The 72,089-nt window shown below is 37.1% G+C and overlaps 6 protein-coding genes across 9 annotated transcripts in view; 3 read left to right on the forward strand and 3 right to left on the reverse strand.

Annotated features, from left to right (window-relative positions):
- Positions 1 to 13,713: 13,713 nt before the first annotated feature.
- Positions 13,714 to 14,148, reverse strand: LOC140838952 (uncharacterized mitochondrial protein AtMg00240-like). The gene is made up of 2 exons (XM_073205581.1): positions 13,998 to 14,148; positions 13,714 to 13,952 (listed from the first exon to the last, which is right to left on the reverse strand). The coding sequence occupies exons 1-2, from the start codon at positions 14,146 to 14,148 to the stop codon at positions 13,714 to 13,716; spliced, it is 390 nt and encodes a 129-aa protein (XP_073061682.1).
- A 6,929-nt stretch (positions 14,149 to 21,077) lies between these two features.
- On the forward strand, positions 21,078 to 21,950 carry LOC140837760 (uncharacterized). The gene has a single exon (XM_073203870.1). It carries the CDS (start codon positions 21,101 to 21,103, stop codon positions 21,839 to 21,841), a length of 741 nt encoding a protein of 246 aa, XP_073059971.1. The 5' UTR covers positions 21,078 to 21,100; the 3' UTR covers positions 21,842 to 21,950.
- Positions 21,951 to 26,192: 4,242 nt separating this feature from the next.
- LOC140838953 (glutathione S-transferase T3-like) lies at positions 26,193 to 27,165 on the reverse strand. The gene is made up of 2 exons (XM_073205582.1): positions 26,489 to 27,165; positions 26,193 to 26,445 (listed from the first exon to the last, which is right to left on the reverse strand). The coding sequence occupies exons 1-2, from the start codon at positions 27,163 to 27,165 to the stop codon at positions 26,193 to 26,195; spliced, it is 930 nt and encodes a 309-aa protein (XP_073061683.1).
- Positions 27,166 to 35,471: 8,306 nt separating this feature from the next.
- Positions 35,472 to 36,428, forward strand: LOC140838954 (uncharacterized). Its single transcript, XM_073205585.1, has 2 exons — positions 35,472 to 36,267; positions 36,403 to 36,428. Exons 1-2 carry the CDS (start codon positions 35,472 to 35,474, stop codon positions 36,426 to 36,428), a joined length of 822 nt encoding a protein of 273 aa, XP_073061686.1.
- Positions 36,429 to 47,708: 11,280 nt separating this feature from the next.
- On the reverse strand, positions 47,709 to 48,167 carry LOC140838955 (uncharacterized). The gene has a single exon (XM_073205586.1). The coding sequence runs from the start codon at positions 48,165 to 48,167 to the stop codon at positions 47,709 to 47,711; it is 459 nt and encodes a 152-aa protein (XP_073061687.1).
- A 22,233-nt stretch (positions 48,168 to 70,400) lies between these two features.
- LOC140838795 (protein TRANSPORT INHIBITOR RESPONSE 1-like) overlaps positions 70,401 to 72,089 on the forward strand; it is a 5,311-nt gene continuing 3,622 nt past the window's right edge. Inside the window, exons 1-4 of one of the 4 annotated variants that reach the window (XM_073205350.1) lie at positions 70,401 to 70,651; positions 70,726 to 70,796; positions 70,979 to 71,059; positions 71,282 to 71,852. In XM_073205350.1, coding sequence (XP_073061451.1) covers positions 71,329 to 71,852 — 524 coding nt within the window. In that variant the 5' untranslated portion in view covers positions 70,401 to 70,651; positions 70,726 to 70,796; positions 70,979 to 71,059; positions 71,282 to 71,328. The other 3 variants (XM_073205349.1, XM_073205352.1, XM_073205351.1) reach the window with 3 other exon arrangements.

The raw sequence follows: 72,089 nt of genomic DNA on the forward strand, positions 1-72,089 counted from the left end.
AAAGTGTGCATTCTTTCAGAGATTTCCAAAAAGTATTCCTACACCACTTCAGTAGCAGCAAGAAATACAAAAAGACTGTTTTTAGTCTTTTTGAGGTGAAGCAGAGCCCGGAAGAGAGTTTGAGGGCTTATATCAAAAGGTTCAACAGGGTAGCCCTAGACGTCCCATCTTGTGCCGGCGAGACTAAGACTACAGCCTTCACTCAGGGTTTGAAGGAGGGAGAATTTTTCAAGTCACTAACGAAAAAGGTACCCGGGGATTTTGAGGACCTGTTATCCCGGGCAGAAAAGTACATAAATATGGAGGAAACTCAGAAGCAGAAGAGGGAGGCCGTGAGGAAAGAAAGAGGAGACCGGACATCCAAGCCCGAGGAGAGGGGGCAAAAGAGGGGCAATCCAGGGCATTTCTCCCATCACGTGCCTCTGAAGATTGCCCGAGAGAGGGAGGTACAGGAGTGTAGTAGAGATTTGGCCCCAGACCATCAACTGTCCCGGCCAGAGAAAAATGGATTTTGTGCTCTTCACAAGTTGGGCTACCATAACACTGAGGAGTGCAAAGTTCTGAAGGGAAATTATGTTGCGCCTTCCCTCCCAAAGCCCATTATCAAAGCCCAGGTGTCTAGGCTACCGCCATGGACATCCCGGCAGCCCGGATCTAGTTCTCGGGGAGGAGGTGTCAGAAACAATCCTAGGATCGAGCCCGGAAGGAGAAGGGGGTTTGAGCTTGAGCAAAGAAAAAAGTTGCCCCCGGTTGTAGGGACGATTAAAATGATATCCGGAGGCTCTACTGATGGAGACTTTAATCGGGCAAGGAAGTCAAGGAGTAGGAGAGAATGTTTGGAGGTGTAAGGATCGAGGAAGAGTGAGGCAGTCATCAGTTTCGGCCCGGAGGACCTAACAGGGGTGAATCTACCCCATAACGATGCCTTGGTGATCCAAGCCCGAGTGGCGAATTATGATATTCTGCGGGTCTTCGTGGACTCAGGCAGTTCTGTGAATGTAATTTTCAAAGATGATTTTGAGCAGATGGATTTGCAGGGCTATCACCTGGAAACCGTGGAAACTGCTCTTTTTGGTTTCGCCGGGCACGTGGTTTATCCGGAGGGGGAAATTATTTTACCTCTGACTTTGGGTTCTCACGATCTCAAGAGAACAGTGATGACTTCTTTCACTATGGTGGACTCCCCGTCATCATATAACATCATCCTTGTGAGGCCAGCCATGAATGAGTTGAGGGCTGTAGCGTCTACCTACCACCAGAAAATAAAATTTCCTGTGGGAGCCAGGGTAGGAGAAGTCCGGGGAGATCAACCCTCTTCTCGGAAGTGTTATGTAGAGGCAGTCCGGGCGGATCAGAGCAGATCTAAGAGGGAGGGGAAGAGGGCTAAGATAGGTGAGACGGGAGGAAGGAGAGTGGAGAAAGGGGAGATACACTTTGTGGCAGAGGAAGAGAAGGAGGCGGTGGAAATTGGGCCAGGCCAGCAAATCCGGGTGGCTCGGGATCTCAGCATGACCACTCGGGTGAGTTTAATTAAATGTTTAAAAACTAATATCCATGTGTTTGCCTGGTCCCAGCAGGAGCTTACGGGGATTTCTCCCCTTATATCGGAGCATCATTTAAACATCCTCCCGGGGTCTCACCCCATAAAGCAGAAAAAGAGGCACTTTGGTCCTGAGAAGGACAAAGTCATATCAGAACAAGTAAAGGAGCTCCTAAAGGCGGGGCATATTCGGGAAATTCAATTTCCTACGTGGCTTTCCAATGTGGTTTTAGTACTTAAATCCACTGGCAAATGGCGTATGTGCGTAGACTTCCGCAATCTGAACAAGGCATGCCCCAAAGATCATTATCCGCTGCCCCGGATTGACCAGCTGGTAGATTTCACTTCAGGCTATGAGATGCTGAGTTTTATGGATGCGTACCAGAGGTATCATCAGATTCCCCTGGCCAAAAATGATCAAGACAAATCCAGCTTCGTCACCTCGAGAGGTACATTTTGTTATATTGTAATGCCTTTCGGGTTGAAGAATGCAGGTGCTACTTACCAGCGTCTTATGGACAAAGTATTCGAGAAGCAGCTGGGGCGGAATGTGGAGGTCTATGTGGACGATATCCTGGGCAAGACCCGGGAGGTCACCACTTTTATTAATGATCTGGAGGAAACTTTTGCCACCCTCATACAATATGGGATCAAGCTTAACCCGGCCAAATGTATTTTTGGCGTCAAAAGTGGAAAATTCTTGGGATTCATGGTTACAGATCGGGGGATTGAGGTAAATCCGGAGAAAGTCAAGTCTGTCTTATGTATGCCTTCTCCCCAATCTGTAAAAGAGGTGCAAAAGTTGACAGGAAGGATTGCTTCCCTTTCTCGATTTATATCCCGATCAGCACACAGAAGTTATCCTTTCTTTCAAATCTTGAGGAAGGCCCATCAATTCGGGTGGAATGATAAATGTGAGCAATCTTTCCAGGACTTGAAAGCCCATCTTGCAGAGCTCCCTATATTAGTAAAGCCCGAGCCCGGAGAGAAATTATTCCTATATTTGTCTTCTACAGAGCACGCTGTCAGCTCAGTTTTGATCAAAGAAGAAGGCTCTAACCAGAAGCCTGTCTATTATGTCAGTCACGCTCTAAGAGGGCCTGAACTCCGGTATACATAAGTAGAAAAGATTGCATTGGCTTTAATCGTGACCGCCCGGAAGCTGAGACCTTACTTTTTATCGCATCAAATAGTGGTTCTTACCAACAGCCCTCTTGGTAGAATCATGACTCATTCTGAGGTATCCGGGCGAATGATTAAATGGACGGTGGAATTAGGGGAGTATGATATTGAATACAAGCCACGGGTGGCTACCAAGGCACAAGCTTTATCAGATTTCTTATCTGAGATGATCCAGCCCAATGAAGAGGAAGTGTGGAGAGTATTTGTAGATGAGGCATCTAGCCTTGCGGGGTGTGGAGTAGGAGTCGTGATAATATCTCCCCCGGGAGAAAAAATCAAATTGGCAATCAGGATTGATTCCCGAGTAACCAACAACGAGGCCGAGTACGAGGCTGTGCTAGCTGGAATTCGAGCTGCTCGGGAAGTCGGGGCTCCCCGGATAATTATAAATTCTGATTCACAACTTGTCACTCAGCAGATAAATGGTGTATATGAAGCTAAAGATGATAGGATGCTGAAATATCTACAGTTTATCAAAACTCGAGCAGAAGGCTTTGCGGATTGGAGTATCGAGCAAATACCCCGAGAAGAAAACGACGAGGCAGATATCCTGGCAAAAATGGCAGCATCCCTAAGTGAAGGAAGCACCCGGGAAGTATTGCACGTCTCCCGCTTGATCCTCTCAACGGACGAATCAGGAACACCCGATCCAGAAAACTCCTGGATGACGCCCTTAATCAGATTTATTGAAAAGGGTGCATTACCCGAGGACAAAAGTCAAGCTCAGAAGATTAAGAGACAAGCTCCCAGGTTTGTTCTCTTAAACACAATCTTATATAAGAGATCATTCCAGGGACCCCTTTTAAAATGCTTACCTGACAAAGAGGTAGATTATGTACTCCGGGAAATTCATGAAGGATGTTGTGCGGAGCACCTAGGTGGAATGTCTCTGGCTCGAAAAACCATGCTTGCAGGATTTTGGTGGCCAACTCTTAACCGAGATGCCACCCGGGTGGTTCAAGCCTGCAAAGGATGTCAACATCATGCAAACTTCCAGCATAGCCCAGCTACTTTTATGAAGCCTATTTGGGCGTCTTGTCCTTTTGATCAATGGGGCATTGACATTGTGGGTCCTTTCCCGATTGCCCGAGCTCAAAAGAAATTCTTATTAGTAGCTGTCGATTACTTTTCCAAGTGGGTAGAGGCCGAGCCCTTGGCAAGAATTACCGAGACAGAAGTATTGAAATTCCTGTGGAAAAATATTGTCTGCCGATTTGGAGTGCCCCGAAGACTAATCTCAGATAATGGCAGACAATTTCAAGGCAGAGGAATCGTTTCGTGGTGCCAAGAAATGAAAATCACTCAATCTTTCACCTCTGTGGCTTATCCTCAAGCAAATGGCCAAACAGAAGTTGTTAATAGGATTATTGTACAGGCATTAAAGACAAGACTTCAAGGCAAAGGGAAGGATTGGGTTGAAGAATTACCTAGTGTTCTTTGGGCCTACAAAACTACTCCTCATTTGCCTACTCAAGAAACCCCTTTCAGCCTTGTATATGGTTCTGAAGCAGTTCTCCCAGTTGAAATTGGAGAGACTTCTCCTCGGGTAGAATCTTACCCACACGATAATGATGAAAGTCGGGCCAGGGAATTGGATTTAGTCGAAGAAAAGAGAGACCGAGCATTTATCCGCATGGAGGCATACAGAAGTCGGGTTATGAAATCTTACAATAAGAAGGTCCGAGTCCGCGATTTTCAAATCGGAGACTTAGTCATGAAAAAGGTCAACCCAGCTGGAGAGGTGGGAAAATTAGAAGCAAAATGGGAACGGCCCTACAAAATTATTCGGAGGGTCAGCTCAGGGTCTTTTTATCTAGAGGATGCGCAAGGACGCTCTCTCAAGAGACCTTGGAATGTATTTAATTTAAAGCAATATTATACATGACAGATGTAATCGATTCGCTAAGGGTATAAATGAAAGATTTGCTTTTTCCCGAGGTGTTGTATTATTATCTCCCACATTCCGGAAGAAAACAATTAAAAGCCCAGGGCACTACACCCTGGCTCGGGGCAACACACCTCGACCATTCCCAAGTCCCGGGACGTGCTCCCCGGCCCAAGGCTCCGTACCTTGGTTATCTATTCCCAAGTCCCGGGACATGCTCCCCGGCCTAAGGCTCCGTACCTTGGTTATCTAAAAGCCCAGGGCACTACACCCTGGCTCGGGGCAACACACCTCGACCATTCCCAAGTCCCGGGACATGCTCCCCGGCCCAAGGCTCCGTACCTTGGTTATCTAAAAGCCCAGGGCACTACACCCTGGCTCGGGGCAACACACCCCGACCATTCCCAAGTCCCGGGACATGCTCCCCGGCCCAAGGCTCCGTACCTTGGTTATCTAAAAGCCCAGGGCACTACACCCTGGCTCGGGGCAACACACCCCGACCATTCCCAAGTCCCGGGACATGCTCCCCGGCCCAAGGCTCCGTACCTTGGTTATCTAAAAGCCCAGGGCACTACACCCTGGCTCGGGGCAACACACCTCGACCATTCCCAAGTCCCGGGACATGCTCCCCGGCCCAAGGCTCCGTACCTTGGTTATCTAAAAGCCCAGGGCACTACACCCTGGCTCGGGGCAACACACCTCGACCATTCCCAAGTCCCGGGACATGCTCCCCGGCCCAAGGCTCCGTACCTTGGTTATCTAAAAGCCCAGGGCACTACACCCTGGCTCGGGGCAACACACCTCGACCATTCCCAAGTCCCGGGACATGCTCCCCGGCCCAAGTATCCGTACCTTGGTTATCTAAAAGCCCAGGGCACTACACCCTGGCTCGGGGCGACACACCTCGACCATTCCCAAGTCCCGGGACATGCTTCCCGGCCCAAGACTCCGTACCTTGGTTATTTAGAAAGCCCAAGGAGTTACACCCGAGCTCGGGGTTCTGTATTTAGCAAGGTTCGCATTCTTTAACTTCCTATCGAATATAAAATATTTGGTTCGCCAGAGATTAAGATATTGTGAAAAGGAGAATAATTTTCATAACCAAAGCCCGGGGGCGAGAATTACACAAGAAAGCATGGAAATATAAAGAAACAATCCTAGACTAAAAATATTGCAGCAGGTTCCTCCTCGGCCTCTTCGGGAGCCTTCTCGGTCTCCTTGTTAGCAGCATCATCCTTAGGAAGGGAGTCGATGGCTCGGTCTATGTCCGGAAAGCCCTCCTTGTCTGCTGGAATTAAGCCCTCCTCCTCAAATTGTTCCCGGCATTTCGCAAAGCCAACTTTGAAGTAGTTGTACGATCTATCTTCAACAGCCGCTTGGAAATCCGAAGATTGAAGGAAGACAGTCTTCCATTCCTCGTGAGTAAGTTGGAAAAGCTTGAGCTTATCTTCAGCAGCCACAACCCGATGTTGTTGAAGAGTGGCTTCTTCTTCGAGAAATCGAGCCCGGGATTCCAGGAAAGCAATTTGCCGTTGAGAGGCCTCTTCCCGAGCCAAACTTTCGTCCCGGGCCCGTTGAGTTGAGGCCAATTGTTGATTGGCTCTTTCCAAGGAAGCAAGTAGACCGGCGACCTTCTCCTCATGCGCCTTTTCAGCCCGAGCGATCTCTTCTCGAAGTTGGTCGTGGACTTCTTGAGTCGCTCGAGCTTGCCTGTTCGTCTTAGTAGCCACGGAGGCCACCTCTTCGAAGGCCGAGACTATCATTTGAGCAGCCTGAACGAAAACAAAGTTCAAAAATAATAGACCGGTGAATATGTTAGACGAAAGGAAGAGAACTTACAGAGAAAAGCCGGTTTGATCCTTCAAGAAACCTGCTGCTAGCAGGGAGACTCTTCAGAAAAATTGCTTCGGCAGGACGAAGCATCTGCCTAAAGCGCTTGGCACCACTGGAAGTAGCTCCTTCGGAAAAAATATTATTCAAAGGAAGCTCAGGAGTTGGAACCTCAGCAGGCTGTTGGGAAGGTCGGGATTGGGTAGACTGGGAAGCACTTGGATCCCCATCAGGCGGGTTTTCAAGAATGACCAGCTCGGGCTCTGCCACCGCTCTTCTTTTCCTCTGACTTAGAGGAATAAGATCCTCAGTTTCCTCTGAAGTCTCAGCCATCCCCCGGATGGTGTTGTCCAAATGAGGATCTTCCCGGGCAACCTCGACTCTCTGAGACGCATTCTCAGCAGCTCGTTTCTTTTCTGCTTCAGCGGCTGCGCGGCGAGCCGCCAGATCCTTCTCCTGGGCAGCTTTCTCAGCTGCCCGTATTTTGCGCCCCTCCACCAAATCCTGGCTTACAATGAAGGGTTCTTCGAATTTATAAGTGCCAGGAAGGGAAGGTTGTGTAGGGAGAGAGGAGAGAAAACCGGTCAAGTAGGGAAGATTTCCCGGAAGTCGAATAAAAAAGTATCTTCCTTTCCACCCTTTCTGCGAAGAGGGTATGTCATCAAGGAAGCGGGTGTTTTGCCGGGAGGTCAAGGAAAAGGCATTATCCCCGAATCGGCAAGAAAAATAATAATGAAGGATGAGAGGGTTGATGAGGAAATCGTTCATACGGAAGAGGACATAAGTAGCAGCCATTATTCTAAAGGAATTGGGGTGAAATTGGTTAACTGGTATGCCAAAAAATTTGGCGACTGCAATGAAAAAGGGGTGAACCGGAAACCTAAGACCATTCTTAATTTGATCTCGGAAGAAAGTAGTGTACCCGGGAGGGGGGTTTTTTGCCCTATCCGAGGACCCAGGTATTAGGTTAGAAAGAGTGGAAGAAATATTACCCAAGGTCCTAAGTTCCCCATCCGCCCCCGAGCGCAGGGTGCTGCTCAAAGAGGAGAACCAGGGAACTCCCGGGGCCTCAGCAAAAGGGGGGCCCGCGGCCCGAGCTTTACCCTTACCTTTCTTTGGGGCAAGAGCTCGGGAGTGACTAGGAATGGAGAGTTTAGAAGAAGAAGAAGAAGGTCTGATGGGAGGGATTACTGGTTTCTTAGCAGGTTGGGTAATAGAGCGACGGGGTGGGGGAGATTGAGAGGCATCGGAACATAGCGCAGCGGATTCGTCGCTAGGCGAGCCTCGCGCATTGGCCCCAGAAGTGGAAGAAGTAGAGTTAGACATTTTATAAAGAAAGACTTACAAACTTTGAAGACAGGCGGTTGGGGAAAATGGCAATATCAGAGGTGCACCGGAGACGGGAGAAACTTCGTAAAAAAGCTTTGAGAGGATTTTTCGCAAGGGCTTCGCCGGAGTTTCGAATTTGAAAATGATTCTCCAGAAAGAGGCGGTTAGAATTTATAAAAGAGAGAGTGGATCTGCATCGTTGATTGAAAGCAGATCGGACGGATGAAATGAACCTAGGAATCCGTGAGGATAGGCGAAAGGACACACGCCATGATTAGTGTCAGGCCTACTGCTCCTCGGAATACGAAACATTACTGACCGTTGGAATAGAGGAACACGTGTCATTACGATGCTGTGTGGGTAAGCCGGGAGGTTTTGGAGACCCCGGCGGGTTTGTCTCGTAGCTCGGAAAACCTAGAGACCCGGGATGGTGATTTCTAAGTCCGGGTAGTCCGAGACCCTGGTATTTTGTTACAAATCCAAAGATTTGACCAGCCCGGGAGTATGTTCTGAATGCAGGAGACACTAGATCCTGGAACCATATTTTCATCAGGTATGTCACAAGGGTAGTTTCAGTTTTAAAGATTGGGTTATTACAATTTATGGTACGTCTGTTGTTTCAGTCCGCATAAATTTGTACAAGATTTGTTTGCAGAGGAGTAATGAAGCAATAAAAATCGATAAAACTTCCATTACATAAAATAGCGGCGAAAAGTTATGGGATCCATTATATAAGATACAGAATCCTGCCACTCCGTTATCCAATTAGTTAACTCGTGAATGCAGAGGTTGACGAAGGATTCCTCCTTCATTATCTTGTTCAAAGCATGCCACTATTTCCACAGCATCATGTGCAGCAGAACTTCGTCATCAACCAGATCTGTCACCCGATTTACTACAAACTCTCGGGTATACTTCCTCGCTCTTGCTCTTTGTGCTCGAGTAGTGGCGAGACGATTGCGGTAGGTATAATCCAGGTCGTAAACCTTGTCCCGCACGGCCATGACCTTCGCCCATATGCGCTGTTCAATTCTCTTCTTTAGCTCTTCCACATGAGGACGCATTTCCGGAGTCACCAGAACATGTGTACTGCTGCAGGCACTGGAGCCACTTGAACTCGACATTTTGGATTGAGGGTCACTTTGCATCTGTACCCTCTTATTTATAGGCAAATGTCCTTAAATGTGGAGAAAGTCCAAGGGTCTCAGCCAGTCGAATCGTCTCCTTTATTATTCAAAGGCAAGAGTTGATCGAAACCGTCGAATCTAGACATATGGACGATCAGGATGTCCCTAGTAAATTGTGCGGGGCAGGCGAAAGGGTCTGAACAGTTATCAAAGCGTCAAATCTGATGTATCTCGGAATACGGAACGTTTTCGTTCGGCAGGAGTTTAATAAATCGCATATCATTATGACACCACGTCAGCAGACCGGAAGATTCTTTGTCCCGGCTTATTCCTTTTCTAGGACTACAAATTCGGGACTCGGGCATATTGGTTGGCAGGCCGGGATTTCAGAAGCCCAAGCATTTGGTTTAAAGTCTGAGAAGTATTAGTCGTGTTAATCTTCATTATTTACTTACTATTAATTTGGTTTTGTCATTTACCAGATATATGCCAGAACAAAACAAAAAGGATATTTCATTACTTAAAAAAAATGAGCAGAGAGTACACGAAGATGTTCCTTTTCAACAAAAACCCTCCATTTATGCAACCAACCACTGAGATTTCCGGTATCGGTCTTGCCAAAGCTATCTGACCCGGCTATATCTTCCAGGATCTTCAGCTCCCTTTGTAGCATTAATGCGTAGACACCATGGTGAGTAAAGATGTCCACGTAATCCGCAACACTGAGGCGTCGACGATATTTCCGCATAAGAGCCACATTCTCAGGAGTAGGAACCCCCTCTACATACTGAGAGGATTCCAGCTCGTACAATTTTTTCCCAGAAATGAAGTATTTTGTGGAAGACTTCGTCCTCCATAGCCGTTTTCCTTTTCTCTATTTCAGATGTCATAAGCTCCTCCGCCATATCCAGGACTTTCGAACTACTCGAGCCTGCCATTTCGCTTATTCGATGAAAATCTTTGAGATATGGCGAAAGAATAAGTAAGGTTACTACTTATAGAGGAAAGCGCTAATCTCCACCCTCGATCTGAATTCGATCGGACGGTCGCAAAAAGCCTATGAAATCGTGCGTACAGGTGAAAAGACGTGTACGTACATCGAGGGGACATGCTCATTATTACCTTGAAAATGAGCGATCTTCGGCGAATTCAATGCTCCGGTGCATGCCTCGTAATAATATCTTTTGAAATTCCCCAGAGTACTCAGAACGGAGGCTTAAGGCAGGAGAGGAATTGAATCTCGGCGTGTACAGTTCACTTTACGGGCTTTGGGACTATGATATGGGACTGGATCGGAATAGCGAGTCAAGCTCTAGCTCGACTATTTTAGGGATGGGTGGTGATACCCCTATAAGGATTTGGGTCGGCGTTCACCTGATACCCATATCTACAAACCGGGGTACCGGGTCGTTTTGTGAGCGCCCGGGTAAATCTTTCCTTCCCTGGCGTTGGGGCTTTCATTCATAGCTCTCACCTGTCCGAGTTGAGTTCCCGGTTACTTTACCACTTGGGCAACCTCGAGAATAGCGCTACCTCGATAAGTGAACCACACTCGAGTGTGATCATTACAGGCAATCCAATCTGTCAGAACAACTTGAGTTTGGAGTGTCCGAGAAGTCATCAGTTTGGAGTGTCCGAGAAGTCATCAGAAGCTAGTATGGTAAACCGACTTAGTAGATGACACGGAATCCGAGGTAACTACCCATTCCTCTCCTATAAATAGCAGGTATTAATGTCATTTAATGGTCCGAAAAAAAAACCTTTGAACTTTAAGCACTCTACGTATTTTTCCTCAAATATTGCTCGAGTTCATCATCTTATAACCTGCTGACTTAAGCATCGGAATGGCCACGCCGGACACTCCTCCGGCGCCCATTCACGAGTTTCTTGCATTGTTTGCAGGTCACGATCGAAGCCATCTACCTTGTTCATTTTCCTAAACAACACTATAAATTCTTGATTTGATCCGGTGGAGCACCCGACCCTGTTCATCCATTTCACCCGGATCTTATCGGGCAGGTCACGATCGAAGCCATCTACCTTGTTCATTTTCCTAAACAACACTATAAATTCTTGATTTGATCCGGTGGAGCACCCGACCCTGCTCATCCATTTCACCCGGATCTTATCAATTAATTTATCAGATATATTTGTATATTATGCTCTTTTTTTTTAGAAAAAAGGTCTCATTCAATTTTTCAACATTTACAATGGTTATTTAAATAAGTAGATAAAAATGATGATTTCAATCCATTCGATTACTCCAATTTGCAAGAATAGATAGATCAATTCAAATTGATCAAAAAACTAATTAATTTCATCATTTAATATGAACAAAAACTACAAGGACCAATGGAACCAAAGAAGAATGATCATGAGTATCCATCTATTACAGGCTCAAAAACAAAACTGAAAATCAAAATTTAAGGGAAATATAATAAACTAGTGTACAAACTCGGACTATCCCCGAAGGAGGTCGGTCGGAATGATATGAATGTTGTGAAAATGATAAATGCTGCTGAAAGCCTTTTTGCTCACATAAAGTCACAGCCATCATAATCGTCATAAGCATCAGCGACAACATCATCGTCTGGTTTGCACACATGCTGCAGTTGTTTCTTCTTTCCAACGTCTTCTTTTCGCCTCCAGTGGATTCTTTTGTTGTTTCTATTTTCTCATTTGCAACCGCAGTCACGGATGAGGCGACTTCTTTGGCACCTGCTCCTCGCAAAGAAGCCAAGGATAGTCTCATTACAGCTTTGAGCAACCAATATAATGATAGATTTTCTCATAGGACGAAGCTTATAGGATGTTGGTTCTGTATATTCTGCGAAGTCACTTTCAGTTTTGGGTATAAAATTATCGAACGTCTTTTCATTGCCCTTCTTGGCAACAATTCTTCAGTGGACTTGTAGTCAGCTTCTTCAACAAGCCTGCAGAAAAACAGTACAACATATTTGTCAAGAACTGAAATAGAAGAGGATTTAGCTCACTGAGCTAACTGAAATCTTATTCTTCATTAATGAATCCAACCGCTTGTACATTGCATTTATATAGTATATGGAAGAAACTAATAAACGTGCTTTGGAATAGTATATAGAAAAAAACGTATTTGAGTACAATTAACACTCCCTTTTCAAACTTGGTGTGGTTGTGAACAAGCTTGAACCAGAAAAATATTTACATGCAACAAGCTTGAATCGGTATGCCCTTCAAGGTTGATCAGGGTTGATGCAGGTCATGAACACCTAGAAGCCCAAGCAGGTGGGCATGTTGAGTCTTCCCCAAACTTTTTGTGAAAATGTCATCAAGTTGTTGATGTGTAGGAACGTATTTAGTGCAGATAAGGCCTTCTTTGATCTTCTCACGAACTAAATAGCAATCAATCTCTATATGTTTTGTTTGCTCATGGTACACTAGATTAGCACCAATGTGAATGGCCACTACAAGAAAAAAGGCCTACTACAATGTGAATTTTGTTTTAAAACTGTTGTTAAAGCCCCTGTTGTGAAAGGGTGTGCTCAAAGACAACGGTTTTTTTGCGTTGTTGGAGCTATAATTTGCGACGGTTTATGAGAATCCGTCGGCTACAAACTTAGCGACGCTTTAGGTTTAACGTCGCTATTTAGTGACGGATTAAAAAACCGTCGACTACAAATATGGCGACGGACTTAAGAAACTGTCGCTAAAATTAGCGACAACTTTTTCTGCATTCCATCGCTACTTTAGCGATGGTAGCGATGGTAGTATAATGATTTCCGTCGCTAATATTTTCGGTAAAATAAAAAAAAAATTACTTTTAATAATTTAATAAATCTAAAAAAAACTTACAATATCATTATAATAACATAATTCCTGATTTTAACTAACACTTAAAAATTTACAAAAAATTAAAGGGAAAAAATTTACATTAAATCGAAAATAAAATCGTATATAAGAGAGATAAATTTTAAGTGTTATGAGGTAGGTGTAAGAAAATGGATCGAAAGTGGCGGTATTTATAGAAAATTTGCGACAGTTATCACTCGCGACGGTTCTTTGTAATCCCGTCGCTAATTAGGCCGGTTTTTTCAAAATTTAAATTTTGCGATGGTTTATTTCATGATTGTCGTTATATTTAGCAACGATTTTAACAAAATTGTCGCTAAGTGAAAACATGCGACAGTTAAATTTTAGCCGTCGCTAAATTTAGGATCGGTTTATTAAAACTGTCGCTAACTTTAGCGATGGTTTAAGTACATCCGTCGCAATTGTTAAATAGCGACGGTTTTATGAAAATCGACTCTAAAATTAGCAACGATTTTTGCGAAACCGTTGCTAAATATGACAACAGCCCACACAAACCGTTGTCGATTGTCCAAAAAACACGCTAATAGACAACAGTTCATAGAACCGTTGTCATAAATGCTCAAAGACAACGGTTTTATAGAACCGTTGTCATTGATCCTAAAAACCGTTGTCTTTGACCCCCCAAAAGACAACAGTTTTATAAAACCGTTGTATTTTGCTTAAAAAAACGCTCTACGACCACGGTTTTAACTAAAATCGTTGTTAAAAAACCATTGTTAAAAACTTTTTAACAACGGTTTTAGTTAAAACCGTTGTCGTACAGGTGTTGTTGATTTAAAAATTTCTTGTAGTGGACGGGCATATTGTCACAGAAACCGTTGTCTTTTGCTTAAAAATAACAGCGTAGCTGGGCCATGAACCTGAACTCCCATGTCATGCAAAAGACCAACAATCCAAATTACTTCACAGTTGGTGGTTGCCATTGCATGGTATTCTGCCTCCGCAGATGATCGTGAAACAATGTTTTGTTTCTAGGACTTCCAAGATAAGAGTGATGCCCCTAGTTTAATACAATAACCATTAATTGAACGACGAGTCATGGGGCAAGCAGCCCAATCTGAATCACAGTATGCTGTAATGGAAAAAGAATCAGTAGGTTTCAACAGAATTCCCTGGTCGGGGCTTCTTTTAATGTACTTAACAACTCGAATGGCAGCATCCATGTGAGATGCCTTCGGATCATGCATGAACTGGCTGAGAGATTGAACCGCTTAACAAATTTCAGGTCGAGTTATAGTTAGGTATATCAACCGACCAACGAGGCGCTGATATTCATTCGGGTCAATCAACAAAGTATTTGCAGGAACATTTCTTTGAGCTTGCTGCATACTTGAATCGAGTTCATGGCTAGTGAAGTACTTTCTGTTCTGCTCCATAGGAGTATCAAATGTTCTGGCCCCTGCCATACCTGTGTCAGCTGTGGGGACCCGGAAGCTAATTCATTTCTTAATCGTTCTTGGGAATAATTGGATCAATTAAATAAACTGGGTCTAATTTTTTTTTAAATACATAAGTGCGGAACATAAGATAATAAATCTAATATACATGTCAAAAGTAAAAGTACAAGTCTTGTACAAATACATTAAAGTCAAACTAGGATTCAATAACTATACATCAAGTGCTGAAATATATTCTACTTATGGGTCCGATTCTCCACGCTAATATTGATCTCTCATCCTCTTCTTGACCCTGATCCTGTCCCACCTGTTGTTATGCACACATACAAACACAACAACAGCCGGATAACTCCGGTGAGAATAACATTCTCAGTATAAACAACGTATACATGCAATAATATAAAAGCATATAAGAAAGCATAACAATCATCAATAACATGTAGCAATCTGAAACATGAAATGATAAAAAACTATAACTCAAACTCATATCTCTGACTCGACTCTGATCTGGTCTAGTCTAGGGATCCCGGTTCCCGGACGTTGGTATAACATATCGAATATCTGCAATAGAAGTTGATCTACTCCTAAGCAACATCGATATAACCAAACATCCAATGCCTAGGCACCTCTGCCAATGACTCGTTCTCGTAATCTATCCTCGATTCTCTGATATTCTATAAGTCAATAGAATAAGCATATACATTCAAGTAATACAAGGTAGTAAAACAATAACAAACAAGTATGTGATTTAGGGAAACTCAAGTTAATTCTAACTCAAGTCGTATCTCCCGGTTAACATTGATTTATACCTTTCTTTCGTCGAGGTTTCGGCTCTGTTATGTCTTTGAAATATTCGATATAGATCCGGCATAACATATTCGAGGATACAATATCAACAATACCCCAATCAATACCAGATATAATCAGAACTCAGTCTAATTCTGTTTTGACGGCATAATATCGCAATCTTGTGATATCGGTAATACAAAATCAGTATATACAAATCCTAATAACTCATAATGAATCAACAAACATAATTTGATATCAAATCTTTATAATCTCAATCAAATAAAATCTGATAAATCATAACAATTTCATACGGTATCTGTTCTTCGATCCGGTTTCGATTATACGATGTCTAATATCTCAAGAACACCATATATTGATCATATATGATTCCTTCAATATCATCTTTTCAAATCATATCAAAACATAAGAAAGCTTACGTCCTTGTGAAGACGTTAACACGAGGAGTATGAAACTAAAGTCGGATTCCAAATCGGGCGGACGGATCTCGTAAAATCAGAATTATAGTCTTCAAAGAAACTTGAAGCTTTTCCTTGGAATCTCTCGGTTTTCTCTGAAGCTCTGAAGGGGAATGAAGAGTATGTATATATGTATGTATACCAACTTGCATGGTAAGGACACGTCTTATTCTTCATACATATCAAGCGGCGCTCGTGCGGTCACTGATTACCGCTCGGGCGCATAACACTCTGTCTAGTTGCTATTCTTGTTGTACACTGGTGCTCGGGCGGTCATTTTCTACCGCTCGGACGCCAGACATTCTGTCCAAGTACTCAATTTGTGGCGCACTGGTTCTCGGGCGGTCATTTTCTACCGCTCGGGCGCCAAACATTATGTACAAAAATGTTGGTCCATGTACCGGCGCTCGGATTTTCCACTCGCATCTTCCTTTTGCTCCTGAAATCTCAATTATGTTAATTAATCAATGTCTGATTACAGTGATAAAATCTCGGGCATTACATTTCTGGAACTTTCACAAGCGGAATAGTCTTCGTTCTGAGTTGATTTTTTTTACGATAAAATTTCTGGATCGGCTTCTCGAAGTAACTCAGTGTCTCATCCAAATCTGTTAATTAATCAATGTCTGATTACAGTGATAAAATCTCGGGCATTACATCATTGATGAGTTCCAAAGCGTATTTCCGTTGATTAAGGTATATATTCTCTGTAGAACGTGTAACTTCAATGCCTAAGAAGTATTTGAGATGCCCAAGGCCTTTAAGTTGCAACTTGGAGTGAATAAACATTTTCAAATTTTGGATTGCTACTGCACTGATTCCTGTGATGACAATGTCATCAACATACACTACAAGCAAAGTAATTGAAGCATGATCTTGTTTAAAGAACAAGGAGTGATCATGTTGAGACTGACAGTAACCACATTCAATCATGACAGTTGAGAATTTCGCATTCCATTCTTGAGAAGCTTGTTTAGACTGTATAACGATTTTTTCAACTTGCACACCTTTCTCTCCCCCAGGATTTTGTAGCCCTGCAGAAGATTCATGTAAATATCCTCATCCAAGTCTCCTTGCAGAAATGCATTGATCACATCCATTTGAAAGAGGGGCCAATTATGGATCACAGCCACATTGAGGAGGCAACAATTGTCACAATCTTTGCAGTGAGAGAAAAAATGTCATGGAAGTCAATACCTGGTTGCTATGTGTATCCTTGCGCCACTAGATGAGCCTTTAATCTTTCAACACTGCCATCGGATTTATTTTTAATTTTGTATACCCATTTGCATCCAATGGGTTTCACTCGTGGTGGTAGATCCACAATATCCACATATGGAAGAAGCAAACCGAGTCAAGAACCCATTCTTGATTTGTTCCCTCTCTTGCTACACAAAGAACTCATCCTTTTGAGGCTACATTGGCATTTCCATGATCATTTTTCTCGTCCAGATTGTGCTTATTGAGATCGGGACAATCTATTTTGAAATGTCTGTATTTTTTGCACATAAAACATTTTCTTCTATCTATAGATTTGGATCTATTAACACATCTGGGTTTAGATTCTTTCTTTTTATTTCTACCTCTGATATTCAAACCTTCTGCTCACACATCAACAACTCATTCTACTCGTTTCTTGAGTTCTTTAGAGAACAATGCTAATTGCACTTCTTCAAGAGTTAATGTTTCCCTACCATAGATTAATGTATCTGAAATGATTTCGAAATCACTGGAAAATGATCTTAGGAGAAGCAAAGCTTGATCTTCATCTTCGATTTTGATGTCAATATTCTCAAGATCTAGAAGGATCTAATTGTTAAAATAATCAAGATGGTCTTCCAAAGATCTCTCTGCCAACATCTTGAAAGTGTATAATTTTTGCTTCAAATACAATCTGTTTGCCAAAGATTTGTTCATGTACAAGTTTTTCAATTTCTGCCAAATTTCCACAACAGATTTCTCCTTCGAAACCTCCCTCAAGACTGTCACCCAGAGATAAGATCAGGGCATTGTGAGCCTTATCGAGGAGCCTCTTCTTTTCTTTGTCGGACATTGGTTCCAATAATTTCTTATCCCCCTCCAGAGCATCCTCAAGGCCTTGATGTACGAGAAGAGCTCGAATCTTGAGACGCCATATCCCGAAGTCATTCTTCTTCGTGAATTTATCAACATCAAATCTCGCAGACGTCATTCTTGAGGGATACAAATTCACTAAGTATTGTTAAGAGAAATCCAATGCACGGTGCGAGAGAGATTGAAGAAGCCAAATAACTTTTATTCAGAAGTTATTCGTGAAAAAAATGTGATTTTACAATGGTTCCTCTTTTGTATTGTATGTGATCCACTTGCTCATACACAAGTCAACAGAAAATAGTAACTTAAGCGTAACTAAAACACCTAACACTAGTTAATTCAATCAGGTAGTTAGGTTCCTTCATTGACTCTAATTGTATCTTCAAAATCTCGGCCACCATCTCAACATACACAAAACAAAATTGGATCATTTTACTTTCTTCGGTACATTCTTCTTCATTGTGAATATAGATGATGTGAAAGCTATAAATTACGCTTCTTTTTTTTTTATTTATGTATGTGATCATGCGTTTATGGAGTCCCGATTCCCATGCTGTGTTGTGTCTCCTGTCCTAGCATGATTTTAATATTTTGAACGTGCTTGTTCCATCTTGTGTTTGGATTAGAAGGAAATGAAAGCGCATGCGTCGATGCGAGGGTTTTTTTTCCAGATCTGTTCAGGTTAATCGTTGGTTGATTAGGACTTTAATGACAGCATAGTGGGTGAGTTCCGCTCATTTCATTGTTGGAAGTTTAGATTCCATGGTCATTAAATATTTGTCAGCTGATTTCTCTATGTATATTCGAGCTTTGCTGCTTGTTTTCTTATTACTTTTAAGAAAAAATGGAAGAATTGTACGAACCAAGATTTTGCAAGGGACCTAAGCCATGTGCTTGGTTGGTCACAAAAAGGTTTTGCTTAGGCTCCAGAATTTGCTTTTGAAGCTTCATTTGGTTATGGATACGCATCAAACTTCTGTTTTGGGTGTCACATTGACTTTTTTCTTCACTCACATAGTCACGGTGTATTTAGCCATTCTTTGACATGCATGATAAGGGGTAATTGATTTCTAAACTTTCATTTATCATGTGTTTGGTGTGCATGATTAAAATTGTGATAGGCTCGTTCAGCCCGCACCTGGCCCGTTCTGTATGTATTATCATCATCTTGTTGATGGTTATATAATCTTTTGGGAGACAAAGGATGATGTTTGATTAATTTAAATTTTCCTTTGATATCCTAAAGTTCAAAATAATTATAAATTCAACAAATTTAATGATATTTAAATATAATTTTAAATTTGATTAATATTATAAATAATCTAATTACTATTTATCATATTTTAGTTATTATTATATTATTTTTAACCATAATATTATAATTGTTTTTAACCATTATTTAACTTTCAAATTTGTATTAGTATTTTAATTATCACAATAAATACATATGTATGTTATTATCAAATATTAATTATTTTCTATAATATTAATTGATTTTTTATTTGTTTTCGGAAATTGAAATTAATGAAAATTTAATAATTAATATAATATTTTAATTTTATTTATATTTTTTAAAAATAAATTAATTCTAGAAATTTTATTTATTTATTCAATCATTTTAACAATATATTACTAATTAATATATGATGAATGTATTTTAGTAATCATAATATAATTAAGAAAAATAATCAAACAAGTTAAAATCATGTCAAGTATCATATAATTTATCATAATGTGTTATTTATCCTTATTTTTTATTTTATAATCTCTCTTATTAGATATCATTTACTTATCCTATCAAACGAACCAAACGATGTCTTAAGGTAATACTTATTGTGGATTTTAACATCAAATTTAGGGCTGTATATCTCGTGAAAATAAATTGTGTGAGGTTTTTTTGAGGAACAATAATGCTTTTATTAGATTTGACAAAATGAAGTGGCAGCTTTAATATTTTGGAAGATTTTGTCTGCTCAAATGAAGGCGGAGGGAGGAAATACAGTCTGCTGATAAAAATTGTACATTATTCGACCATGAAAATTGACGTGGGGGTGGACACCTTAATCTGGTTGGCCGACTCAATTATTAGAGCTGGATAATATTTAGGCGAGGAATTTTTCGAAGAAAATTCATAAAAAATGGTTTCTATTTTACAAAAAAATAAATTAAAACATTAAAAAATTTCAGGGTAAATGCTTTTGTGAATAAATTTGTTTTGTTTTTACCATTTTTCCCCATTTCGTGCTCAAACCCACTGATCCTTCTTGAGTCAAATCTATAATGACAAAAATTTGTGTGCGACAGACTTATGAGTCATATTTTGTGAGACAGATCTATTAATTAGGTCATCCATGAGAAAATATTACTTTTTATGCTAAGATTATTACTTTGTATTGTGAATATCGGTAGGATTGACCTGTCTCACAGATAAAAATTTATGAAAACATCTCACAAAAGACCTACTCATCTATAATAATAAACCGAGAATCTACGGTTTGGTACTTGTTATCGTAAAATTTTGGAGTAGCATTTTCTATGAATTTTCATTTGTGACAAGATAGTTCGTTCCTTGGGACACCTTGTCTCTTTAGGCAGAAGAAGGACTCATTTTGTATTATTTTTTCGTCTGTTAATCACATGTGATATGTTACCGATTATTAATTAAAATTGTTTTACTTTGTATTTAAACAAGGCATGGCATCAAATTAATTGAGACCACTACTGTTGGTACGATAATCCTGTTTTAATTATTTAACAGAACATAATAATAATCTAATTTAAATGACAAAAACTTGTGTGTGAAGATCTCACGAGTCGTATTTTGTAAGACAGATATCTAATTTGGGTCATCCATGAAAAAATATTACTTTTTATACTGAGAATATTACTTTTTACTGTGAATATCGTAGGGTTGACACGTCTCACAGATAAAGATTCGTGAGACAGCCTCACAAGAGACATACTCTTAATTTGAAAATAAATCCACTCATAATTTATAATATTTTTGAGTTGCCATAAATGTATATTATAATTGGATTTTGAATGCTGGTAGGTTTCGTCTAAAATTTAAGATATTTGAGTTATGAGATATTATCGACCCATCTATTTTAGTAAAAAGATGAGCCATACCGACGTGCTTAATCCACTACTCGTCATTCATAATTGATGCTGGATAACAAATCGGGGTTTTTTTGCAAATATTAGCTCGTCTCGTGGCTGGATCCGGTTGAGAATTAGCATGTATTAAGACCCAAAGGTAATCTGATTTGAATTCTTACCATAAAATAATCGATTTAAAATGTATAAAAATTTAAATTTTTCTTTGTAAAACATTGGAAAGTTTTGTTTTCGGTTTTTGGGTCTCATAAACCAAGCCGACAAACTAACCATAAAATTTGGCCTACTGATAGAAAAAAGCTTAACCAGATTATAACCGGCTGGGTCGAATCGTGAAAGACTCAACTCGACCGGGTTTGTTTCCGAGTTGAGTGCATGCGATCATTTTGCTGCAAATGTAGGCCTTTAAATTATTATATATATATATATATATATATATATATATATATATATATATATATAATCCATTGGTCTTCTCTTTAGTCAAGCTTCTCCGTTCCATTTTCATGGCGGAAAGTTTAAGAGCTCTGAGTCCCTTTACAGAGCACAATTTGGTTAGGGAGACGCTTTCTTTTCTCTCCTCGGATCCTCTCTTCTTGACCTTCTTCACTTTTTACGCTGTCATCCTCCTTTACTTCCCATCTCTTTTCCTCAGCTTCGCGCTCTCTCCGGTGCTTATTTCCACCGCACTTCTCTTGCTTTCACTCCTTAGATTCGGCGCCGCAGCCCAAAACCCCGTTCCGCAGGAAACAGAAGCCACTCATGGTGGCCCCGATTGCTCGGAATTCAATCCCATTGAAACAAGATCGCTGTTTTTTGATGATCAGGGCCGTACGAGGATGCCATGCGTATCGGTTGCAAACGCGAAGCATGAGTTTGTTCCGAGCCCTTATTTTACAGATTCTTTCGTTGAGTGGGACGTCAGGGCGCCGCTGGAGGTCATATACGAAGAGTGCGAAGGCCAAGAGGCGGAGGAAGACGAAGCCGTCTCTCTGGAGAAGGGAGAATCCCAGATGAATGACTTACAGAGATACGCGTCTCTGTCGTTTTTCTACCCAGAGTCTGACACTGACAATTCGTCGGAAGGGGATTCCACCGCCATCTGCGAGTCGCCGGAGAATTTGTTCTTCCGGTGGGAAGATGAGGACGATAGAGACGGTTTGATCGAGATCACCCTCGACGAGAAGAGGATGGGCGAGGTTGATGAAGATAACCTGATCGAGATTGATCTCTCGACGGTGAGATAGAGTGCATTTCCGATGCGGTGACTCGGATTTGCCGGCGATGACGATTTAGGTTTAATTAGGTGTAATTAATTAACGTTTACAGCTGATTCATTATTATTAAAGAAAATAAGTATGTCACTCACGTATATGTATAAATATAAAAGATCGTTCAAACCAATTTATATTTTAACATAAAATTAATATTTTTTTTATAAATGAATCAACTAAGAATTAAGAGATGTTGGGCTTTGGTTTAGAGTAGTGAGACGATCTCACAAATCTTTATCTATGAGATGTGTCAACTCTAAATTAAGATATTCACAATAAAAATTAATACTCTTAGCATAAAAAATAATAATTTTTTTTGGATGACTCAAATAAGATATATGTCTTATAAAATATGATACGTGAGATCGTCTCACATAAGTTTTTGCTTTGAAAGGTTTATATCCAATTGAGGATTTTAGTACCGTTGGTATCCAATCAAGGATGGAATTGAGCAATTAATTAATCATCAATCCAAGGCTTTTTCGTAAGGAGTGATTTGCCCTCGCATTTTTTTGTTTTCAGTCTATATTTGAGCTTCTACGTATGTTCGAGAATGATAGTTTAACATGGATCTTGAACTCGACTTATGTCCCATAGGATGATTTAATGATGTGATCGGAAAGTTGAGACACAATTTTGAGGATGATCGTCAAATTGTTCTATTGTTTTTGTCTGTCATTTCTGATTTAATGATTAAATGATGACTGAAATCCATCCGACTATAAAAAGATTCGACATCATATTGCAAAGTTATTGTTCTTTTACTCATCCCTAATGGGTATGTCTCAAATGTTATTCAAGACTCAAGTTTACGGAAAGAGCCCTTTTTTGCCTTTTAATTTATGGGAAGAAACTTTTTTTTTCCTTTTTCTAAATCATGGAAAGAACTTGTTTGTGTAGCACTAGGAGAAAGTTGTTCTTCCAATGTCAACTTAAGATAACTAAAAGGTAAAAAATTGTGTGAGACGGTCTCACGGGTCGTATTTTATGAGACAGATCTCTTATTTGATTTATCTATGAAAAAATATTACTTTTTATGCTAAGAGTATTACTTTTTGTTGTGAATATCGGTAGAGTTGACCCGTCTCACAGATAAAGATTCGTGAGATCGTCTCACAAGAGAATTACTCTAACTAAAAATGCTGACATTTATTATTACCACTCACACAAACCATTTTTTTTTTCAAAATATGTGAATGTTACTTGTTTTTATTTATTTTTAGTTGAGAAAGATCTGTTACAATCGGATCATAACTTATTCAAAACTTAAAGATTTTGATATCAGAGTCATCTCTCTTTTCCAGATCCAAAAGCCCAAAGCACTACTTCTTTATGTAGATAACTTTATAGGGAAGGAAACCAGGCAAATCCTATGCACTTTATTGGAAACCACGCAAATCCTATGCACTTTATTATGAACATCAGTGGTCACTCTTATATATGAACATCAGAGGATATTACGCACATACATGTAAATATATATATATATATATATATATATATATATATATATATATATATATATATATATATAAAGAAACGAAATCAATATATTTTCTCCATAAATTTGGCTTTCTTTAGAAAGAGATATATCTCTAAAGATATTTATGTATAAAACACGAGGGGTCTAGTATACATATGGAGCATGAAATGTCAAAAAATGTAGGCTACAAAAATAGGAGTGAGTCTCATGTGAGACTCTTTCACGAATCTTTATCTGTGAGACGAGTCAACCCTACCGATATTCACAATAAAAAATAATACTCTTCGCATAAAAATAATATTTTTAATTGATGATCCAAATAAAAGATTTATCTCACAAATACGACATGTGAGACCGTCTCACACAATTTTTTGCCAAAAAATAATGTTAAATATATTGTCGTATTTGTATGCATATTTCTCACAAGTATCTGAAATCAAATATTAAAATCAAGAAAATTATATCATCTGATAAACAAGTATTTGGAGTTTATAACCTAACGAAATCCTTTTTATAATTTGGTGAATGATGTGATTTATGTTATGTTTGGAGAATTTCATGTTATTTCGAACCAAAAACAACGAAGAGATTGGGGGTTTGTGGAAGTGAGAATCACGCAATTGTTGGCTTTATGTATCTTATTTGTAATCAATCAACTTCAATCTAAATTGTGTTTGCCACTTGAAACTGAGGTTATTTAATTTAATAATCGAATATCAATTAATATAAATTGATGTGACAAAATTTCAACTATATTATATTAATTTTTTAGTAGCTTAATTCATGTATCTTTTGGTTTCTTTATCTATATATTAAATTTTTTTAAATTAAATACCAAGCTTATTAATAATGATATAAAAACTAAATTGTATTATTTCAGTTCTCTCAAACTTAAAATAATATTAAATATATTATAATTATAATCAAATCTTGTTTTTGAAAAATAACCATGTGAAATATAATGGACGAATGGATACATTTTTTTTATATTTTAAGTAAAGAGTTAATGTATTTATATTATTTTTAAAATATAGATATATTTTTTTAGAATTTAATTTATATTAATATCACTCTTTATTATAAAAATAAAGATAGTTCAAAAACTAAATAAAGAAAGGATTGATTTATTGCAGCAAAGATTGAGAGACAAATGTTCAAGTTGAAAATTAATTAGAATACCACTTTCCACTCTATTAATTTAAATATTAATCAATTCATAGAATAAAGATAATACTTAATTTAATATATATTTAATTATAAGAATTAAATATTCTTAATTGTATTTCTCACAAAACTTATTAATATATATACTTTATATTTATTATACAATTTACTATCCACCACGTGATGGCTTGACTTGAAATTTTCTAACTCCATTTTAATTTTTATTGAGCTGATATCAAATCAAATTGAAAAGGCCCAAAAAGATAAAAAAAAGTAGAACCTATTTACGACTATTTTTATTGGACCATACAAAAATACATACACATACATGTATGGGCTATAAGGGTTATGCTTATGCAGTCAAACAGTCCAGTGGAGAACCATAGCCTAAAATTGGTGGTGCTTTTTTTTTATTATAAATATGATATTGTTTCAAGATAATATAAATGTCCGTATTACTGACGAGATTTGAGCATAAACCCGAGACTCGTTTATCTCAGACAAAAAAGTACAAAAAACACGATTAAATCTGCCTAAATAAATTGATGGTACATTTTGAGTGCATCAAAGGATGTTTTCCTATAACTTCAAAAGATATTTGATGATCTGCTTACGTCCTGACGATTAACTTATTATTAGTTCTTTCTAATCTATTTTCAGAGAGAGAACGAGATTCTGAAATACATGAAAAAAGCAGTGTTCTAAAAAGTTCGCTTAAGCTTGAAGTTCGACAATAACGTCTCGCTTCGGAGAAAAGCGGAAAAAAAAATGGTTAAACTGTAGTTTGATCGAATTAAGCGTAATTAAGACGTTTAATTAAGTGTGCTTAAGCACAATTAATCGCATCTATAAATTTTTTTTTTGAAGGTATGTCTTTTTGTTTTAAAATAATAAATTAGGTTTATAATTTAGATGATTATTTTTTAATTTTAATTATGATTAAACATGTGTGATAATGATTTGACAAATATTTAGCATTTTTTAATGCGGTCTAGTTGCAAAAGCAAATAAAGATTGTAATTTTGAGATTTTAATGCTTTTATAAATATGAGAATTAATGTATCAGACTTAAATTTATCATATTTATATATTATTTTATCTATTTATTTGTTTGAGATAATTACAATTACACTAAAGATAAAAAACGTTTTTTTATCCAACTATTTCTTTTTTTATATATATAAAACACAAAACAAAACTCGACCAAGTTCACCAGGCATATATACTATAATCACGTCAACCAAACTTAGGGCATCCGCATCCGTCGGAATTAATCCATGTTAATAACTCTCCATCCCATCAAAAATGATGGGGTCCACGAGCCACATATTCATTACATTAACACTTCCCTATTATTAACACACACCCACATTCATTTAATTTCAACTTTCATTATTTATGGGTCCCACTATCCACTTACTCATTTTTTTTTATTTTTAATATTTCAATATCTTTCTAATATTTTTAAAATTTTACAACAAATATTACTAAAAATAAATAGTTTTATTATTTTAAAAATAACTTAATTCCAATATTCATTAAAATATTATTAAGAAATGAAAAAAAAGTTGGACTCTTTTATTTAAAATATTATTCAACACAATCTCTTTAAAAAAAACACAAAATATAAAGAAAACGAATTACGATAATTGAAACGAGAATTACATCAATCGAAAATTACATATTCCATTTCTCTCTAATTTGGTCACACAGATGTTCATGAACTATAAGCTGCTTCGGCGTCATTTGTGAAGTGTCTTTCGAAAGGATTTCGTATTGCTTAAGCAAATATTTGCTCTTTTTAGCTTCAGATTTGTTCAAAGCCGCTTTCGCTTTCATCTCCTCTATTGCAAGTTCTTTTTGTTTCCATTCAGATTCGTTCTTCTTTATGTCTGTATACTGAGTAAAACTTTCGAACAAACTGTCATATCTGGTTGTCAAATCCTCCATCGATGATTTTGCTTTGTTTTTACCTTTTTTTTGCGGCTTTTTGACCAATTGGACGAATCTCTTCTTCATTTATATCTAAATCAATACTCGCAACTTTGTTCGATGAGGTGTTGCTAGCCCCCGACTCTGAGATTCTCGCTTTCTTTGTACCAACCAAGTGATCATCGGACTGTGGACTAAACAGTGGACGTGTTTTCATGATTCTCCACACATGCTCCAGATTAAATGCAACTCCATTATTTTCATCACGATATTTTTCATATGCAAACCACAATATGTCTTCATCACTATGGCCGCTTCGATAAGTATTGTAAACACTATTATAATTTGCGTTGAAGCGATTTACCTTTTTTTGGATGGTATTGTGCCAATGAGATCGAATCACGTTTAAAGCTCTCCGAGATGAACCGGCGGGACGATTGTCATTGTAGTAGTCCGCAACACGTCTCCAGAAATCATTCCCCTTCTGATCATTGCCGATGACTGGGTCATCACTCATTGTGACATACGATCTCGCTAGTAGCTCGTCTTCCTCCTTTTTCCATATTATTCGCTTCTTCATACCCTCAACATCTACATCAGCATTTTGCACATTTTCGAGATCAACTCGTGTTTCACGGTCGGACAACTGAGTCTCTGGGACAAACGTAGGAGTTGGCGGCTCGTTTTCGATTGGTGGATTGTGGATTATATAATCCATAAAAATAAGGCGGCATGAAATCTGGGTTGCCTATACTTTGCCAATATTCAGGTGTAGGCGGTGGATACGGATCTCGGGAGGTGTAATTTGGATGATTCGAAGGATTTTCATAACCTTGGAAATTTGAAACAAACGGTCAATTTGGAAATTGTGGTGGATATTGTGTAGAAGAAACAAATCGAGGTCGATTTTGTGAGTTCTGACTATTGTCACCCATTTCGCTTAAAAATATGAAAAGATAAATGTTGTGGGATGAATTTGTAGAAATTGATTAGTATATATAGTGAGTAATTTCGAATATAGCCGTTGGTGCATAATTTTGCCGTTTGAAAATAGCCGTTGGTGATAATTAGCGACGGTTTTTGAAAAACCGTCGCACATAGCGACGGGTGTTAAAAAACCGTCGCAAATAGCGACCTTTTTTTAAAAAAAAACCGACGCTTTTCACTTTGCGACGCTTTACGAAAAACCGTCGCTAATTTGCAATGGTTTACGAAAAACCGTCGCAAATTTCGAAATAACGCCGTTCATTCTGATGAATTTCTTGGCTGACATGAGTTATTAATTCTTGCGCCCACCAAAAATTAATGGGTGTTATTAACACCCATTAACCAACCAATGTGGGTGCCCTTAGGTCTGGAGCACTTAATAGGTGTTCAGAGAATGTATTCTAATCATGAAAAAAAATATTGACCCTCTTGTAATAATTAATACCGGTCCTACATTTTCCAAAAAAAGCCAAAAGCCCTAAATAATTTACTCAACACCAGATAAATCGTATGATCAAATATATATATATATATATATATATTTATATATATATATATATATATATATATATATATATATATATATATATATATAAAATCATATTTTGAACATGTTTACATGTTCAAAATATGATTTTATATTAGAATACATAAACATGTGTTTTTAAGGGTTATTCGAGACGTGGTCGAATAACGGAGATCGGGGATCGTAAAGGGAAAATATTTTTATTAAATAATTATTTTAATTATTTAATAAATGACATATTTAATAAGTGATTTTAGAAAATGGTGTTTAATATTTTTATTAAACCGTCGCTAACGGTTGTTTACTAAACTGTCGCTATTAGTGATGGTTAAGCAAAAAATGTCGCCATTGGCGACGGTTTTTGTTCAAACCGTAGTTATTTTAAAAATTGTGACGGTTTTATTAAAATCATCACTAAATATTCTCTAAAATCGTCCCTAATTAACAATGGATTCGGGGCGTCGTTTTAAGGTCCAAGGGTAAATTGAGAAAGTTAGGGTTTCAGAGAAAAACAATCATTTTACACCTGAAAATGTTAGACGTCCTGGCAGTATCCTAAATGTTGTAATGAATGTTAAACTGTTTATTTTGAAAGTTATGGAATTTTATGAAGTAAAACGACATGTGCTAAAAGATGTGTTGCATGCTTGGTTTAAAAGAAAAATATTATATGTATGAATTTTTATAATTGATGGATACAATAAAAGGATTTGAAGGAGGTGACTTGATTGTGACTAATACGAATATGAATACGAAAAGATATGATGATATGTAAGGTCAAGGCTCAGTTGACGGGTAAGAGAGTCGCTGATGTCCCCGCCCTCTGGTACCATGGTTATACGTAAAAATTGATTAATCGACTAATAGCTAAAACGAAAATCACAATTAATTATCTGAATTCAATAAAAGGAAAATGTATACGTTTATGATGAAAGAAAAAATGTTTTAAGTTATGCATGTTCATGAAAAGATATTTTATTAAAAGTATTTTTCCACTATTGCATGTGAATGTATACGTATTACTTGCTATCATGGTTAAGGTTTGCTGAGTAAATAGACTCACTAGGTGTGAATGATGCAAGTGAGAATAATTTTGATGATGATGGAGGACTTGATGGAGGAACTAGCTGGACTGATGGTGCACATAACCCGAGGACGATGCTAGTTTTTCGCACTTTTATGTTTTATAGTACTTTAAGATTTTATGATTTTTATGCTTTTGAGTAGTTTTGAGATGATTTAAAAGTTTATACTATTTTTGAAAAATACTAGTTTCAGATTTTGGTTTGACGATTTTATGTTTTGCACTGCGTTTTGGAGTTTGAGTAAAATAGTTGGTGAGTTATTTTAAAAATGGCAAAATTATTTATATATATGTATGAGTAGGATCGGCCGAAAGTTTTTTACGAAAAAAAAAATTTCTCTAGTATATTTTAAAGAAAAACGAGTAATAGATGTTTCAGTTCTCTTATATTTAAAACACTTGCGTTGCGTCTTGTGTACGAGAAAGCGGTACATCAACAACTACACAGAGAGAAGAAGAGGAAGGGAAAATGAACTTTGTACATCTCCACATGAACCAAAACCCTAATCCAAAGTCATGTATCAAAGATTCAGTTGCCCATGTAAAGCAAATTCTTGAAATGGAAATGAAAGAATTCATGGAACACATTTTCATGGATGATGGCATGCCAAAATCGTGTCGACACTTTCACTTATCTTGCCCGAAACTGTTTCTTATGTTTTACATCTCTTGCAATTTTGATTGCAACACAGCACTTGATGACAACATCAAGAAAGCCATTTACCTTTCTATTCGGAAAATCCCTGAACCTGAAACCGAGCTGCTGCAGCCTAACTGCATAGAGAGTAATTCCGAACCCAAAAAACTGTTAGAGTAGATGCCCTACAAGTCAACTATTGACTAGAGATTTTATTGACTTAAGTGTAATAAACAATCTTTATTTTAATATAATTCATTATTTCATGGTTTGTTATTTCTATATCTGTATACCCATGTTATCAAACATAGATAAAGACTTTGATTATACTTTAATACAAATGAATCGTAATTCGATGTTGAAACTCGTTTGTAAATACTGTATGATCTAAATTCGTTCCTAGTCGATTCAGCCGCCTAAAACATGGATAAAGGTTGCTTGAGCTCGAGACGCATATGTGATGTTGTGTACTGCGTTTCTTAGTAAGGGCATAGAGATGTCCAAACATGCAGATGGGTAGTCATATGATGATTATACCGAACAACCCTCCCTCGGACTTTCCAAGTGGTTATCATTCATCGAGAGGATAAGTCTGTGGTTATGATTATACAACATTAGTCCTTACGACCCGGGACAACACTAAGGCTCTATATGCTAGGGCTGTGCTTTGACTCGTTTACCGGCTCTAGGAGAGTCATCAGGTGGCGAGGTTGGGTACAGTTGCGACACATATAGGAGCCAGTGCATTGTAGTCGGGGATTCACCGCTCACCTACGGGTGTTGATATCCTATGTGATCTGATGAAATAATAGTGCATAGAATCTCTGGCCAGAGTACGAGATGTACGTTGGAGAAGGAGTTCTCCAAATAGTACACGCGATGCCACTATTATTGTGGGGCCCTTAGCTCCTAATCGTTATTACAACACAATTTGATTAGGGTTAAGTAATCACAGCGGAAAACGAGTTTAAAATTTCTTTACAATGAGCCCAAAATATCTCTTCTGATATTTAAATACTAAAAATAGTATCTAAATTCAAATCATAAAACACGCCCACACATAATCAAAACCAATCACATACAAACAACTCATATCCCCGGGACATGCCCCGGTATATAGATACATATACATATATACTGGGAACAACATATAAAACCTCAACTCAACAGTGGCTCCCTCCAGAAGTACCCTCTCCGGTCTCCTGATATCCTGGAGTACCTGCCATTGTCCACACACAAAGACAACAACAGCCCCCCTTGGGGGTGAGCAAAGCTCCGTATGGAACAACCAATCATATATACTACAGATATCTGAACAATGATATATGGTATGCAATGCATGTATGTCGTGGAGGTATCAGGTCAAATGCCCATCCACTGAGCACATGTCAGAATCAATCGAATCGCTATCAAATCAAATCAATGCTCGAGCTGGCACACCGGCCGATATGGGAATACATATATGATAGCGTCGACGAAGCGCCATCAATCCCACATCTCATATCCAATCATATGGGGCCACAATTGTCTATGCTTTACGGGTCATATAATACCGGCATAGCGATTGTGTTCACAAACCCCGGAATCCAATCAAATCATATCAGGGTATCCAAGGATCATAGCTCAACGTGCATGTCATGTATCGATGTATGCATAAAATGATGTGTGTTAACAAAACATTTATTGTGTACATCGATACTCAAATCTCAATGTCATGTATGCCACATCAAATCATCAAATAGGCACATAGACACGTATTCCAGTCCAATCCAATCCATCCAATCATATATCATATAATACAGATACCTGTCGTATGTTACCCGGTCGCAACATACCTCAATTCTTCGTTCCAGTTGATGTAGCCTGAAGATATTGATATAATACTTTATCTACATCAACAACATATGCATTCCAGTCAATAACATACTCCAAAATCAATAATATGAGTTTCAAATATCATTTGAAACTTCAATAATTCATATCAAATCAAAATCATATCATAATTCAATTCCGACTTCGAATATGAGTTTCTTGTCGGTTATTCTACTACATATCAGAAATTCAACTTCAAATACATGCTATTCCAGCACCTTGATATTTATAGCTGCTGGAACTAGAAGAAATTTACCTCAGTCAGAAGCCTTTGACGCGACGATAACAAATATATAATTTGTTTCGCGTTTAGACCGCGTTTTGAAGACGATTCGGACGAAAGAAAATCAGAATCTCTCGTAATCTCTCGAACTCTCTGAATTGCAAATGAAGAAACGAAGAAAGAGAAATTCATTCTTATCCCCATCTCACTCGCGCTCGGGCGGTAGAATTCTCGCACCCGAGCGCGAGACATTCTGCCCCCGGCTTCAACTTACACCGCGCTCGAGCGGTCAAAAATTACCGCTCGGGCGCGGGGTGTTCTGCCCGAATATCAAATTTTCATTCCTTGGCGCTCGGGCGGTCATTTTCTACCGCCCGGGCGCCACACGTTCTGTACAAATATTTATGTTTGTACTAAATTGGCGTCCAGCCTCTCAAATCAATTCGTACAACCTCAATTCATATACAATATTCATTTTCTCAATTCCCTTATCAAAATATACCTCATATATATATAATCACATGACCATTTCATTAATTATCGATAATCAACATAGGATTTATGATAATACGATACATGGTCCTTACAATTATAGTTATCACATAGTTATCGAATTAATATACAACCATCGATGAACCAGTGGTTGCAGATTCGATCGGAATATATGAGATGTAGGGACCGTGCTGTACGTTAATCATAATCGACTGGTTCTTGCAGGCACTATCAGTGATACCTAGGGGATCATGGGGCGATGCTACTAGACGCTCTTACCATGATCCGATGGGTACAATCAGAAATGAGTTCTGACATTCTTGATCAAGGTGTTGATGAAAAGAATTGGGCTAACTAGGGTAAGCCCGAATAAAGGATAATGTCATGAATCACAAAGAGTTGTGAACTCACGGCTAGCTGTATCCCCTGAACCATTGAGGGTCACACAAGTACTGGATTGTTTGTTCCCGTTGAGAGAATAAATTCAAGAAGTTGAATTTATATTATATAGTATATTCAAGGAGTTGAATTTATGATAATTAAATTTTGAGAGAATAAATTCAAGGAGTTGAATTTATAAATTTTGAGAATTTAATTTATTAAACTCAAATGTTGGGTTTATTGAATATTAAATTTTGGAGGTGATAAAAATTCAAGGAATTGAATTTATAATTTTTGTAATAAATTCAAGTGTTGAATTTATAATGTATTTAATTTATTAAGCTCAAAAGTTGAGTTTATTAATTAATAAATTAAAAATTGGTGGGTAGTATGTTTAATGGGCTTGTAGAAGTACAAGTCCAACATAATAAATAACTAAAGTTTTGATGAACTTTGATTAAATTAATTAAACTAGTTGGACTAGCCCAATTAATTAAATCAAGCCCATTAATATTAATTATGTAATTAAGACATTATTTAATTATAAATAATACATGCAAAGCACTAAACCTAGCCCACCACAACATCAAACTTACGTGAGCCTCCACTCAAAAAAAAGAAAGAAAAAATCGGCCACCACAATTTTGAAAAGAAAATATTGAGCCGTTTCTCAATTTTCTCTCCTACGCAAAATCTCTTTCACATTCTCTAGTGCAATTTGAAAGAGAAACATACTATCTAGTCGTGGACGTGATAGGAGGATTTCATCGAAGAAAGTTCGTAGGGAATCAACAAGAACTAATTCGTTTATACCGGATTAGTTGGAGTCCAATGATTTATTCACCCAAAGTTTAATTTTCTAAACATCCTATGAATGTTTTGTTAAATCATACGAGCGCCTAAAGCAACATTATTTTGTATTTCAAAATAAAATAAAAATTTTAAAACTTCCGCTGCGTTTGGGCATGTAGAAAACCAGATCCAATAGTGGTATCAGAGCCATGTTTTCTGAATCGTATGATTTTAAATTATATTGAATAATTTATTTCTAACCACACAAGAAAATTTTCAGAAAAATTGATGCACCATAAAATTATTTTTCGGATTTTCGAAAAAAAAAAAATTTCGCGATCTGCCCGGAACTGTTTCGGGCAGACCGAGCGCAGGGCTGCGTGCGTAGCGCCCTGCGCCAAGATGTGCGCCGCGTGCGCGCGGAGCGGCGCAGCGTGCGGAACGTCCGCACGCTGTCCGCCGCCACCGCACGCTGCGCACGGCGTTGCGCGCACAAGTTGCTGCCACTGCCACTGCCCGAAACGTTCGGGCAGCGGGGGCGACTGCCCGGGATCGTCTCTTGAAGCGTGCTGATTGGTGGGCTTGAATTTTTTGGACTCATGGTGCAATTTTCTGATTTTTAAAACTTTTGCGTAAAATTGATATTTTTGAAAATTTGGTTCAATTTTTATTTTGGAAAATTAATTTTTGAAAATTAATAATTTTCTTATAAAATAAATAATTAGAATATGATTTTAATTATTTATGGTAAAAATGAGTTTTTATAAGAAATCAATTATTATTGATTTAATTTGAAATCAAATAAAGGAGTTTATTTAATTTATTAAACTCTTTAATAATTGTGGTGGTTACTGATATAATTATTAGACGTATGATTTATTTATTAATTAAATTGTTTTATTAAATTGATTTTAATATTTGATATTAAATGCATGAAGGGTGATCGAGAGGCTTGACCAATGTGTTAGGTGTATGTTGGGATATTTTATTGTTTTATTCGTTTTTTTTTAATATTTGATATTATTAAAGTGGGCCTGGTTTATGACATGTTCCCACCCCATGAGATGTATCCCTTATGTGCCATGGCTATTTAAATGTAATATTAGAAATAGTGAGAGATCAAGACTGGAAGATGGTGGAGCCGATGAACGAGATGAAGACATGTAAAATATTGGAAGCTCTTGTAATAGTTGCATTTGCATCCCTGCATTCACCTAGGTTTGGACCTGGATCCATGTATGGCTCACATGGATCTAATAGTGTTGGCGATCGATCATCCTTATTTATTGTTGAATGTCATATTATGATATATGTGATATATAGTAGTATGCATGTATGTATATTATTATATAATATAGTTGTATGAATCCGGCAAACATACAAACTCATGGCACGCGATTTTTTAAATTAAAATGATGAGACAATTTAAAATTAGAATCCCTCATTTTGAATATGATTCAAAATTTATATCAAATCGAAAAAGTAAAAATTAAAAGAGTTTAATTTTTCCTTGCCTTCCATCAACCGTGGTTGCATGTTGATCGCTACCCGCGGACAGTGTTTGGCTCATATTATTGGGGAGGTCTGTACGTCGGAAAGCTGTGACTTCCACCGGACATATGATGTAAATTGAGTGGAACTCCCATGACTTCGGCTCATATTATTGGGGGAACTCACGGCGACCGTCCACTACAATTCAAAATTGATGGGTTGGTTTGACACGTGAAAATAAACGTCATATTATTAGGTCCTTGTTAAACGTGAGGCAAAACACGCGGAGGTTGCATAGGGATACAATTGGACTATACCTTTTAGAAATTATAATTGACTGATATTATTCGGGATTATAATTGGCTAATTGGACTATGCGTGTCTACTAAGGAAATACGATTTCCCTTTTTCATCAAAAGGTGGTGAAAATGTCAAAATAATGGGAGGGTAATTTATAAAATGAAATCCATATTTTATATCTTAGAATTGTTTTAAAATTATCAGTAACCTTTATCTGTTTTATTTTCAGTATATTTACGATGTCTACTCGTAACCCGCTTACAATCATTCTCAATCAAAACAAATTGACTGGCCCTAACTATCATGACTGGTTTCGAAACTTAAAGATTGTTCTGAACCTCGAAAGGATTGCGTATGTGCTTGATAAGAAGCCACTTAAGGAGGCGGCTCCTAATATCAGTGGGACTGAATTAGCTAAACTTGAGAAACATTGGGATCATGATCTCCAAGCTAAGAGCTACATGTTGGCTTCTATGTCGAATGAACTTCAGAGGAGGTTCGAGGAGGCTGTGAATGCTGCTGACATTCACCTTCATCTGAAAGAATTGTATGTTGTACAAACTCGTTCAGAAAGACATGCGACTGTTAAAGAAATCATGACTACACGCTTGCGAGAGGGGACTTCGGTCCATGAGCATGGTGTTAGGATGATTGGACTCATTGAGAAGTTGGTGGGACTCGACTTGGTTATTCCTAGTGAGCTCTCGACTGATATTCTCTTACTATCTTTTCCTGCCTCGTTCGATGAATTTGTGGTTAATTTTAATATGAACAAGCTTGAGGCCACCCTTGAAGAGTTAGTCAATATGCTCACTAATTATGAGGCCACAATTAAAAAAGAAAAGCATGTTCTTCTAGTGGGTTCTTCGTATGGTACGAAAAAGGGAGCCCCGAATAAAGGCAAGAAGAGTTCTGCCCCTCCAAAGAAGAACAAGCCCAACAAAAAGCCATACAAGAAAACAAATCTGGGGCCCACAAAGCCTGACAAGTCAGAGCATGTCTGTTTCCACTGCAAAAAGCCTGGACATTGGAGGCGTAATTGCGAGGAGTATCTTGCCCAGAAACGTTCTAGCCATGGTATGTTTTTTTATTGAATTTAATGTTTCTATTAATTCCTCTTCTTGGGTATTGGATACCGGATGTGGTTCTCATCTATGCAATGATTTTCAGGTGATGGGAAGAAGCAGGAGGCTTAGAGATGATGAGACCTTTCTAAGACTAGGAAATGGAGCAAGAGTTGCTTCCACTGCCATTGGAGACATTACTTTAATTTTGGACAATACTTTTAAGTTTTTTTTGAGAGACGTTTTATTTGTTACTGAATTGGTTAAAAACATTATTTCTATTTCTATGCTTGTTAGGGATGGTTATTCTTGTGTTTTTGCTAAAAGTGTTTGCAATTTATACAAGAATTAATGTTTGATTGGAACTGGAGAATTAACAAACGATCTCTATAACTTAAAATTAAAAGATATTCCGTTAAACAATGTCCAAGCGCATACAAAAAGAACAACAAACAAAAAGAAAAATAGAAGATCCAAATCCTGCACAAATATGGCACGCTAGACTAAGTCATATTTCTCAAAGAAGGATGCACAAGCTAGTGGGAAAAGGCATGTTTGACTTGTCAGACATAAATTCTCTACCAACTTGTGAGTCCTGTCTAAAAGGAAAAATGACTAAAACTCCATTCAATGGAAACGTGGAACATGCGCATGATCTACTTGATTTGATCCACACGGATGTTTGTGGCCCGCTAAGTGTTAGCACAAAATTTGGGCATTCCTACTTCATTACCTTTACTGATGACCATTCGAGATATGAGTACGTTTATTTGATGAAACACAAATCTGAAGCATTTGAAAAATTCAAAGAATTCAGATATGAAGTAGAAAATCAGCTAGAAAGAAGTATTAAGACACTTCGATCTGATCGGGGTGGAGAATACTTAAGTGCTGAATTTTTGGGTTATCTAAAAGAGAATGGGATTCTCTCACGGTGGACTCCACCAGCAACACCACAATTGAATGGTGTTTCTGAACATCGAAATCGAACCTTGATGGACATGGTTCGATCTATGATGGGGTTCACTGAATTGCCTATATTGTTTGGGCTTTGCGCTTGAAACTGCGGCAATGTTGTTGAATAATGTTCATACAAAAGCAGTGGATAAAACATCATATGAGATATGGATGGGAAAAACTCCCAAATATTCTACATGAGAATATGGGGATGTCCTGCTTATGTGAAGCAGATAGTGGGAGACAAATTGGATAGTAGATCCACTTTGTGCTACTTTGTAGGATATCCAAAGAATTCTATTGGATATTATTTCTATCATCCCAATGAAGCAAAAGTGTTTGTTTCAAGAAATGCCACCTTTTTGGAAAAATAATTTCTATTAGATAGAAAAGGCAAGATGATAGAACTTGAAGAACAACTTTAGAAGTTGAACCTAATCCCCAAGAACCAGAAGGTCTGATAGGGTTATTAGACCACCTGCAAGATATACGCTTCTTCATGAACAAGGCCATGATGAGTCTTGTGTTTTGGATGTGATCCAATGAATTTCAAAGAAGCATTATCTGATACTGATTCAACCAAATGGCTTGAATCCATGCAGTCAGAAATGGACTCTATATATTCAAACCAAGTCTGGACATTAGTGGATCCACCTGAGAGAATCGTTCCCATAAGATGCAAATGGATTTACAAAAGAAAGCTTGGGGCGGATGGTAAGGTAGCGACCTTCAAAGCAAGACTGTTTGCAAAAGGATATACTCAAAGGCAAGGAGTTGACTATGAGGAAACTTTTTCACCAGTTGCTATGTTTAAGTCCATTAGAATACTACTAGCCATAGCAGCATGGTATGACTATGAGATATGGCAAATGGATGTAACGACTGTATCCGTCAATGGAGACATCAAAGAAGAAATTTATATGTCTCAACCCGAGGGATACACATCAGTAGGAAGTGAGCATAAGGTATGCAAACTTCAGAGATCAATATATGGTCTCAAGCAAACATCAAGGAGTTGGAACCTCAGATATGATAGCACTATCAAAGATTTTGGTTTTGCAAAGAATCCTGAGGAACCATGTGTATACAAGAAAGTTAGTAAGAGTGCAGTGACATTCCTAGTACTTTATGTTGATGATATCTTGCTCATTGGGAATGATGTAGGATTACTGCAATCAACTAAAGTATGGTTAGCCAGTAAATTCTCCATGAAGGACATGGGTGAAGCATCCTATGTATTGGGAATACAGATCTATAGAGATAGATCAAAAATGATGTTGGGGCCCACCAAAGCCACATATATCGATACCATTATAAAACGATTATCTGTGGAAGAGTCCAAGAGATGATACTTACCAATGTGTCATGGTATTACTCTATCTAAAGCTATGTGTCCCAAAACTGATGAAGAGATAGAGATGATGACATGAATTCCATATGCGTCAGCCATTGGTAGTATCATGTATGGTATGATATCGACACATCTTGACATGGCTTATGCTTTGAGTGTTACAAGCAGATATCAGGCGAACCCTGGTCCAATGCATTGGAAGGCCGTGAAAGACATTCTTAAGTACTTGAGAAGGACTAAGAACTTGTTCATGGTCTATGGGGGTGGAGAATTAAAATTGGAAGGCTACACTGATTCTAGCTTCCAATGTGATGTAGATGATTCGAATCGACCTCTGGTTTTGTATTCATGCTTAATGGTGCGGCTGTCTCTTGGAAAAGTTCCAAGCAAGACACTGTTGCGGACTCCACCACTGAAGCTGAGTACATTGCTGCATCTGCTGCAGCCAAAGAGGCAGTTTGGATGAGGAATTTTGTCCAAGAGTTGGGCGTGATTCCTAATGGAGTTGATCCAGTCCCGGTGTACTGCGACTACACTGGTGCCGTTACGCAAGCAAAGGAACCAAGGTCTCATCAGCGATCCAAACATGTACTGAGAAAATTCCACATCATTTGGGAGATTTTGGGAAGGGGAGACATATCAGTCGAAAGAGTCCCCTCTGTAGATAATGTTGCCGATCCACTTACGAAGCCCTTGCCAGGACCATTGTTTGAGAAGGATCGCGAAGCAATGTGATTAACGTTTATGGGTAGTTGGCTCTAGGGCAAGTGGGAGATTGTTAGAGTAGATGCCCTACAAGTCAACTGTTGACTAGGGATTTTATTGACTCAAGTGTAATAAACAATCTTTATTTTAATATAATTCATTATTTCATGTTTTGTTATTTCTTTATCTGTATACCCATGTTATCAAACATAGATGACCTTGATTATACTTTAATACAAATGAATCGTAATTCGATGTTGAAACTCGTTTGTAAATACTGTATGATCTAAATTCGTTCCTAGTCGATTCAGTCGCCTAAAACATGGATAAAGGTCGCTTGAGCTCGAGACTAGCATATGTGATGTTGTGTACTGCGTTTCTTAGTAAGGGCATAGAGATGTCGAAACATGCAGAAGGGTAATCATATGATGATTATACCGAACAACCCTCCCTCGGACTTTCCAAGTGGTTATCATTCATCGAGAGGATAAGTCCGTGTTTATGATTGTACACCATTAGTCCTTACGACCCGGGACAACACTGAGGCTCTATATGCTAGGGCTGTGCTTTGACTCGTTTACCGGCTCCAGGAGAGTCATCAGGTGGCGAGGTTGGGTACAGTTGCGGCACATATAGAAGCCAGTGCATTGTAGTCGGGGATTCACCGCTCACCTACATGTGTGGATATCCTATGTGATCTGATGAAATAATAGTGCATAGAATCTCTGGCCAGAGTACGAGATGTACGTTGGAGAAGGAGTTCTCCAAATAGTACACGCGATGCCACTATTATAGTTATCACATAGTTATCGAATTAATATGCAACCCTCGATGAACCAGTGGTTGCAGATTCGATCGAGATATATGAGATGAAGGGACCGTACTGTACTTTAATCATAATCGACTGGTTCTTGCAGGCACTATCAGTGATACCTAGGGGATCATGAGACGATGCTACTAGACGATGTTACCATGACCCGATGGGTACAATGAGAAATGAGTTCTGACATTCTTGTTCAAGGTGTTGACGAAAGGAATGGGACTAACTAGGGTAAGCCAAATAAAGGATTATGTCCTGAATCACAAAGAGTTGTGAACCCACGGCTAGCTGTAACCCTGAACCATTGAGGGTCACACAAGTACTGGATTGTTTGTTCCCGTTGAGAGAATAAATTCAAGAAGTTGAATTTATATTATATAGTATATTCAAGGAAGTGAAATTAATATAATTAAATTTTGAGATAATAAATTCAAGGAGTTGAATTTATAAATTTTGAGAATTTAATTTATTAAACTCAAATGTTGGGTTTATTGAATATTAAATTTTGGAGGTGATAAAAATTCAAGGAATTGAATTTATAATTTTTATAATAAATTCAAGTGTTGAATTTATAATGTATTTAATTTATTAAGCTCAAAAGTTGAGTTTATTAATTAATAAATTAAAAATTGATGAATAGTATGTTTAATGGGCTTGTAGGAGTACAAGTCCAACATAATAAATAATTAAAGTTTTGATGGGCTTTGATTAAATTAATTAAACTAGTTGGACTAACACAATTAATTAAATCAAGCCTATTAATGTTAATTATGTAATTAAGATATTATTTAATTATAAATAATACATGCAAAGCACTAAACCTAGCCCACCACAACATCAAACTTACATGAGCCTCCACTCAAAAAAAAAAAGAAAAAATCGGCCACCACAATTTTGAAAAGAAAATATTGAGCCGTCTCTCAATTTTCTCTCCTACGCAAAATCTCTTTCTCATTCTCTAGTGCAATTTGAAAGAGGAACATACTATCTAGTCGTGGACTTGATAGGAGGATTTCATCGAAGAAAGTTCGTAGGGAATCAACAAGAGCTAATTCGTTTATACCGGATTAGTTGGAGTCCAATGATTTATTCACCAAAGATATAATTTTCTAAACATTCTATGAATGTTTTGTTAATTCATACGAGCGCCTAAAGCAACATTATTTTGTTTTTCAAAATAAAATAAAAATTTAAAAACATCCGCTGCGTTTGGGCGTGTAGAAAACTAGATCCAACAAAAACGACTTTTCTTGAAGCCTGTGGTCACAATCTGATATAAAAAAAAAGGACTGCAGATTATTCATGCAAATTATTAGTTTTACTTCGTGTTTCATGCATAAGATATTTTGGTTTTATACAACACAATCATCTTAGCAAGAAAAAAATTCAATTTTTAGCTTTCCTAAACTTTCAAGTGTTAAAATAAGTAGAACACGTACGTAATAAATTTAAAACATATATATATATAGCAATTGATATGTATGCACAATAATAAATTATTCAATTTTGTTCTGTTCTTAAACATAACAGTAAATTATGATAAAATATTGTTATGTTTATAAAAGATCAATTTTTTATATTAAAAGTACATAAACAGAAAGATGAAGATATGCTCATAACATTAGAGTCATGTCATTATCATATCAGTGCTGCATTGATGGCACGTTAGAAAATAACAAAAATTGCAACCAAAACAAAAACAACTGATTAAAATCAAAATTTAATAACATAAATAACCAAAATCACAAAAAAATAAATGTAGACGACTAGCAGTTTTCTTTTAACAATATGAGGCATTAGACATAATCATGGGAATTTGGCGACAAGGGAAATAGAAAATTATGATTTTGATTATATATGCTTGACTATTGTCATTTTGGTATTATATATTTCAAAATTTGGTTGTAATAATATATATGTTTTAAAATTTTGACGGTTTTAGTATTTATTTTTTTATAATTTTAATCATTTTTTTCCGAAAAAGCACTGTGTGTTTCAACGCCACACCGGTGCCATCTCTATCTTATGTTGGTTTATGCAGTAATTAAATCATTAAAATTGCAAAGAAAAAAAATAAATAATACGAGGAACGAGTGTATATAGTAATGATTTTGTCAGAAAATGAGGAAGAAATTTTTGCCCAGAAAATAAGTGAGGAACTTGAGAAAAATAACAATGAACCCACAGAACGATCCCTTAACAAGAAACATAAGACTTCGACAGTTCGACCAATTAATTTATTGAACTGAAAACGTTTACTGAATATTACGAATTCTCCTTCTTTATGTCTCTAGTTCTACTTATTATTAACTTGTAGGAACTCGACTCCGCCTGGAATTTCAAGTTTTGGAAGAAAATGCTAGTGAGAAAAAACGACAATAGGCAGGAAATGAAATTAATGTGGTTGAGTTGGAGGATGTGATTGATATATAAAAATAAGCCGGACGATCGACGATGATCTTCAGTCTCAAAATTAAAGTTACAATACACCGGACGAGCGACGATGATCTTCAGTCTCAAAATCAAAGTTACAATACCTCAAACTAAAGTGATCAAAATTAAATTTTCTAGTATGGTTCTTTATTTTGGTCTCTATATATCACGTGGTGCCTGAATCAGTTAAATATTTGGAAGATTACTGATCAAACATTAATAATCCCTCACTTTTAGCAGTGGATTTATTATTATTATTAGTAGTTTTACTATTATTTCGAAATGATTTTTTCATATGATCGGAATTATTTCTCATATTTCATGTTCACATCAGAATCACATTCTTTTTTTTAATAAGAACTAATATTCATAAAATTTTATTTTTATAGTGATTATATTTCAGGTTGCCAACCAGCCCACTTGATACAAAATGAATGAAGACTGCCTTTCTAGTAAAGATCATCCATAGACTTAAAACTCATGTATTGTCCCAAGGGCAGCCCAAAATTAAAGGCCCAATAAATGAAATGGGCCCAAGAGATTGGTGTACACGTGTCAGCACCCCAGAGGCTGAGACCAGGAAATTGGACAAATGAGTATACATAGAAATTGGATAATGATAGAGATAGAGATGGGTGGGAGAAGAAGGTATGATTGCTGGGTAACATGGGCTTCTCAAAATTTGGGGGACAGCAATTTATTTGTATTCAAACGAGATGGGACTTTGTAATAAATATAAATAATAAATAAATTTGTTAAATCGAAGGAGACAATGGTTTCGTGATGGTGTCAAGTCCCCCAACAACAACCCCCCCCCCCCCCCCCCCCCCCCCCCATGTTTTCTGGTTTTTTTTCTTGTGTGTTCTTTTTTCCGTCTTAATCTTTTAATCATGTTTATGGCCGATTTGAATATTTGTGTACTTCATGTCATTGTAGCAATACTCCTCGTCCATAATGCGAAAGATATGATATCAGTTGTGATACTCACGGGAAATTTAGGGTTTAATTCCAGTAAGTGTCAAGTGTCACCAGTCCAGACCTATGTTTCGAAATTATATTGAGTCTGAAATCAAGAATAAGACCGTTAGAAGGGGGCCGGCCAAGAAGGTGTCCTGGCGTAGTCTCTCCGACGCTCAAGACAGAGACTGAGGATATAAGTGTCGAGCAGCTAACGATACAACTAAAAAATATAGTGAATGAATGAATCATACGCTAAAACCTGATATTTATAGGAGGAAAGACATGAGCTTATCTTCCATTTGGGCTAACGGATGAGTCATGAATAATGTGTTCATCCATGAGGTATCAAGTTGATTACACTTTTTTACTTCATTCAATGTTTAACTTGAAAAAACAAAATAGAGTTATACATGATTATGTTATATTATTATCGACTTTAAAATGAAACTTGATGCAAGGTGTTGACGGAATGTAATCGAATAATAGTTTAGCCCACCAAAAAAGATTTGGGGATAGAGACCTGATGGATATATACATTGATATTTTCCAGGTCTATTTCTTGTTTTTGTCAATTATTTCATACGTAAAGGCTATTTATTTACAGCAGTAATCACTACAACCCGAGCCAACCATGTGATTGGGGCAATAATAATTGCACAGTTCATTTAAATTAGACAATGTTTATCCATATTTTATCCAAACCGAGCAAGAATTCTTTTTATCACTAAAATAGTTTAGTTGATTGCGAGTCATATTAATAAAGTTGTAACAAAGGTGGACATGGGAATCAGAAGTCTAGCCAATTTTGACTTATTTAAATTACTAATCATCGCAGTTAGGTCTCTAAGCATCTTACACAAGCCGCCGCGACTTGTGTTTTATTAAATTCGGAGCACACCCTAAAAATTCCATTTAAAAAAAGGCGTGTTACAAAATAAAAGCGTAATTAATTAATATATTAAAAAACGAAATTTTTGAAATGTTCATGTCTCTTGTGAGATGATCTTACAGATGTTTATTTATAGGACAAGTCAATCCTACCTATATTTACAATAAAAGTAATATATTTTAATGAATACCTCAAATAGAATATTTGTATCACAAAATTGACATGTAAGATCGTTTCGCATAAATTTTTGTGCTAATATAATTATAAAAAGAATATATATGAATATTAGATTAGATCTTCACATGGGTAGACAATAAGCGCCAGCTGTTTTTAATAAGAAAACAATACTTTATAAGATTAAGTAAATTACATTGTTAATGATATGAAGATTTGAGATATTTGGCTTAGCTTGTGGGATTTAATCACTTTTTTAACTGAAATAAAAAAAAAAATAGTAAATGGGTAGCTAAAGATGTGATCCATGTTCTCATTTTGAGCACGTGATTTCATTTTCATTTGACGAATTTGAATATCAAACCCAAATTCGATTAGTTTTTTTTTAAAAAAAAATAGATTAATTTGGTTACACGAACTATTTAAATAAAATTAAAATAAATTAAATATGATGGTTTGTTTCACCCTTAATATGATATCTCAATATAAATTAGATTAGCGAGATTACCAAATTTTGTCAAGAAAATTTTTAGTTATCCTAAACGATATTTGGACAGTGGACACTGACATTCAATTGCAAAACATTTTACAGTTGGACTCCAATTAGGTACTGATAAGGGAGGAGAATTTATTCGATCCTAATGTGGGAAACGATTTGTTTTGGAACACACATGTAAATTGCAAAACATCAGAGTTTGACTCCATTAAAAATTCTGATAAGGGATAAGGATTTATTCGATTCTATCTTGGAAATCACAAGGGTGTTATCTTAAACGATATCTATCCTAAACGATATCTTGAAACTCGCAAGTGTAAGGGCGTGCATTTTTCTTTTGCCGTTCTCGTCAGTCTCCAAAAATTTGGAAGCAAATCAAATCGCAATCTTAGTATGGAGGGAAAGATATCAAAGCCACGCACCCCTGCCGCACGCCTCACGCAAGTCCAAGCCACGAGCTCGCCCACTCCTGCCCACACGCTCGCCCGCTCCCCCTGCCGCGCACCCCAGCAGCGCGCTCCCTTCGCCAAGCAGCACGCCCCTGCCACGAGCTCGCCCCTCACTAGCCGCCTAGACGCTCGCCCACTCCTGCCCACACGCTCGCCCCTCGCCCTGCCGCGCACCCCAGCCGTGCGCGCCCTTCGCCAAGCAGCGCGCCCCTCGCCGAGCTCGCCCCTCACTAGCCGCCCAGACGCTCGCCCACTCCTGCCCACACGCTCGCCCCTCGCCCGCTCGTCCCTCCGCGCACACACGCTCGCCCACTCCTGCCCACATGCTCGCCCCTCGCCCGCTCGCCCCTCCGCGCACACACGCTCGCCCGCTCCTGCCCACACTCTCGCCCATCCCCGCCCGTACGCTCGCTCAAGCGCCACGCTCGCCCGTCCCCGCCTGCACGCTCGCCCGAGCGCCTCGCACGAGCGTGCACCGTACTTGCTCATCTCCGGCTCATCCTTGCGACTTTTTGCGATGTTTATATTTGTTTATTTCCTTTTACGCACTCTTGACATGTACGAACTCGTTTTATTTATGCAACATTTTGCATTTGAATTTACTGCTTCTCACGAGTTTGTCTCTGATATTATTAATCTGCTGGGGCAAATAAAATCCTCACCATCTAACTTTTCTGTTAGGTGATACCTTAGCAGGAAAATAAAAATCAACGCCATCACCCTCTAACTCCTTTGCTAGGTTATACCTTAGCAAGAAAATAGAAATTCACCACCTCTTCCCTCTAATTCCTCTGCTAAGTGACGCTTTAGCAGGAAAATAAAATTTTCTCCGGCCCTCTGCTCCTCTACTAGGCGATGCCTTAGCAGGAAAATAAAGATTCTCCACCCTCACCTTCTAACTCCTCTGCTAGGCGACGCTCTAGCAGGAAAATAAAATTTCTCTCCTCTCCAACTCTGCTCCTCTGCTAGGCGATGCCTTAGCAGGAAAATAAAATTTTATCACCCCGTCACCCTCTAACTCCTCTGCTAGACGAGGCCTTAGCAAGAAAATAAAAATTTCAGCTCGTCACTCTCTAGCTCCTCTGCTAGGCGACGCCTTAGCAGAAAAATAAAGATTCAACGTATCCACCCTCTAACTCCTCTGGTAGGTGATACCTTAGCAGAAAAATAAAGATTCAACGTCTACACCCTCTAACTCCTCTGCTAGGTGATACCTTAGCAGGAAAATAAAGATTCAACACCTCCACCCTCTAACTCCTCTGCTAAGCCGGGCCTTAGCAGGAAAATAAAGATTCAAAACCTCCACCCTCTAACTCCTCTGCTAAGCCGGGCCTTAGCAGGAAAATAAAAATTCATCACTCCCATTCTCTAACTCCTCTGCTAAGCCGGGTCTTAGCAGGAAAATAAAAATTCTTCACCCTCACCCTCTAACTCCTCTGCTAGGCGACGCCTTAGTAGGAAAATAAAGATTCATCCTCATCACCCTCTAACTCCTCTGCTAGGTGATACCTTAGCAGGAAAATGAAAATTCAACGCCCCCACCCTCTAACTCCTCTGCTAGGTCGGGCCTTAGCAGGAAAATAAAAATTCACCACTCCCACGCTCTAACTCCTCTGCTAAACCGGGTCTTAGCAGGAAAATAAAAATTCTTCACCCTCACCCTCTAACTCCTCTGCTAGGCGACGCCTTACCAGGAAAATAAAGATTCACCCTCATCACCTTCTAACTCCTCTGCTAGGTGATACCTTAGCAGGAAAATGAAATTTAATTCCGCTCATCCACTCTTGCTTCTCTGCTAGGAGAGTTGCCTATGACAGGAAAATAACCATTTACAACGCCCCCAACCTCTAACTCCTCTGCCTAGGCGATGTCATAGCCAGGAAAATAAAAAATTCAACTGATACTATAAGAAAAATTCAGAAATAAAAATACAGAAAAATTCAAGTCAAGATAAATATTCTCTGAGGTGGTAAGCGTTCCCGAGCCTCTTCGAGTCTTGCCATGTGCTTTCTCCAACTTTTATGCTCCTCTTATACGTCCTTGGGACAAAAGTTCACTCACTTCTTCCTCTCTTAATCATGTGGACCTCTACACGCGCTCTTTCCCTCTTCTTTCACTATCCCCTCATAACACCGACGCACGACCCTCTTGATCCCGGAAAAAATCCAACCTCCTTCCCTACAGGAAAACTTCAACTTCTGATGATACGTGAGCTACTACTCTGAAATCCTTTAGGGCTGGTCGCCCCAGAATTCCATTGTAAGCAGATGGGGTGTCCACCACAGTAAATGTTGTCATTTTTGTTACCCGCCGAGGATCATGTCCCAAAGATAGAGGAAGGACAATCTGGCCGAGCGGCGGGATGGCATGTCCTACAAATCCATATAGAGGAGTAGAGATTGGCTCGAACTCAAATCCCTCTACCTTCATCTTATCCAAAGTGCTCTTGAATAGGATATTAACAGAGCTTCCATTATCAATAAAGATTCGTGCCACATCGTAATTGGAAACGGTGGCCATTACCACCAAGGCATCGTTATGAGGAGCCACAATGCCTCGGAGGTCATCCGGTCCAAAACTGATGACAGGATCCTGGGGTAAGTCCGCACCCCTAGATATTTCAAAATTCTCCAACATTCTCCCATGTGCCTTCCGAGCTCGCCCAGAGTCTCCATCAGTAGCACCCCCTCGAGATCATATAAATCATTCCTCTCGTAGGATGGTTATCATCATTCATTCCCCTCCTCAGTTCGACGGGCTCCTGAGGGACATCTTGACATCGACCTTCCCTTCTCTGCTCCCCGATCCTCTGATTTATCCATGGAGGGCCTTGACCACGCCTAGGGGGCGAGCGAGACATTTGTCGACTCCTGGATGAGGATCATTCTCGTCTATCCCGTGAAGGCAATCTAGCACTGCACCCAACCCTTCGCGACTTCTCCCACCTCCCTGCGGGCTCCCTCACCTCTATCACCTCGTCCCGACTCCTATCCAGAGGAACATGGGATGAGAATTGTCTTCTACTACTAGTTTTGTCTTCCTCTCTTTCCCCCGCACCCCTCTTCCTTCCTCCTTTCTCCGCTCCCTCAACTCTACTTCCTCCGGGCCGATTCTCCATCCTTCTGTACCGTTGGGCATCTTCCAAGTTTACATATTTCTCAGCTCGAGCCAACAGATCATCATAGCTCAACGGAGGCTTCTTGACCAGCGACTTGAAAAACTCCCCTCCCCTCAGTCCTTGTGTGAAGGCACTTATCATGATGTCAGGGGTAGCCGCTAGTATTTCCAGCGCTGCACTGTTGAAACGCTGGACAAATTCTCGCAAAGTTTCATTCTCTTGCTGTTTCATCACGAACATGCTCAAATAATTTTTCTGGTGCCTCTTGCTGCTAGCAAATCGGTGCAAGAAGGCAGCTGAGAAGTCCTCAAAAGAACGTATAGAGCTGGGCTGCAAAGTGTTAAACCACTGCTGGGCTGACCTCACCAACGTGCCCAGAAACACCTTGCACCTAACTCCATCCGAATATTGGTGCAACAGAGCCGCATTCTCAAACCTCCCAAGTGTTCCTCAGGGTCAGTATGTCCATCGTACTCTCCCACATTCGACTGTCGAAAATTTGGAGGAAGTCTTTCTTCTAAAATGGCTAGGACTTCCTCTCTTGGGTGTCGGCGCTCTGCTCCCCAACTGCTCCAGGGTTAAGTTCCCCACATTCTCATTGGGACGGGGTTGCTCGACCCTTGTCTCGTGAAAGGGTTGCTCGGCTCTCGTCTCTTGACGAGGTTGTTCATGTCTCGTCTCAAGATTCGGTTGTTCCTGTCTCGTCTCACATGAGATTGTCCAGGTCCCCTCTGAGGACGCGATGATGCTGAGGTAGCTCTTCTACTCCCTCTCTTGCCTACCATCTCTACGTCTCAACTCAAGTTTTCCCACATACGGCGCCAAGTGATACTCACGGGAAATTTAGGGTCCGCTCCCAGCAAGTGTTACTAATCCAGACGCGGGTTTTGAAGTTACCCTGAGCCTGAAATAACAAAGAAGATCGTTAAGAGGGGGCCAGGAGGGTGTCCTGGCGTAGCCCCTCCGACGCTTAAGTCAGTGACTGAGGATATATGGGGGGCAGCAGCTAAGGGTGTTGCTGAAAACAATACAGTGAATTCATCAACTGAACGCTCAAACCTGGTATTTATAGGAGAATATCTAGGCCTTTGATGGGCTTGTTTTCCACTTGGACTGGGGATGAGCCAGGGATAATAGGGCCCTTGATGGGCTTGTCTTCCATAATGGGGCCCTTGGATGGGCCTGTCTTCCATGGGATATCAAATATAAATTAAAAATATATTCTTGTTTTGATTTATGTTTTCTTATCATATCTTCTCTAAGTTGCTTAGTATTTATATTATTTTAATTTTGATTTTTTAACTAGTCACTAAAATATTTTATGTGAATACAAGTATTTTATAGATTTGTGACAAGTTTGAGTCACTCACAATATTCTAATTGATATTGATTGGACTAAACGATTTTTTAATATTTTATAATATATTTTTTCTTAACTTTTAAATTAATTAGTTCCTATGTTAATAGCTTACTTGGCGAACAAGGTAAAATATTTGTCAGTTTTCGAAATTTGAATTAGTCATAAATAGATACATAAATTATTAATTGAACATATATCCACGTACACCAAATTCGATAGCATGCATGATACCATGTTTATTTATATTTTCAATGCACAAATTAAGACTAGATCATGGTTAGATAAAATAATTCATTATTTATGTTAATTGATGCTAGTTTATAAAATAGAATAACGAAATTTCGAAATTGCATAGTAAAAGTGATAACTTGTGTTATTCTTACATAATTTATTATATTATTTATTTTCAATGATAGTAATATAATTTTACGTTACAATTTTAATATGTTTTTGTTATATTCTAATTATATAATTTTTTTAAAAAAAGTTGCAATGGCGAACATTGCCTTGAATTTGAAACACTTGACTTGACTGGAAAAAAGTATTTATCATGGATTTTGGATTCCGAGGTCCACCTTATCTCTATGAATTTAGAGAGTATAATCAAAGAAGGAAATAAAATGTTCCAATAGGACCGCGCAAAAGCACTCATTTTCTTTCGTCATCACCTCGATGATGGGTTGAAATTCGAATTTCTCACCGTGAAAGAGCCACGAGAGCTTTGGAAAATCTAAAAGAAATATTTGATCATTAGAGAACTGTAGTTCTCTCAAGAGCACGGTTTGAATGAATGCATCTACGATTACAAGGTTTTAAGTATGTAAGTAATTATAACTCTATATTATTCAAGAATAGTTCCACACTGATACTTTGTGGAGAGAAAGTCATGATCAAAACATGTTAGAAAATACATTCTCCACTTTTCATACATCAAACGTGCTCCTGCAATAGCAATATTGTGAACGTGGATTTCAAAAATACTCCGAACTCATCTCGTACTTACTAGTTGCTGAACAAAACAATGAGCTACTCATGAAAAATCACCAAATGCGCCCAACTATATCTGCATCATTTCCTGAAGCAAATGAAACTACATTTCCCGAAGAATATGAATTGCATTTCCTGAAGCAAATGCTAATTCAATTCAAAATCGTAATAATGAGAGCAAACGTGGAGGTGGAGGTGGGCTTGGACGTAGCCAAAGAAGACACTAGCAGCAACAAAATAAAAAAAAAACATAAAATAAGCCACCAGTAGTAGAATTTCAATAATGAAGAAGCAAATGAGAAAAGTTTCAAAGTGTATGAAGAAAAATGTTATAGATGTGGAATAGAAGAGAATTGGTCTCGTACCTGTTGTATGGCAAAGCACATTGTAGATCTCTACCAGTAAATCTCTACCAAACTCAATTAAGGAAAAAAGGAAAAATGGAGATAAATTTTGTGGACAATGATGATCCAATTGATATAACTCATTTGGACATCTCTGATTTTTTCGCTTATGCAGATTAAAATATAAATAATTTGAGGTGGTGGTGTGTGAGAAAACAATGAATAATTGTTTTTGTTTTTCTTGCTTCTACTTCGGATTTCTATTGTTTCTTAGGTTATCGTAGTCTAGTTTTTATTTTGAAGTTCATTTCATGTTTAAGACTTGTCGTGGAAATTTATTTTGTTATTCAATAAATATTTTTATTATTATTTTATATAGTATTTCGTTTGAAAGTCTTATATATTATTTATCATATTTAGCTTATTGAATTATATTTTATTTTAGATTAATGATGTAATATCACGACGAAAGTTTAGCGGATAGTGGTACAACACATACCATTCTTCAAAATAAAATGTATTTTTTAAAGTTAACATTAGCTGAAAATAATGTTACAACAATATCATGTGCATAAAAAATTATCGAAGGCTATGGAAAGGCAAAAATCATTTTACTAAATGATACAAGCTTATACATTGAAAATGTTCTATATGCTGACAATTCCAATAAAAAATTGAGCTTCAAAGATATTCGCCAAAATGGATATCATATTGAAACATTTAAAGAAAATAAGTTTGAATACCTTTGCATAACATCTATTATATCTAACCACAAACATATAAAAGAAAAATTATGTGCACTTCATTCTGGAATGTATTTTACAATAATAAAAACCGTTGAAACAAACATTGCCATAAACCAGAAGTTTGTTGACCAACAAAGCTTCAACTTGTGGCATGATCGACTTGGTCACCATTGGGTAACAGTGATCCGCAAAATAATAATTCACTCACATAGACACCCTCTAAAAAACTAGAAGATTATTTTACACAATGATTATCTATGTGTAGCTTGTTAACAAGCCAAACTTTATAAGACATTTCCTTACAAAGGTTGATGTTGAATTCCCAACCTTCTTGGAGAGAATTCATGGGGATATTTGTGGGCTTATACACCCACCATGTGGACTATTTTGATATTTCATGGTATTAAGTGAATCATATATTAGATGGTCATGTCATTTTGGAGAGAATTCATGGGGATATTTGTGGGCTTATACACCCACCATGTGGACCATTTTGATATTTCATGGTATTAAGTGAATCATATATTAGATGGTCACATGTCATTTTGCTTTCAACTCGAAATAAAACTTTTTCTAGATTATTTGAGCAAAATTTTAAATTACAAGCTCAATTCCCTGATCATTCAATCAATACAATTCGTCTTGATAATGTTGCTAAATTTTAATCGCAGATATTTAATGACTATTATGTGTCAATATGGATTTCAGTTCAGAATTCGATTGCCCATGTTCGTACACAAAATGGCTTAGCAGAGTCATTTATTAAGCATTTGCAATTAATTGCTAAACCATTACTGATGAGAACAAAACTTCCATCATTTGTGTGGGGCCATGCCATAATACATGTTGCATCATTGATTTGTATAAAGCCGACTAATCATCACCAATACTCACCCTTACAACTTGCTTATGGTCAAGAGCCTGATGTTTCTCAGCTTCGAGTATTTGTGGGATATGATTCACCATCTATTATAAGATATTTGGAACATTTAGTAGGAGACTTGTTTACTATGAGATTTGTTGATTGCCACTTCGATGAGTTGAAATTTCCAAATCTAGGGGAAATAAAGTTGTATCCCGAAGAGCAATAAAAGATTTGTTGGAATGAGAAAACATTACCTCATTATGATAATCGGAATAATCAATGTGAGCAAGAAGTTGAAAGAATCATTCACTTGTAAAGAATTTCAAATCAATTTTTCGATGCTTTTGTTAATACAAAGAATGTGACAAAGCCACATATACATGCAGAGAATGCCGCCGTAAAAATTTATGTCCCCGTAGGATCATCTACTATTCAACCTGCAAATGAATCTAAAATACGCCAAAGTGTGGTAGGCCATTTGGTTATAAGGATATTGTACCTCGAAAAAGAAAGGTATAAGAGATAAAATTCTAAATCTAAAGAAAAACGAATCTTGGATGATATAGTAAGAGAAATCAATTAAGTAAATTTGGATAATGTTATTCCTGAAGAATCAAATTCTCATTTCATAATGAGATTTCAATAGATTATATATCATATCGAAAATTTTGGGATCAAAAGAACACAATTGTTGACAATGCATTTGTTCCAAATGTCACCCTTGACATCAAATTTAATGAAGACCCAAAACCACAATCCGTTAGGGGTTGTCAACAAAGAGATGATTGGCCAAAATGGAAGAATGTCATACAAACTAAATTGGACTCGCTAGAAAAACATAAAAGTATTTGGATCTATAGTTCGAACACCTGAAAAATGTACTCTCAGCAAGATATAGGTGGGTTTTTGTGGGGATCCGGACGCTAATCATCTTCTTAATCGTCATTGAGACTAATTATAAATCAAGATAAACATGGTCTAAAAATTTTTCTTTTTAAAATATAACTGCGGAATGTAACTAATATACATCTCAGTATAAAAGTACAATAAGGTACACAATTATTCAAACTAGTCTAAGGTTTAACTACTAAATTTCAAGTATTAAACCAGGTCTACATCCAAGTCCGGAATCACCACTCTAAACTCGTCTTCTCTCATCATCTTCTTGACCATGATCATGTCCCACCTGTTGTCATACACACATACAAAACAAGACAACAACCGGATAACTCCGGTGAGATATAAATATCCCAGTATAAACAATGTAAGCATGCAATCATATAAAACATATATAAAAGCATAAAAAAACATCAAAACATGCATCTCATCTGACTACATGAATCAATACGAATCTGTATTTAAGTCAAGGTCTTGTTATCTTATCTTAACTCGTTTCTAATCTAGGGATCCTGATCTAATTTAGACTTTGTTATGCTGTATCGAATGTCTACAATAGACGTTGATCTACCTCTAAGCTCATCGATACGCCGTAAGTCTAGAGTCTTAGCGGTTCTGACAAAGACTCCAATTTAGACTTTGGCATGCTGTATCGAATGTCTACAATAGAAGTCGATCTACATCTAAGCTCATCGATACACCGTAAGTCTAGAGTCTTAGCGGTTCTGACAAAGACTCGGCGGTTCTGCCCTAGCTAGGCTGATCTGTCCTAGACTTAAACTCTGGCTCTGCTATCATTCACTAGAATAAACATATCAATCTGATAATCTGCAAATATCAATGCAATAAAATAAAGTATGTGATTTAGGGGAAACTCAAGTCAAACTTAACTCGAGTTGTGCAATTCTGAATCAACATTTATTTATACCTTTGTCTTCTCGGTCTGACGAAGACGAAGTCTTGTATTCTGATCTGTCCATAGCCAGTCTGGCAATGACAATCGCATAATTACAATATCAGTGAATAACTCAATTCAAAACATGTTCTGATCAATACTCAAATCAGTATATATCTGATCCATTTCTGAACAAGGTACAATCTAATTCATATCAACGATATAACAATGCAATCTCAATCAATATCAAATCTGATCAAATGTCAATCTGCTGATGTTTCGACGGCATAACAATACAATCTGAATATCCCCGTCAATCTGAACATCACGGATATAATATCAGAACTCATAATCAGTATCAGTACAATTCATAATCTGAATAGTAACACAACTCTGATATAGAATCTCAACTAAATCAACTCTGAAATCATAACAATTGTATAACCAGTCTATTCTTTAATCTGACTTCAATTATACAATGTCTAATGTAGCAGGAACCTCATATCTGATTCATATTCAATTCTGCCAATATCATAATTTCAAATCATGTCTAAACGTAACAAAACTTACGTCCAGTTATAGCCTGCGTTGATAGGAACACAGTACTGAAGTCGGATTTAAAATTGGACGAACAATTCTTTCAGAAATCAAAATCTAAGGAAAAGGTGTACGGATGTTTCTCTATTCCTCCGTGTTTTCTTCTTATCAATTCTGAAAGAATTGAATGGTTTATATATATATATATATATATATATATATATATATATATATATATATATATATATATATATATATACACGTTGCACACTTAAAGCCAAATGTCTTGCTCTTGTTCTGCATGACTCGCGCTCGGGCGGTCATAAGGTACCGCTCGGGCGCAGTAATTTCTGTCGAGATACTCGGTTGAACATATCCTGGCGCTCGGACGGTAATATTCTACCGCTCGGGCGCCAAACATTCTGTCCAAAAAGTAAAATTGGCGCTCGGGCGGTTCTTTTCTACCGCTCGGGCGCGAGATGTTCGGTCTAACATCTTGAGATGTTCGGTTCAACATCTTGTCTTAAAATAAACCAACGCCCGGCTTCGTCATTTAAACTCATAAAACCCCCATTCGTCACAATCATGTCAATTAATCAACATCTGATTACAATAATTAAATCTCGGGCATTACATTTCTCCCCCTCTTAGATCTGAGTTCGTCCTCGAACTCGCAAGTAATCAATTCAGATAGATCAGAAGAAATGTATACAGAGCTTAAATTAGAAACTCATCTCGATGAATCAATTGTGAAATCTTAATCTCATATCAGATTCTATCTCTCAAATAGTTTCTTTGAGATTCTGACAATCTTACTGTGTTTTCAACAACAAAATAATTTTCATTTATCTCTGATTCCAATCTGGAATAAGAATTCAAGAAGTATAATATCATAATACCCCTCAAAATAGTTCTGACAGAATCAATCGTGTAATACTGGCTATAAAACATCCGTATATGCCCAATTACAGCTCATAACGAGTCAACATCATCAGCTGTTATCAAATTTGTTTATTCCAGTCAAGGATATATTAAATCTCTGGCCCAAATACCAATCGTCACCATCTGACATTGGCATATTACGTCTATCTGGTTGGAGCTATCTTCATTCTCTTCTGAATTATCTACATTTTCTTTGTCATATCTCTGACCGTATTAGATCTTATCTCAGATATCTCCGAGATATTATTCTTATACCAAAGAAATCTGCAGTTCTCACTGTAAAATGTCTCGTCTGTAGCTATCTCAATACTCGTTTGATAGCTATCATTGTACCATAATTCATAAAGTGACCATCTGTCATATCAATTAGTGCTAGCATCCAGCACTACAGTTCCACCAATATCTTCCAATATCTGGATAGTCCACTCTGGCTATCTGTCAGTCGGTGGATAATATGTGGATGAGTTCATGGTATATTCTACCATAATTACAAAATCAATCAAAATCACAATCTGATATAGTCTAGTTCTACATTCTGGTCAATCTGACAATTTCTCTGACATCGATCTTTGTCATTTGGTCATGTTTGTACGTTATCTTATACAAACTAATAGTTATAGATTGAACAATCTGTCAATCACAATCATATCATATCACAATCTAGGAAGTATGACAGTGGTCTTATTACGAAATTCATCAAAATATACTTCCCCATGTCTGGTCAGAAATATACAAATTCTGTAATAAATCTTCTGGTCTTTATCTTTCTATCTTCATTTATTGGCGATTCAGGCATTTCAGTACAAATTCTGCCAACATTTCAGCATAAATTCTGCCATAACTGATTTAATCTGTCTATATCAAACTGTCTGTCCGAATATTATACATTCTCAGTCGCCACAAAGAAAGCTGAATCCACTACTGTGAGTTTCTGACACTGTCTGTCATTTCTAATTCGAATTATTTGATACAACCAATCAGTTAACAATATAAATTAAAGAAAAATACCTACCTGGTATTCGGCTCTGACTATCAATATCAAATTCTGTTATACAATTCTGAAACATTTGACATCACAAGATAATCATTCTCATACAGTAAAACTCACATATCTGTTACTCTGATCAATGCTCTGCTCTGATTATCAAAATCTAGTTCTGAATATTCTGATCACATTTCTGAATCATTGAAATTCTCGAATTCAACTCTGATTCGGATTGAACTGTATATAATCTCAGCGGTTCACAATGATCTATATCAAATACGGCTGTAGAAATATAACAATACTCAGGCAGACACAAAACAACAATCGTATACGATAATCTGCCAACTCAGATAAAAATAAATTTCTGAAATTTCTGACATTTCTGAAATTTCTAATCTTTCTGATATCGGTATCATTCTCAGCCACTGATCACAATCTCAACTGTGTCAAAATCAAGCAGTATACTAACTTCAGATATCGCTTATTCTGAATACAATCTGTTTCAAGCAGGATTCATATCTGAATAATTTCTGTATACAATAATCACAGTTCTCAGAGTATTCAATACAATCTTCAGATATTCGATTCAATCAATCAGATGCTGCAAATATATCAAAATATCATAGATACAATGAGTATGGAATCATCAGAATATCTCTGAATATACTAATACATGCTAAAGAGAAACACTAAATCATATGTAACTCCTGGTCCGTACTCTTCTGCTGATCTTTCAATTCTTTCAATTCATTCTGTATCATTCTGTACATTCAATATCATTCTGTACTGAATTCTAAAGCACAACCAGTACCCGATCTCAATTCAATTCTGAAATCTATCTTTCTGATATAAAGCAAATCTAAAATCTTATCTGAGCAAACATCAGCCAACTCGTACATCACTGGCAAATCTACCAATTCTAGGCTCGATTTCAGTAGATCTACTGAATACATAAGGATACCATCTGTTCTTTTCTGTATTAATCGAGTCATAGCCAACATAGATATCAAGGGAATTCGAAATCTAGAATCTTTGTCGTGAAATCTCTACTCAACCATATCTGGTTGGAATCTTATATTCTCCTGAAAGGAATCTATAATAGTTTGTACTTGTTTAGCATATTAATATCAATAATGCAGTCAAATCAGAAACACAAATACATCAAAATCTAACTCGATCTCATTCTTCTCTTACCGTAGTATACAACCTTTCACAAAAATATCACATATCAACATTTCCCCCAAAAGGTAAGGAATTCAATACTACAGTACAAACAGACCCAACAGATAAAGTATATCTCCATGTAACTCAGTCAAAATTAATCGTAGAGAATGCATTAGTATGTATCAATACATTTGCAATATAATCATAAAAGAACAGTACCTGCCACTATATCATCAAGTGCCTCTTGGGTCTGTTCCTCTGTCACTATCACCAGATGGTCCTGATCCCTGAAATCTTCGGGAATCTCTCTGTGGACAAACTCTAGCAAAATGCCCCGGCTGTCGGCAAATACGACAACTACCAGTAACTCCCTGACATTGCTCCGTGGAATGTCTTCCTCCGCAAGTTCTGCAATACACTCCAGTATAACTCGGGCTAGAACCACTAGAGCTAGCTGAACCACTCCCTAACTTCTTGAATGGCTTCTGTCGAACTTTCAGCAAATCTTGCTTTCCACTCGTCCTGTCGCGATCAAATCGAAGAGGGGATTGCTGTGTCTGGGGTTGTATCACACACACCCTTTCTAGTTGTCTAATCAGACTCGCCTCCGCTCTCTTCGCTCTACTCAAGGCATCAGAAAAATGGTGAGGTCGCTGCATATTCATCAATGCAACTATCTCTGAATTCAATCCTCTGATGAACTGATCCGCTACAGCTTCATCATTCCCCATTACATGAGGAGCAAAACGCAGTAAAGTAGAGAATTTAGCAACATATTCTTCAATATTCAGTTGGCCTTGTCTCAAATTCTCAAATTCTGCTTTTTTGTCCTCCCGATACGAAACTGAGAAAAATCTTCGATAAAATTCAGCTTTGAAGACTTCCCACGTGATTACAGTACCACGTTGTTCTAATATTCCTTTGATTGTAATTCACCAACTCCTGGCAGTCTCTCGTAACTGGTGGAATATCAGTTTAATTCTCTACTCATCTGAATAATCAAGTAACTCAAACAATATTTCTATGTCATCAAACCAGTTCTCACACTCTTCAGACGTCTCGGTACCACTCGGAATCGGCGGCTGAAATAACTGAAACTCTTTCAACTGCATTTCTATCTGAGTTTCTGATACATCTATCTGTTCAGTCGAAGTACTACCCCTTTCTGGCATTCTTCGTGGAGGTATATCTGCTTATCAAAACATTAGTACCCAAATACTACAAATCTGTTCCAATCTTTCTCTGATCATCTTACTGCTGATCGAGAATCAAATCTGATTCATACTCAATAATACATATTACCAATTCAAATCAGATAATTAGATAACATGTATTTTAAGGCAGTAAAGCATAATGTCATGCTAGCATACACAATGTCATCAACATTAAAATAAATCTCATGCTAGCAATCGCATGCAAGGACAGAAAACTCAATCTACCCGGCTCATTCTCTTCTATCTCAGTCTAAAGGATCTATCGCTCTGATACCACCTGTTGTGGGAACCCGGACGCTAATCATCTTCTTAATCGTCATTGAGACTAATTATCAATCAAGATAAACATGGTCTAAAAATTTTTCTTTTTAAAATATAACTGCGGAATGTAGTGGAATGTAACTAATATACATCTCAGTATAAAAGTACAATAAGGTACACAATTATTCAAACTAGTCTAAGGTTTAACTACTAAATTTCAAGTATTAAACCAGGTCTACATCCAAGTCCGGAATCACCACTCTAAACTCGTCTTCTCTCATCATCTTCTTGACCCTGATCCTGTCCCACCTGTTGTCATGCACACATACAAAACAAGACAACAGCCGGATAACTCCGGTGAGATATAAATATCCCAGTATAAACAATGTAATCATGTAATCATATAAAACATATATAAAAGCATAAACAAACATCAAAACATGCATCTCATCTGACTACATGAATCAATACGAATCTGTATTTAAGTCAAGGTCTTGTTATCTTATCTTAACTCGTTTCTAATCTAGGGATCCCGATCTAATTTAGACTTTGGTATGCTGTATTGAATGTCTACAATAGACGTTGATCTACCTCTAAGCTCATCGATACGCCGTAAGTCTAGAGTCTTAGCGGTTCTGACAAAGACTCCAATTTAGACTTTGGCATGCTGTATCGAATGTCTACAATAGAAGTCGATCTACATCTAAGTTCATCGATACACCGTAAGTCTAGAGTCTTAGCGGTTCTGACAAAGACTCGGCGGTTCTGCCCTAGCTAGGCTGATTTGTCCTAGACTTAAACTCTAGCTCTGCTATCATTCACTAGAATAAACATATCAATCTGATAATCTGCAAATATCAATGCAATAAAATAAAGTATGTGATTTAGGGGAAACTCAAGTCAAACTTAACTCGAGTTGTGCAATCCCGAATCAACATTTATTTATACCTTTGTCTTCTCGGTCTGACGAAGACGAAGTATTGTATTCTGATCTGTCCATACCCAGTCTGGCAATGACAATCGCATAATTACAATATCAGTGAATAACTCAATTCAAAACATGTTCTGATCAATACTCAAATCAGTATATATCTGATCCATTTCTGAACAATGTGCAATCTAATTCATATCAACGATATAACAATGCAATCTCAATCAATATCAAATCTGATCAAATGTCAATCTGCTGATGTTTCGACGACATAACAATACAATCTGAATATCTCCGTCAATCTGAACATCACCGATATAATATCAGAACTCATAATCAGTATCAGTACAATTCATAATCTGAATAGTAACACAACTCTGATATAGAATCTCAACTAAATCAACTCTGAAATCATAACAATTGTATAACCAGTCTATTCTTTAATCTGACTTCAATTATACAATGTCTAATGTAGCAGGAACCTCATATCTGATTCATATTAAATTCTGCCAATATCATAATTTCAAATCATGTCTAAACGTAACAAAATTTACGTCCAGTTATAGCCTGCGTCGATAGGAACACAGTACTGAAGTCGGATTTAAAATTGGACAAACAATTCTTTCAGAAATCAAAATCTAAGGAAAAGGTGTACGGATGTTTCTCTATTCCTCCGTGTTTTCTTCTTATCAATTCTGAAAGAATTGAATGGTTTATATATATATATATATATATATATATATATATATATATATATATATATATATATATATATATATATATATATATATATATATATATATATATATACGCATACTTATATACATACACGTTGCACACTTAAAGCCAAATGTCTTGCTCTTGTTCTGCATGACTCGCGCTCGGGCGGTCATAAGTTACCGCTCGGGCGCGGCAATTTCTGTCGAGATACTCGGTTGAACATCTCCTGGCGCTCGGGTGGTAATAATCTACCGCTCGGGCGCCAAACATTCTGTCCAAAAAGTAAAATTGGCGCTCGGGCGGTTCTTTTCTACCGCTCGGGCGCGAGATGTTCGGTCTAACATCTTGAGATGTTCGGTTCAACATCTTGTCTTAAAATAAACCAACGCCCGGCTTCGTCATTTAAACTCATAAAACCCCCATTCGTCACAATCATGTCAATTAATCAACATCTGATTACAATAATTAAATCTCGGGCATTACAGTTTTTGTACGAAAGATGAATGAAAATGGTGAAATTGTAATATATAAGGCTCAACTCGTAGTCCAAGGTTTCTCGCAAAGGCCTAAAATTGACTTTGAGAAAACATATTCATATATATATATATATATATATATATATATATATATATATATATATATATATATATATATATATATATGAAAGTCCCTGAAGGATTCAAATTATCGAAATAAAATGGTGAAGCACCCAAGGCTATGTTATCAATAAAACTACATAAATCCTTATATGGGTTAAAAAAATCTGGTCGCATGTGGTACAATTGTCTTAGTGCATATTTGTTGAAAGAAGGGAACACAAATAATGTTATTTGTTCATGCACTTTTATAAACAGGACAGAAGAGGGTTTTGCAGTTGTGACAGTATATATTGATGATCTAAATAATATTAGCACCCCATAAGTGCTTATTAAAACTACCAATTACTTTAAAAATGAGTTTGAGATGAAAGATTTAAGAATGACAAAAAAAATTTGGATTGCTAATTGAACATTTACATGATGAAATATTAGTTCGTCAATCATCATATACATAAAAAAATATTAAAGTACTTTTATATGGACAAGGCACATCCATTAGTATCACCAATGTTTGTTCGATCACTTGATGCTGACAAAGATCCTTTTCGACCACTTGAAAATAGAAAAAAAATCGTTAGTCCAGAAGTACCATATCTAAGTGCGATTGGGGCATTATCATATCTCGTAAATTGTACCGGCCCAGATATATCATTTTTATGTTAATCTTTTAGCAAGATATAACTTATGTCCGACCCGAAGACATTAGAATAATGTAAAACACATATTGTGTTACTTTCACTGGTACAACTGATATGGGGTAATTTTATTCGACAAAATCAAAATCTTCTTTAGTTGCATATGCAGATGCAGTAAATCTTTTTGATTCACATAAAACTAAATCCCGGACATGTTATGTGTTTACACGAGGAGACACCGCTATATCATGGAAGTCGATGAAGCAATCTTTAACAACAATGTCATCAAATTACTCTGATATCATGGCAATGCATGAAGCAAGTCTAGAGTTGCGTGGTTGAGATCCATGACACAACATATTCAAGAATCATGTGCGTTGCCAACAACTAAAGATACCTCAACAGTAATATTCGAAGATACTGTTGCTTGCATTGTACAAGTAAAATGAAGCTATATCAAATGTGATAGAACATAACATATTTCACCAAAGTTCTTCTATACACATGAGCTTCAAGAAAATGGTGATGTTGATGTTCATCAATGTGGGATCCGGACGCTAATCATCTTCTTAATCGTCATTGGGACTAATTTAATCAATTAGGATAAATAGGGTCTAAATTTTTTTTTAAAATACATTATCAAAAGCGGAACGTAATGGCATACATCTTAACATACACGTCAGTATTAAAAGTACAAATCTTGCACTATATACCATCAGTCTCAACTAAGGTTTAACAACTATATAACAAGTGTTTAAACCCTATCTCTAGTCCAAGTCCGTAGTCTCTACTCTAACTCGATCTTTCTTCACCTCTGTGACCCTCAACCTGTCCCACCTGTTGTCATGCACACATACAGACAAGACAACAGCCGGATAACTCCGGTGAGATATAAATATCCCAGTATAAACAATGTACCAATGCAATCATATAAAACATATATAAAAGCATAAACAATCATTAAAACATGTATCCAATCTGACTACATGAATCAATACGAATCTGCATTTAAGTCAATGACTTGTTATCTTATCTCAACTCATTTCTAATCTAGGGATCCTGATCTAATTTAGACTTTGACATGCTGTATCGAATGTCTACAATAGAAGTCGCTCTACATCTAATGCTCATCGATACACCGTAAGTCTAGAGTCTTAGTGGTTCTGACAAAGACTCGGCGGTTCTGCCCTAGCTAGGCTGATCTGCCCTAGACTCAAACTCTTGTTCTGCTATAAATTCAATAGACTAGACATATCAATCTGATAATTTGCAAATATCAATGCAATGAAATAAAGTATGTGATTTAGGGAAACTCAAGTCAAACCTAACTTGAGTTGTGCAATCCCGAATTAACATTTATTTATACCTTTCGTTCTGTCGCTCTGATACAATCGAAGTCTCGACTCAAAGTCTGTCAATGTTCAATCTGGAAATGACAATATCAATGTACTGTATCAATATTCTATTTAAATCAAGACATCTCTGTTTTATCAAATTCTAACAGTACAATAGTACACTCTTGCGATATCTGTGATGCCACACCAGTATATATTAATTTCAATAACTTATAATCAACCTCAGTGCAAATCTGACATCACATCTCAGTCAATTTAACTCTGAAATTCATAACAATTCCATAATCAATCCGTTTCTTAATCTGACTTCAATTCTACGATGTCTAACATTTCAAGAACATCATATATGAGTTCCATTCAATTCTGACAATATCATAATTCCAAAACATGTCAAAACGTAGTAAAACTTACGTCCAGTTGTAGCCTACGTTGATAGGAACACAGTACTGAAGTCAGATTCAAAATCAGACGGACGGATTTTGCACAATCGCGATCCTAAGCTTCAAGGACAATTTTGATAGCATTTCTTTCGATTTCCCGTTTCTGAAGGATTATAATGTTTATATATATATATATATATATATATATATATATATATATATATATATATATATATATACACGTACATGCAATAAGCCAAGTGGCTCGGTGTGCCTACTGCACGTCTCGCGCATATGCGCGACCATCTTCCGCGCATATGCGCGAGACAATATTTCTCGGCGCGTCTGTCTCACGGTGGCTCGCGCATATGCGCGACACATCTTGGCACATAGGCGCGAGGCCTTTGCTCGTTTTTGCCAACTCTCTGCCACCCTCGCGCACATGCGCGGATTCAAGTCATGCATATGCGCGAAGTCCTCTGGACATTCCGCGCATATGCGCCCTGCCAGGCAGCACATATGCGCGAGAGCTTCGTCCTCGCACATACATATTTTTATGCCGAATTTAAACCGTGCCCCGATTAATCCTCTTATAATCATGTCAAATTATAAATCAATAATTACAGATTATTAGGATCAAATTCTCAGGCATTACAATCAAACTCGCTCAAGCGACAATGTAGCCAACTTATTCACAAAGGCATTGCCAACTTCAACATTAAAGAAATTGGTGCTCAAGATAGGGATGCGTCAATTGAAGGATTTTAGATGATTGAGATCAGAAGGATTATCTATTATTATATTCTTTTTTCTTTCAAGTTTTTCTCATTGAGTTTTACTGACAAGGTTTTAACAAGACATCATTTGAGCCCCTACATCTCTTAGAAATAATTTGTCGAGTCGATAATCATCTAAGGGAGAATGTTATAGATAAAGTATTGTAGATTATTATTGGGATAAGATTTATATTTCGTCATGTTACCAACTATTTAAACTCTGTAAATGTACTATAAATAGAATTCTCAATTAATGAATAGAGTGTTTTAATTCATTATTTCGTATTTGTTGTGAATAGTAGCGAATATAGAGAAAAAAGAATGATTTGAAATGCTTTATTCATTATTTGAGACATCTATTTATATAGCAGATTCACAGAGTTTGAATAGTTGATAACATGATAAAATATAAATATTATCTCAATAATCATCTACAATATCTTATCTATAACACTCTCTCTTAGATGATTATCGACTCAACAAATTACTTCTAAGAGATGTGGGGGCTCAAATGCTGCCTCGTTAAAACTTTGTCAATAAAGCCTAATGGGAAAAACCTGAACGAAAGAAAAAGAGTACAATAATAGATACTCTCCTATCTCAATCATCTAAGATCATTCAACTGGTGCATCCCTATCTCATGCACCAATTTCTTGATTGTTGAAGTTGGCAATGCCTTTGTAAATAAGTCAACTACATTGTCGCTTTATCGAATTTGATAGACGTCAATATCGTCATTTTCTTGAAGCTCATGAGTATAGAAAATCTTTGGTGAAATATGCTTTTTTCTATCACCTTTGATATAGCTTCCTTTTAACTGCGCAATGTAAGCAACATTATCTTATAATATTACTGTTGGGCTATCTTTGGTTGTTGGCAATCCACATGATTCTTGAATATATTGTGTCATGGAACTCAACCACACACACTCCCGACTTGCTTCATGCATTGCAATGATCTCAAAATGATTTGAAGATGTCACTGTTTAGGATTGCTTCACCATCTTCCATGGTATAGCAGTGCTTCCTCGTATAAACACATAACCTATCTGGGATTTAGTTTTATGTGAATCAGAAAGATATCATGCATCTGCATATCCAACTAAAGAAGAATTTGATTTTGTTGAATAAAATAATCACATATCAGTTGTACCAGGAAGGTAACAAAATATGTGTTTTACATCATTTCAATGTCTTCAGGTTGGACATGAGTTATATTTTGCTAAAATATTAACAGAAAATGATATATCTGGGCGAATAGAATTTGCGAGATATGACAATGCACCGATCACGCTTATATACGGTACTTTTGGACCAACGATTTTTTCTCCATTTTCGAGTGGTCGAAAAGTATTTTTGTTAGCATCAAGTGATCGAACAAAATTGGTGATGCTAATGAGTGTGTCTTGTCCATGTAAAAGCGCTTTAATATTTTTTCTGTATATGATGATTGATGAACAAATATTCTCTCTTGCAAATCTTCAATTTTCAATTCGAGACAAAATTTTGTTTTTCCTAAATTTTTCATCTAAAACTCATTTTACAAGTAATTGGCAGTTTTAGTAAGCTCTTCTAGAGTGCCAATAAGATTTAGATCATCAAAATATACTGTCACAATTTCAAAACCCTCATTTGTTCTTTTTATAAAAGCACATGGACAAATAGCATTATTTCTGTATTATTAATTTAACAAATTTTCACTAAGACAATTGTACCATATGTGACCAGATTGCTTTAATCCATATAAGGATTTATGTAGTTTTGTTGAAAACATAGCCTTGGTCGAAAACTAGTGGTATCTATCACAGGTGAATATGTTTCCTCATAGTCAATTTCAGGTCTCTGCGAGAAACCATGGGCTACGAACCGGGTCTTGTACCTTACAATTTCACCATTTTCATTCCTATTTCGTACAAAAACACATATGTATCCTACTGGGATAACATTTTTAGGTGTCCGTACTACATGTCCAAACACTTTATGTTTTTCTAGTGAGTCTAATTCAGTCTTTATGACCTTCTTCCATTTTGGCCAATAATCTCTTTGTTGACAATCCTTAACGGATTATGGTTCTGTGTCTTCATTATGTATGATGTCAAGGGCAACATTTAGGACAAAGAAATTGTCAACAATTGTGTTATTTCGATCCCACAATTTTCGAGATAATATATAATTTGTTAAAAAAGAAAAAAAAATATGAAACTTCATACACCTTAAAGTTCATAGGACGAAAAGATATTTTTTGAGGACCTTATACTCATTATGCCTAGCATTGAATGTACTGGTATTCACCTTATCAATATCTCAAATCAATGATGGGGTCTCTTTCGTACCTAAACGGGGCACCAAAATAGGACTGAACCGTTTGTCAGGCTATTGTTCCCTTAAAGTTCTGGAGTAAGACATCGATTTCTCAATAAGATCAATTTCTTTTATTGTATGATGGACTCCCCTGAAAAACATTGGCGCACGTGTAAACGAGTTGCTCTACCAACTGAGCTATAGCCCTTAGTGCTTGTGATACATATTTTATCATGTATATAATTTCTTGTCAAGATCAATATTCTATGATCCAACATCATAAATTTTGTTGAAATCTCATTATTTTCATGAAAATTTGATTCTTCGGGAATAATATTATCTAAGTTTGGTTCATTGATTTCTATTACTATAACTCCAAGATCGCTTCTTCGGGAGCTTTTGAATTTTCTTTCTCTTGTACATTTCTTTTCCGAGGTACAATATCCTTGGAACCAATTGGTCGACCACGCTTCTGACGCATTTTAGATTCATTTTGCAGGTTGAATAGTAGCTTGTCCTACGAGGACATCAATTTTTACATGGACATTCTCTGCATGTATATGTGACTTTGTCACATTCTTTGTATTAATAAAAGCATCGGGCAATTGATTTGCAATTCTTTACAAGTTAATGATTCTTTCAACTTCTTGCTCATATTGATTATTTCGAGGATCATAATAAGATAGTGTTTACTCATTCCAACAAACTTTTTGTTGTTCTTCGAGACACAACTTTATTTCCCTTATATTTGGAAATTATAACTCATCGAAGTGGCAATCTACAAATCTTGCAGTAAACAAGTCTCATGTTAAATGTTCCAAATATATAATAATAGATGGCGAATCATATCTCGCATAAATCCTAAGTCTATGTTGTGGACTCATTTTAGTTTGTTGTGTAGGTGGGAGAGGGACTTGTATTGCACAACCAAATAATCGAAGGTGAGAAACATCAGTCTCTCGACCATAAGCAAGTTATAAGGGTGAGTATTGATGATAATTAGTTGGCCTTATACGAATCAATGATGCAGCATGTATTATATCATGACCCCACGCAGATGATGGAAGTTTTGTTTTCATTAGTAATGGTCTAGCAATTAATTGCAAAAACTTAATAAAATCTTGTAACCGTAGGTGCATCCATTCATATCGGGCTCTTGGGAGAACTACAGTTCTCTGATGGTCAGATGTTTCTTTTAGATTCCAAAGCTCTCGTGGCTCTTTCACAGTGAGATATTTGACTTTCAACCCATAATTGCGGTGATGACGGAGAAAATAAGTGTCTTTGTACGGTCTTGCTGGGACATTTCATTTCCTTATTTGATTGTATTTTCTAAATTCATAGAGACAAGGTGGACCTCGACATCCAAAATCCATGATAAATAATTTTTTCTGGTCAAGTCAAGTGCTTAAAATTCAAGTTTGGTGATGTTCGTCATGACAACTTAAAAAAATTATATAATTAGAATTATGACATACATAGAGTAAATTTGTATTACTATTATTGAAAATAAATATTATAACAAATTATGCAAGGATAACACTTTTTACCACTTTTACTATGCAATTTTGAAACTTTGTTATTCTATTTGTTAAAATAAATCAATGAACATAAATAATAAATTATTTTATCTACCCATTACCTACTCTTCATTTGTGCATAGAAAATGTAAATAAACATTGATATCATGTAGTCTATTGAATTTGGTGTATATGAAGATATGTTCAATTAATAATTTATATATCTATGTCAAATTTCGAATTTTGGCTAATAAATTACCTTGTTCGTCAAATAGTCTACTAACATAAGAACCAATCAATTTAAAAGTGAAGGAAAAAACTGTCCAATTAATATCAATTATAATGATTGTGATTGACTCAAAACTTGGCATAAATCTATCAAATACTTGTACTCACACAATATTTTAGCGACTATTAAATTATCAAAATTTAAATAATATAAATCCCAAACAAACAAGCCATGATATGATAAAAAAAACTTGACTAAAAACAATAATACATTTATAATTTATATTGAATCAATATTCTTTAATATTCTAGAATATTGTTGAAACATATGATAATTATCTAAATTTTTCATGAATATGATAAAATTATATTTTATATCAATATTATTCATAGATATTGATGAATCTTTATGATCTTAGATCGAGATTCTTCGAGAATATTGATAAATCTTATATATCTATATTTTATTCATAGATCTATCAATATTATCAACATAAAGTCGTGTTGTGCTACTTCATGTGCATCAAGATAAAATTAAAATTTGTGATTCTTCAGGAGCATCAATATAAATCTATAATTTGTGCTATTTCAGGAGCATCGATATTAAATCTAAATATTGTGCTTCTTCGAGAACATCCATACAAGACTAAGAATATAGGCAAAAACTTGTGTAAGACGGTCTCACGGGTCATATGTTGTGAGACGGATCTTTATTTGGGTAATCCATGAAAAAGTATTACTTTTTATACTAAGAGTATTACTTTTTATGGTGAATATGGGTAGGGTTGACCCGTCTCACAGATTAAGATCCGTGAGACGGTCTCACATGAGACCTACTCAAGAATATATTATTTATAAGTTTTACTTTGAAGAGCACTCGTGCTGATAATGTGTTGTGAATAACAGAGAAGAAATAATGATTTGGAATGCTTTATTCATCATTTGAGACTCTATTTATTGAGCAGATTTACAGAGTTTGAATAGATATTACATGATAAAATATAAATCTTAAATCAATATATTATCTTATCTATAACAATATCAATTTTTTTACTATTTATAACAAGTTTAATTTTTTTGTAGACCCTTAACTGTATTTTCAGTTTCATCTATGCATTGCATCGATGGAAACCCTTTGTAGAAATTGAGTTATACTCACAGTAACTCGTAAGAGATGACCAAGAAAGAATCCTAAAATGCGCCGGGTGCCAACTTCGCACCAACGTGGGCATCACGCGACGGTGGAGGTTTGGTGCATTTCCCTTCCGTTGTCTGTCGACGTCAGCTAACGTGGACGTTCTAATAATTAAGCCCTTTATGTACAGTACATTACTCTGAGTATCCAGGATCCGTATATATACGGTATGTGGACTGATTTTAATATTATTATTTTGGTTCCCCTTTCCGAATAATTGGAGTATTTTACTATTTTCTAGCTATGCTAGCAAGTGGGTTGTCTGAGCTTTTTCTTTGGCTCTTCAGCTCTTCCGAGTATTCCAAGAATAAGGTAAGCCCCCTCAGGTTTATTTATGGATTCTGTTTCTTTTTGCCTTTTGTTTACTTTATTCTGTAATCAAATCGACTACGTGGTTTAATTTTGCTCATGATTTCCGAATTCTAGGTGGATTTCTGATGCTTTTGGGTTGTTGGGTTTGTGTTTATTATGTTTTGTTTTCCGCGTTTGTTCAGCTTTTGCATTGTTCTTGACCAAAATATTCCCGAGCAACGTGAGTTAGAAGATTTGAGGTTTCCAATCAAGAAGAAATATTGGTTTGTTGATGCAAATTTTAATCTTTCGTCATTATTATTGATCGAGTTGTTCTTTAGTTTTCCGTAGATGCGGTCAATCGGTCCTCTTATTTTCAAGATTTATGATCTGTATGATTTTTTGGGCAATTTAAGGATTTTATATTCTTATGGTTAGTTAACATACATTATATGGAATGGGTTCTGAATATTGTAATTAATTGTGTAAGAGAATAATTTTCTCAGGTTTTGGAGGAGCCCGAGTCCCTATTCAAGCAGCCCATTTGCCTCACATGGATCCAAACCCCAAGAAACCCAATATTTCAATACCAGATTCAACTATCCCGAACGGATCAACTCACGCTTACTTGCCATTTCCTGATGAAGTCTTGGAAAAAGTTCTCTCATTCATAGATTCACACAAGGATAGAAACTCAGTCTCCCTCGTCTGCAAGAATTGGTATAATGCAGAGAGATGGACAAGAACAAATCTGTTTATAGGCAACTGCTATTCTGTATCTCCTGAGATTGTGGCTAGAAGGTTTCCAAGAATTAAAAGTGTAATACTTAAAGGAAAACCTAGATTTTCCGATTTCAATATGTTACCTAGAGATTGGGGCGCTGATGTGAATCCTTGGTTGGTCATGTTTGCAAAAGTTTACCCTTTTTTGGAGGAGCTAAGGTTAAAGAGAATGACTGTCAGTGATGACAGCTTGGAGCTCTTGGCTAAGTCATTTCTGGGCTTCAAGGCTTTATCTTTGTCAAGTTGTGATGGTTTCAACGATGACGGGCTCAATGCCATTGCCACTCATTGCATGTAAGAACATTTTTTAGAAATGTTTCTTCTTGTGTGAATCTTCGATCTGCGTCGTTTGTTGCATAATTTATTTGGTTTTCTATAAATGTTATGTGCGTGTATTTGCATTTGTTATGTAGCTATAGATGCTGACTAATCGGATTCATTCAAGATTTTCTTTCGTCTTGGCAATAATTAAGGGTCTTTACTGTGCTTTTAGTTTTTGTAGAACATCGGTGCCTTTAGTCCATCCCTTTT

This window comes from Primulina eburnea, chromosome 8 (assembly GCF_022965805.1).
Source record: "Primulina eburnea isolate SZY01 chromosome 8, ASM2296580v1, whole genome shotgun sequence".
NCBI lineage: Eukaryota > Viridiplantae > Streptophyta > Magnoliopsida > Lamiales > Gesneriaceae > Primulina > Primulina eburnea.

Bases quoted from the DNA above. Each gene is read 5' to 3' on its own strand.
- LOC140837760 (XM_073203870.1), top strand. From the start codon at position 21,101: ATGGCGGAAAGTTTAAGAGCTCTGAGTCCCTTTACAGAGCACAATTTG.
- LOC140838953 (XM_073205582.1), bottom strand. From the start codon at position 27,165: ATGGATTATATAATCCACAATCCACCAATCGAAAACGAGCCGCCAACT. The intron at 26,446-26,488 runs GTAAAAACAAAG...TTTGACAACCAG, and splicing joins CAAAAAGCCGCAAAAAAAAG to ATATGACAGTTTGTTCGAAA.
- LOC140838955 (XM_073205586.1), bottom strand. From the start codon at position 48,167: ATGTTGGAGAATTTTGAAATATCTAGGGGTGCGGACTTACCCCAGGAT.
- LOC140838954 (XM_073205585.1), top strand. From the start codon at position 35,472: ATGTCTACTCGTAACCCGCTTACAATCATTCTCAATCAAAACAAATTG. The intron at 36,268-36,402 runs GTAATTGCGAGG...AATGATTTTCAG, and splicing joins AAAGCCTGGACATTGGAGGC to GTGATGGGAAGAAGCAGGAG.
- LOC140838952 (XM_073205581.1), bottom strand. From the start codon at position 14,148: ATGGCAGGGGCCAGAACATTTGATACTCCTATGGAGCAGAACAGAAAG. The intron at 13,953-13,997 runs GTCGGTTGATAT...AAATTTGTTAAG, and splicing joins TGAATATCAGCGCCTCGTTG to CGGTTCAATCTCTCAGCCAG.